At 43.7% G+C, this 67,454-nt stretch overlaps 2 protein-coding genes across 2 annotated transcripts; both read right to left on the bottom strand.

Annotated features, from left to right (window-relative positions):
• Window positions 1-7,563: 7,563 nt before the first annotated feature.
• SMC3 (structural maintenance of chromosomes 3) lies at window positions 7,564-30,508 on the bottom strand. The gene is made up of 29 exons (XM_039709006.1): window positions 30,314-30,508; window positions 26,373-26,448; window positions 25,970-26,008; window positions 25,078-25,145; window positions 24,641-24,712; window positions 24,377-24,456; window positions 23,743-23,821; window positions 22,266-22,383; window positions 21,541-21,716; window positions 20,846-20,926; window positions 20,420-20,584; window positions 20,151-20,272; window positions 19,623-19,836; window positions 17,923-18,026; window positions 17,607-17,706; window positions 16,993-17,153; window positions 15,575-15,716; window positions 15,121-15,271; window positions 13,992-14,144; window positions 12,941-13,092; window positions 12,580-12,738; window positions 11,779-11,886; window positions 11,296-11,404; window positions 10,552-10,799; window positions 10,218-10,430; window positions 9,321-9,512; window positions 8,981-9,158; window positions 8,345-8,451; window positions 7,564-8,036 (listed from the first exon to the last, which is right to left on the bottom strand). The coding sequence occupies exons 1-29, from the start codon at window positions 30,326-30,328 to the stop codon at window positions 7,965-7,967; spliced, it is 3,654 nt and encodes a 1,217-aa protein (XP_039564940.1). The 5' UTR covers window positions 30,329-30,508; the 3' UTR covers window positions 7,564-7,964.
• Window positions 30,509-42,959: 12,451 nt separating this feature from the next.
• DUSP5 (dual specificity phosphatase 5) lies at window positions 42,960-53,197 on the bottom strand. Its single transcript, XM_039709343.1, has 4 exons — window positions 52,310-53,197; window positions 47,938-48,080; window positions 46,350-46,569; window positions 42,960-44,598 (listed from the first exon to the last, which is right to left on the bottom strand). Exons 1-4 carry the CDS (start codon window positions 52,701-52,703, stop codon window positions 44,198-44,200), a joined length of 1,158 nt encoding a protein of 385 aa, XP_039565277.1. The 5' UTR covers window positions 52,704-53,197; the 3' UTR covers window positions 42,960-44,197.
• Window positions 53,198-67,454: the final 14,257 nt, after the last annotated feature.

The following is a 67,454-nucleotide window of genomic DNA, read 5'->3' as shown; positions in this document are numbered from 1 at the left end:
TTTGATTTTAATAGTTTCCAAATTGGAGCTATTTGATGGCATGTCCTGCTAAATAAAGTTCTCTTCTCTCCAAGCAGACTACCTTATAGGAGCTGGCTAGGCTGGTGATGCTACTTTGGGAGGATGGAATGCAAACCAAACAGCGTTTTTCCCAGATCATGTATTTTGGTTTCTCTGCAGAAAGAACAATACAGCATCCTGGATGCTGTCTTTCAATTTTTGGCATCTAGAAATCCACAGAGAGAAGGAAATAGAGTGGCATCAGTAATGGTATTTGTTGCACAGGCTGACTGCTCAAAGTGGTTTTGTGAGCACAGCTTCCCTACAAAGACAACAGCAGCCATTGAGTTACTGAATGTCACAAAGCAAGTGCCAGAGAGCTTGACCATGGCCTTCATCCAGCCCTTTAGCTCTCTTTCTACAGTCCAACATCTGTGCTCTACACAACAGAGTTATTAATACAACCTCCACACTCAGCCAGTGTAAAAACCCACACAGAGATCCAAGGGCTCCATTCAGGGGTTCCTTGGGAGCACATGGTATGGATAACTCTGCAAATTCTTGTCACTAATCTGAGACTGCAACCCACGGAGCAGCCTTTCCTTTTGCTGCCAGGTAACCTTGGAGGGATCAGACAGGAGAAGGAATTCTTTTCTGTGCAAGTAGGTTCAACAAGAAAAACACATTTAACAATTCAAGTATTCCTATCTGACTGCCAGTCTCCAAGTTTGTGGTTCTGGGTTGGTTTCCTAGAGGCTGGTGCTAAGTCAGAGAACCAGCACGACACACCCCCTGCTACTCAGAGCAACCACAGACACTTCTGAACTGTTACACAGTCAAGATAAAAACCATCCTGAAAACCTGGCTGTCTCCTTTTATCACACCAGTATGCATCTATGTTTTTCCCTTGTCTCACTGCACATTCCAGAAAGAAGCCCAAGCTGCATCACTCAGCAACTCAAACACAGGAATTAGACAACGAAGCCCAGGTGTAGTGTGCTGAATATCATGAGCTGATCCCAGTCTGACAAGGGTACATTTTATTCACTGAAGAACTGCTCTACATGCAGGAGGTACCACAGCCTCCTGAGGAAGAGGGAGGAGGAAGTACACGACAGAAAGCAGGCAAATATTCTCCAGTTTTCCCTCTTACTCTAGCTATCCACCAGATTATTTATTCATGAAAACAAATCCCCCTCCTCCTCAGCTTGTGATCTCTGCTTTACCCTTACATTGGACACTGAGGGAATATTGACGTGATCAACCTTGACATCTAATCTAGTAATGGTTCTCTTATGGCTTGGACCCTTGATGTCTTATGTAGCAGATTGAGATGTTTTCCCAGGACACAGCACCAAATGGGTCATTTTGGATTCAGGTGTCTCACACTAATACAATCCCAGTTGTTTTATTTCCCCTCCCTCTTTTGAAGATGCACAATTGTAGGGGTTCCCCTCTCTTTTTCACCCTCAAATTGGCAAAAGGCCTTTTACTAGATTTGCAAGACACCTTTCATCTAGATACACAGACCATTGTTCTTGAAAGCTTGAGATATATTCTGAAAGTACAGTTGTGCTTAATAAGGGACCTTTTAGAGTGTCCCTTATTAAACAAGGGATTTAAACGTTGTTATACTTCCAAATTGTGCATGCATCTACCCAAGTACCCATCTGAATATTTTTTAGCATCAAAGCCATCTTACAAGCTTCAGCATAAATATCTTTGTGGGGTAAGAGAGGATTCATGAAGGCAACGAGACTGAGTAATTTGAAACTTGGTCTCACAAGCACTGCGTAGTCCTCCAGAGTATTTTTCTGTTGGAATTTTGTTTTCTGAATGAACCAGAGAACACTACCAATCAAGGAAGATCAGCTTGAACCTCATCTTCAGCCTGTGTCTGATATGGCTCATGCAAAATTACTAGGGATCAAAAATCCTGGAGCACTGATAACAAGGTGGTCAAAAAATTGTCATGCATAAAAGAAAGAGGCTTGACAAAAGATTGTTTGAAAGGGGCTGTAACCATAACAATGATTGAGTTTCTTGGTATCCTTTCAAGATAAATAATCCACACTATAATTCATCAAATATCCCCATTGTCATCTAGGGGCAAATATACGTTATACTATTGTAGGCAAGCACAACTGGGAAATAAGTGTTCAAACCCAGAACTGACATGGCACATGTCTTTTTGAGCCTTCTTAAATACCAAGTATTTTTTAAAGTAGGTCACAGATACCACCACTGTGCATTGCAAGAACTGTGTGGATGCCTCCTCTGCATTAGAGTGCTTTTACCATCTAAGCATGCAAATCCTATGCTGTTCTGTCCAAATTCAGACAAAATTTTGAATACAGCTGTAGGCTAAACTTAAGAAGACTATTTCCTTACTATGTCATTATATGCTCTAGATGTATATATATATATATATATATATTATTTATACTTTTTAAAATTACATATTTTATAATTTATATATATCATAAAATTTAGAAATCCCTCTTATCTTATGGAAGCAACATAGAGTAATCCCAGCAGTTTTTGGTATTTGTACTGTCAGACTGAATGCAATTTATTCCCAAGTAACCACTGCTGCAAACTACAGCTGTATTTGAGAGATCCCAGCTACTCAATATTTACATGTGTGAATTCTAAAACTGGCCAGAAATTCATTCACAAGCTGACTTCCCCCAGTTTAAGCAAGGGGATGTTTTCCTCTGCACTGTGAGGGCCTGCATCCAGCTGGCCAGATCTGAACACTGAAGGTCATGGATGCATTTTTATCCTTCAAAATGTAAGTAGAAAAACCTGTGAAGGAACAGAGGCAGATTTTCATTGTGCTCAAAGCTCCAGCAGCATCTGCCTACAACCTTTAATGATATCAACAGCAATTAGATGTACTTCTGACTCAAACACATGCTCTGTCTGGAATGCCTCCTATTTAAAGCCCAGTACACGCAGATTCTATATCATTGACATCCCGTAACCCAACAAACATCTAATAGGCATAGCTGCAGAAGAGAGGTCTAAATGCTCATCCCACCCGATGTAAATCTCATTTCTAGAATGGTGGGAACTGTCAGGCATCAGAACCTGAGAACCTGCATGTCATTTCTCATCATTACATTTCCCCACAGAGGAATTAAGCCATCCCAAATGCAAGCCATGACTACAGTAAGAAATTACAAGCTCTTATCTGAATTAGCAAACAGAAGTTTGAGGTACTTAATAAATAAAAAAATAAAAATGTCAAGGACAACTGAACAATGATTTTTGTCATCACTATTGCTGCATTATGTAAGAAATGTTTGCCTGAAACAAAATACATAGGCAGAAAACTAAAATCAAAAAGCTGAACTCAAGACAGTCAAGGTGACCAAACCCAAGAATTGTCCTCTTGTGGCCACAGCCAAAATATGGGGAACTAAAGAGATCAAGAAGGAAAGAGTAAAAATGACACCAAAGGAGGAAAAAAGCAGAGTAACCAGAAATAAGGATCTCAGCCTAATTCGGCTTCCCTCTATACTTCAGTTGATTGTAAAAGGGAGAAAAGGGATGCAATGCCAGGAGGACTGAGGTGAGAAACACCTCCAACTAAAATAGTCCTCAAATACATTTACAATTGCACTAGAAGGAAGTGGCTACATATTTGCTTTTCTGTAAAACCAAATTTCCTCTTTCATAACCCTCCTGGGGTTAATATGCTATCACTGGTGAAGTGAATATTAGCACAAATATGAAAAAATATTTTCATCTTGTTACTGAGAATACTTTTATTGGCTGTTAGTGAGACTGTAAAAGCATCCATTGTGTCCAAGGAAGAAAGCAAGCAGATGCTGGAAATAAAGATCAGTGTCTGAAGACTCTCAGCTTGCAAAATCAACAGCTATTTTCCCCCCAGTTGAAGAACTGTTATCCATCAGAACCTGGTGCTCCAAACACAGAGCAGCTGTTCTTTGGCTGTGCTCTTGTGTGCCTATGGAAAAATACACTCAAAGAGGAGCAGCTGAGAGGACCCCAGCAGTTACTGACTTCAGCAGTCAGGGTAACTCATTTCATACCTCCAATTTGACAAACTTTAACAGGAGAAGCCCACCCCCTCTGATCACTGGTGCCTTGGGAATCATCACCTCCCACACCCACAAGCTCATCTGCATGAAGAGAACAAGGATCTCATTCACTAGGAAAAATTATTAGTAATTTCTCATAGAGGAACCAGAATCATGTACCTCTGTGATATTTTTTTCAATTTTTACTTTATTTGAACAATGTTTCTTTTTACATAAATTTATATAGACTTTTTTCTAGATTGGCAAAATTCTACCCAATAAGGACATTTTAGCAAATTATTAAAATGTTAAAGGCTTTTATAAATTTTTAAAGCAAAAATTGTGAATTATTTCCTTTTACTTACATGCATGTGTATGTAAAACTATCTGTACCTAGTATTTCTCAATTTGTTCAGAATCCTCACAACAACTGTTAGAGTCTCTGGAACTCCAAAAATCCTCACAGGAAAGCTATGAATTAACCCTCAACTTTAACAATAAAGCAAACTTCCAATTTACATTTAGTCCAGTCTGGCTCCATCTCCTGCTCAAAGTTACAAACTACATATTGTAACATTTAGATAAGCTTAAAAATGTGAACCTCAAAGGTGTTAATCTTACAAAGTACTTGAAGAATGTTTGCTAGAGATGAAAACTATCCTAAGATATTAGAAGTGATCAGTGACTCAGGTGTTAAGTTTCACATATTGATAATTAAGTACAACTGAACACCTATGTTGGTGGAACCAGTGGCACTCCAGATATCTACAATTTCTGACATGCCCTACATTTCACAGCAAGTGCGTATTTTCACTGAATTCTGCCTTTAAAAATTACAGATGGAAAAACCAGGACACTGAAGAAACTCAGGGATGCAGTCAACAAAGCTTATTTTTAAAACTCTAGGAAATTTAAAGCACTGACAGCCTGAAAAGGCAACTTGTAAATTCTGATGTTGTATGGAGCAAATATGAACCATTACAAAGAGAACACAGGATCATCCACCTTGGAAACATTACTCCAATCACTGCATTCCAAAGCAATCTGAAGCAAACAGCAAGGAAAACTCTGCTACTCCTGACCTAACAACAGTCTGGGGGAAAAAACCTCCTTTAGGTTATAAGTACTGGTATTTTTAACAATACTTTCACCTTCGTATAAGAACTTTCCTTAAAAAATTCAGCAACAAATGAGGTTCTACTTTTCCTACTTTCATGCAGTTCTCTTCCATCCAATTAATTTTTCAATAATTTTTCAATAAGTGGACATGGATTTTGCTACATAATCTGTCTGACTTCATCCCTGTTTGAGGCCCTCTTTAATTCTAACTGTAGCTTCTAATTTAGCAACCCAAGCTCACTGCAGGGCATTCACAGCACTTTAGGGGCTGTACTTTGAAATCTTGAGGAGGTTATTTCAGCCTTTTCCATGCCAGTCCCATGTGTACCAACATTACTGCAACACAGTCAGTACACCCAATGAAACAACTGGTGAAATCCTGTTTTTTCACACTGGCTACACGACAGAGGCATCACAGCAACCAAAAGGAGCATGTGGGAAGGAGTATGCTCACAGGGCAACAAAGTATCAACTTAGAAAGTAGTCTCTAAACATGCCTTTTCAAGGGCAGAATGAAATTTAGCAGCATTTAAACAAAAAACCACCACCCCCCTCCAAACTTACCTTGAAGAGGGATCCTGAAACTCTTGATGAATCTCTCAAATGTTGTGCAAGTAGTTCAAACCTTATTCTTTAGCAGATGAGAAACTGCTAAAGGCCTACAGCTAAAGGCCTACTGTTCCTCTGCACTGTTACCAAAATAGGGCTCAGTTGTTTCCACCAGATTGCTGGTTACCCATTTTCCTGCTGTGCTTGCTAACCCAACTTAATGCTACACCCAACCCAGAGATCTCCTAACACAGCTGAAGTTGTTCAAGACACTAAGCTGTATTTAGGCTTCTCTAGGCTGTGCATTGTAGAAAAAAAAATCACCAAAACAAAACCCCTTGCTCTAATCTACTTCCACTTTAATGAGATTATGTGATAAAATTCATGATCAGTCTTAGATGGATTTAGTATGACACTTCTTAATAAGCACAGTAATTAGCTTCATGGCATGTGAACTACTTCTCTCTTCCAAAATTCAAACAACTGTTAGGCTGATATCCTAGCACTAGCAAGCCTAATCAGTGAGCTGTGAGCAGAGGCTGCTGCTACTACAGCAAGTTATGTATCTGCTGGTCATGGATTAGACTCCTCAAGTGTGTTCTTACACACACTGGACCAAACAGCACCAAATCAGTAACCTGAGATGTTAACCCGTGGCCACATTCTTTGGGTCCTTCTCTGAACTCACTGGCTTCACCAGTGAGTAATTCAGGAACACTCTGGTCTGCAGCAGCCACCCTAACATGTGTATTGAGAGCTCTGTATGAAGGGGACAAATTTCAGATTCTTCAGGGTTCTCAAATATAGTCTCTTTCCATGCTAGAAATTTTGGGGGCATTTGGGATACTTTGTTTCACATTTTGTACTTCTCTCTTCACTGAGAGGAGTCTTCTCTGCACCTACTGAGTCCCTGGAACTATAGAAAGCTTTATGTCTCAACATCCTCCTCCTCCTGGCTTAAGACTTACTGCAGATAGTAATTTCCCACGTGTCTATCACTACCTGGGGAAGCTGCTCCATATCAGCTTCAGCACTCTTCTCTCACCCTACCTTGTGATGCAAGGATAAGCATTCCTGAGCACAGCCATCAGTTCATGCTCTCCTGTCCTGCACTTCCTGAAGTTCTCAGTGGGGAGCAAAAGTGTGTACAGATCAAAACCTATCAGAGAGCTTTATTCTTCTGCTTTGTTGAACATGCCCTACACAGAATAAATGCAACATACAAAGTCACTGTTTCTCACTTTACTACTGAAAGCACCTAAGCTATTCTTTAAGGTTACTATGTTTTTGTAAGTGTACTATTTTAACATCAAGAGATTCTCTTTTTACAACTGCTTTGCTACCTAGGAAATTCATGGTTTGTGGTAAATCCTTAAGTGTTCCAGGAGAACACATCAAACTATTCAATATACCTTGGCCAAAACTGTGGACAGCAGGAAAAGATTTCACTTTGACTGGGGACTGTTACTTGGCTCAAGTAACACTGGTCTTGTAACGGGATGTAATGGAAGGGCTGTTACACGGGACAATGTGCAGGAAAAGAAGGGGCTGTGATTTGTTTTGACACAGTTCTAGGGTCTTTTCAGACTTTTCAGGATTCTCTGATACTTACCTTTTTTCAGTTCAATAACCAGAACACTATGGATTTGGACAAGCAGAGATTTGGGGTAGTTTTTTTCTGGCACTGGCAATGTGCAGAAGAGGGGAAAAAAGAAGAGTGGCTTGGGAGAATTGCTTTGTCTCATATTCTGAAATATGCCACTTCAATATGACTGAAGTGTTTACTCCATCTCAATGGACTCCTCTTCAGAAAGACAATATAACCCAAAAATTTAATATATACAACTTACAGCCATAAAACCAACCATTTTAATTGAAGCCATTAAAAAAAAAGTGAGGCAATATAAATGATAAAACTATACTTAAGAAGTAATAGCTAGCACTTTTTGAAAAGCTTTAAAACAGCAACAAACACTTTACAAAAGATTTGAAGGAAGAGAATAAAATTTCCAAACTACAAGTATTGTATAAAGGTAACATTAACAATTATCTTATAAAATACAGCAACAGAGACAAAATGGATACTCAAGCTCATTTGAAACTAAGCCTTCTGGGGTCTTGGTTAAAATGTGTGTTCAAAAACTATTTTAAACAAGGACTAAATACTTCCTCTTTTAAATGTACAGGTCCCTGGCATAAACATAGCACTATACACATCTTCCAAATAAGCAGTAATTACAAGTTTCTTTAACCATGCGTGGTGTCATCTTCTACAAAGTCTTTGGCCATTTCTGCTGTGATCACATCAATATGACTGACCTGGTGGAACAAAGAATCATTCAGTTATTACAGTACCTCCTGCAGAATAAGACAGACATTTCTGAAGGCTCCAGGACTCAGCAACAGGTCTATTATCAATTTATAATCGCTTTAAAGAATGTGACACGGGACATCTGCAAGTATTTAAATTCTCTTTCAAGAACGAGAGAATTTTTATAGAAGACTGTGTCACAAATAGAAATTTATCAGCTGAAGTGAGTCTCATTCACTCTGAACTCTTGCTAAGTCTCAAATGCACAACTTGTCTTAATTATAGTGTTTACTGAGAAGCCTATCATACTACTTACCTTGTTTCTGAATTTTACACCATAGAACTTGTCAGCCGACTCAAGCAGTTCTGGCCTAAAAGTTGTTGTAATAAACTGAGCATGTTCAGCTAGTTCCATAATCATATCTAAAAAAGAACACAAAATTCCTTATTAAAGTAGTATTTTCAACAAAGTGAGACAGACAAAAATAGCAAACTCTTTGTCTTAATCAAAATAAGCTTTTTGTTAATGAAGCAAAAACCCCATAAATCAAGGAAGTATCTATACCAGTTTTATTTCCCAGATAATACATACAAGTATTCTCATTAATTCCAGTATGAACTCTGACAAGTCCAACCACTCAGCAAACCTAGTAAGATATTGAACTTCTATGATGAAAAACAGAGTAAGCGCTTTTCTATTAACTTTTAAAAACAAAATATACTTCAAAACACGACTGATTTTCAAACACAGCGAATTGCAATAAGGAAACCCTTGAGATGTAGTAAGAGAACAGAGCTTCTACATAAAACCAAGTTCATGAAAACTTCCCCAAACACACTGGGCTTCTCAAAAATGTGGTTATGATCAAAAGCTTTATTCTTAAACATCAGGGACAAGAAGACAAACTATTATCTTCAACCATAACAATGACTGTTAAAGGTAGACAAGTACCTGACACAGCTTTTCTATGCTGGGCATCCAAGGCTTGGTCGATTTCATCAAACAAGTAAAACGGAGCTGGATCACATTTCTGGATGGCAAATATTAGGGCCAGGGCCACTAAAGATTTCTGTCCACCTGAAAGTTGCTGCATTTCTCTCATTTCACCCTGCTTTCCTGTGAATGATACCTAAGAAAACAATGCAACAGCAAGATAATTTCAAAACACTAAAACACAGCATCACTTGCTATTAAACAAACAGGATCAACGAAATGCTGCCCTTTAAAAATATAGTTAAAAGACAACCCAAACAAACATTCAAGGGACTAAAAAACAAATGTTTTTCTTTACCCTTATGCCAACTCCAGTGAACTGATCTACAGATGGAACACTGCTCTGAGATCCAGATCCCCTTTCGCTCTCAGTACTGCCTTCACCTTCATCCTGGGACTGGCTGCCCTCCACATCTCCTTTCTTCATCACCAATGTGGCCTTGCCACCAGGTACTAACTTTTGGAATACTTCACTGAAATTTTTTGACACCTGAAAAAGAAAGTAATTTTTACCTACTCATTTTTACAAAGTGAAACCTACTCATCAAAACCTACTCATTTTTTACAGAGTGAAATCAAATGCAGACAAGTGCTGTAGCATGAACACAAAAAGTATCTGCTTCTAAGAAGAGATCATGTTTTTAAGCAGGATTAAGAAATGTATGCTGTACAAAGCTTGGCTTAAAACAACTGTTTTTGTAGTAGGAGAATTTTCAAAATTTTTTCCAAGAAAATGGTACAATTAAAACACAGACCTGTAGCAAAAACAAGATTTATTTAGTAACCTTCAGTTAAGCAAAAAACCTTTAAAGAGAACACTTCACACATTTTGTAGTTAAGATTCTTTGTTAGCATTATATTACTTTCACTAAATCTGGAGAAGGGATTCGCTGCAGTTTTTCGTCACAGTTCCCAGAAAGGGCTGTACATAAGTATACAGCAACTCACTTGAGAGGAAGTACTGAAGAAATTTAAAGCAAAGCTAGAGTTGAATTGGAGATGGGCACATATTGAAAATTGTAGCCTTTTTTATTTTTCAGTATTTAAAAAACCCACAAGCCTCAAGTTACATGACACTGCCTTCTCTTTGTACAGATTTATTTAGTATCCTCTTCTTCTCATATTGCTGCTACACCATGGGACAACTTGATTGATTTCAGCACCAGTGTCTTTACAATTGTTCCCATTTTGTTACCTGCTTGAAAGTCAGCTGAATAGCCTCATATTTCCTGAGCTCAAGGACATTCATCAGCTCCATGATGGATTTGTAGCCCCTGTCCAGTTCCTCTTGTCTTTTTATCAATTTTTCCTTTTGCTCTGAGAAATTCACAAACTGATCTAAAGCTTTTTTATTAACGTGACTGTATTTCTTCAGTTCAGTATTGCACTGCTCCAGCTTGCGGAATAACTGTAAACGGAAAACATTAACACATCAAAGTGACTTGCAATTCTAGCCACACTTGGCACTAAAGATGCAGGTGGCACTAATGTTTCAGGTCATAAAACATGAAACCAAGCACACTAATTACCTGCTTTAAACTTAAAGTCTGATACTTTTCAAAAGCCTCCTGTGGAAGTGAACCCAACTCTCGTATTTTCTTCATGCATTCCTCTTTCTTCTTGAGGAGCATGCCTTGCCTGTTTGTCATTTTTTCAAGTTCTTTTGTATCATGGTTAATAGCATCCATATGCTCCTTTTCCATGTTCTTCCAACGTTCCATGCTCTTCTGAAGTTCTTTAATTCCTGCTTCTGTTTTGTCAATAGAGTTATCCAGATCTGCAATGTGGAGCAAGAGTACAAAACCCAAAGCTGTATGTTTTATACGCCTCTATAAGATCAGCAATTATCCAATAAAGTATTTATGAAAAAAAAGATCGAGTAAAGAAGATCTATTAAGGAACAGAAGGTTAAAGTTCAGGCAAAAGGCTGAAAATCCCTCTTTTCTTCCCCATGAGTATACGGCTTAAAAAAACCCCAAACAAATGTACTCATATTGTTAAGTGTAGAAAGAGAAGCAAAAGAAGTTTCAAACCAGATTTGATAGCCTGTTTAACAGCAGCTGAGTTTTAAATGGGTTAGGCAAAATTCAGGAGCAATTATACAAGATCTTGCTTGTAGGACAGTTGCCTTACAAGTAGCACACCCTCAAGCCAGAAGCCCATTACCACCAACACAAGTCAATTACATTATGGTCTATTTCTAAATCAAACATGGTATGCGTGAACTTTCAGAACCCTGGAGAGTTTTCTTTCCAAAACATGATGTTACCAACCATCTGACCGTGCCAGTGTATCCTTCACTCGTTTGTTGATAGCCTCAAGTTCTGATGTTGTGGCAGTAAGAACTGTGCCACCTTCTGTTTCTCGAAGCTCATTCAGTTCCTATGGGATAAATAAATGCCACCAGGCTTCAGCATGAATGGGAACATAAGCCAGACAAACAATCTTCTGCTACTCTACATATAACTATTACATACTTATACTATTCAATATTTTCATGATGTTCTAAGAGAATAGTTAGATTTTCAAACAAATCTCTCATTATGATAGTCCTGCTGGTACACAGGCTGTGTATTCACAGTAGTTTTTATCAAAAATTCGCTGAAATTCAAAGGAATACTTGGTTTCTACTTAGAGGAGCAAATCCCACCACAGATAATGCAGTTTAACAAATAAGTATTTATGATTTATATGTGTTAGCCCTAGAAATAAACCAAACCCAGACTGCAAAAGTACATCTGAAAGAAAACCCTTACTTGTTCTACTTGGTCCAAGCGTTTTCTCAGATTCTCATTGAGGTATGTTTCAACTCTTGTGATAATGCCTTCTAATTTAATCCTCTCATTCAAAAGCTGTCTGTTTTCCTGAAGAAAGTAGAGAAGGGTATTAGTTGCCTTACCTGACTAGGACTATTTTTACCTTGTTACAGAAAAAAATTTATTATAACAACAACAAAACCCTCCTCACACAATTCTGTGTATTAAAATCTCACAATTCTCTGGACTATTTCTCTAATTTGAACTGACAGTAAAAAAAAAAAAAAAACAAAAACAAATGAAAAAGTGTCTAGTACAGGTGAGTGAGTTTATTAATCTTTATTTGTATCTGAAGCCAATTCTTAAACCCAGAAATGCTTTAGAAACTAAAGAAGCAGTATTTTTCCAACAACATTTGTGTCAATCAAAAGTTTAGTTTTGTCTCACCTACCACACACTTATTGAAATTTTCCTCTCTTATACTGTGCATCCTCCCTTCAGATTATATCTATTTGTATTTACTGTTGTGAAGTCAATAGCAAGAAAATTGTGATGATTCCAACACAAATAGCCTTACCAGCCTTAATTCTCACACAATCAACTGGCAAAATTCACTTAGTGTTTGAGAAAAACTTGCAAATACCCTTTGGAAATGAGAGAACTTTAAACACACCTACCTACTACTGATGAAGCACTAATTTGCTGACACTGTATTCATAAGTGACTTTTCATACAAAAGGATAAAAGTTTATTGCTAAGAAAAGTACCACATTTAATGGCAAGATATTTTCATTTCCCTACTTGCTGTAGTTGTCGGATTTCATCATTAAGAGCATCCACACGTTTCTGATCTTCAAGACTGAGCTGAGACAACAAATCTGTCCCCAGTTCTGCTTTTAACGATTCTCTAGTTGACTCCATGGCATGTAAACTTGCCTCCAGGCTCTGCAGGCTACGTTGCTGTGGGACAGATAGACAGAATCACTCCTCAAAGCAATCTCTAGATTTACATTAATTATACCTGTTCATATCAACATATCTCTAGTTATCTCTTCATATTTCATATTATGATGTTAAACAGAAGAAAATTCAATTTTATCAGTAACATTAATGAAACAATTAAAATAAACCAAGCAACAGTTCTCAATATCCCCATACCAACCTTAGGCATAAATGTCTTTTCAGACTGCTGCCTCTTCTCCTTCAGCATTTTCATCTCTGACAAAATACTGTCTCGAGAGGCTTTGAATTTTCTCTGCTGTGTTTCAATTTGCTGCATTTGGTTCATTAGCTGGTCAATCTCATTATTAATCCATACTGTGGGCTAAGGAAAATTCTGTCCTTGTTTTAAAAATAATTTTATTCCTACTAGTACCTTCAAATTTTTTTCTATTTGACATATTAATCTTTCACCAAAATAGGAAACAAATCAAAACTCCACCAAGCCATAATGATCACTTGTAGAGGAAAAATCAAGAATCATCAACAAAAATACCCTGAGCAGCTTATCAACTAATCAAGTAACTTATCAATACCAGAAACTAAGCTAAATGAAGATTTTCCTTGCTTATTTTACTGTATGATATTTGGAAGAATACAAGGATACATTTGAACATGCAAGGAAAGCTCAGATCTTACAAAATACAGAACAGATGTCTCTAATGCACTGATGCAAGTCAGAAGCAAAGGAGTTCAGTTTGAAGGACAGAATGACCTGGGTGACATATAAGAAAAGTGTATAAACCTCCCTTACCCCTGAATTGTAGATATTGGGTCTCAAAAGGACACAGTGCAAAGAGAAAAACCAAACTGTCAAGCAACTCAGAGCTCGTTACAACACAGTGCTCTCCCACCTCCCCTCCACAGCATAAGTGTATGTAACACATCAATTCAGGACACAAGTACTAAAAATACAGCCTGAGACAGAAGAAGCAGTGAAGATTAATACAGATAACAAGAATATCTGGTTATGGCAGTTACTACAACAGACTCTAAAAGGAATAGAAAGCCTCATAATCTAGGGTTTAACCTCACCTCTAAGCTTTAAATATCAAATACAGTAACACAGAAAACCAGGCTGCACACAAAACAGTCCAAATGAATGCCACAGATAATATGTAACAAGTCAGTCTCCTGTTTTCCACCTATTACTGTAACCACAAAAGAAAAGCTTTGTCATCACACAACCTTCCCCATTAACAACAAAAGGATATTCTCAATGTTTCTACGTAAGTTCTCATTGAGCTTTGCTTCGAGTTCACCAAGTTCCTCTTCTGCTTTTCTAACATCTTTTTGCAATTCAAGCCGAGACTTCCTGGTGTCATAATAACCTCCAGTCAAAGCACCTCGATGGCTGACTTGATCACCTAAGAGCAGAACAGAATGAGATGTAAAATGCACACTACATGCTTGCCATAAAGTCCAGCACAGTTTCCACAGTGCAACCAGAACAATTCAACTAAGCTACAAAAGCACTGAATGTCTCAGCAATCACATATGTTTACAGTAATTAGGGAAATGTTTATTTCTCTATTCAATTTAAATGCTATTTCCTTTCTCAAGATCATCACAGACTGCGAGGATTTCCTTCAAGCATTAGCTCATTTTTGCTTGTTTTTAATTAGCTTCTGAAACCATGTAGCTTGAAGGAAAAAAAAATACTTATATTAATGGAAAAATGCAAATGCCTAGCACTACCAGTTAAAAAAAATCTCAAGTCTTCTATGAGGAAATAAAGGAAGTAATTAGCAGTATCTGTGGCTTATAGAGTATCCTGATACTGAAAAATTAGTAATTTCTACCTCAGACACCCTTAGGAATTTTTTCAGATTGACTTTAAGACACAGAGACAACCAGTAGCCTGCAGGGAATCTATCCTTTTTAATACATGCAATTAACAAAAGATATAGATTACTTCAGAGAACATAAGATGTAAATACATCTGTTGCACAGAAGAATTCACACTGCCTTTATATTCACACCCTAAACACTGGTTTGAGCTTGAAGAAAACACCATAAACACTCCAGGAAAACAAACACCTGTTAAATTGGATAAAAAAACGGATGAATACAAACCTAATTTGCTTCGTAATTCTCAGGAAAAACATACATTGCTACTAAAATTCAGAGCATAAGAAAATTTCATACCTCGTTATGAAATCCTGTATTTTTAAACACTGTACTTAACCAAGTGCAACCTTTTGTAAACATCTCAGTCATGTATACCATTATTTTTAATCATCTTATTTCAACAACACTAAACAGATCATGTTTAATGAGCCCCATTTTCCCAGGAATCCTATTTTTGCAATAAATAACTTATAAAGAAATTGCAGTATTTACCTTCCAGAGTGATACAATCCATTGTGAAAGCTCTGGCCAGCTGGGTAGACACTTCCATGCTACGACAAATTAAAGTCTTCCCAAAAACATGTTTGAAAGCTTTATCAAATCTTGGATTGTATCTCAGTTTACTGATCATAGGAATAGCATCCTGAAGTGAGAGAATCACAATTCAGCAATTAAAGTAATTCTTAAGTATCAGGTTACAATAAAATGCTACTCATTAGCATTGCCTTTTCACATCTAATGTGCAGTTAATAAACAGCAGACATCTTGCAGAAAAATGTTTTTCTATAACATAGTTTTTTTATGTTCAAAAGTATACATTAGAAGTAGTATTTAACTGCAGACAAAGAGAAAAGCAAGTGGTGGGCAATAAGCAATGTACACAGTTCAAAACATGAGGTTTTGTAGTTATGAAGCAAAGGTAGGTTCAAAAGTAATTCTAACTCACATTAGTCTCAGGATAAGCAGTATCTCTAACATCCAGCTTGTTCAAAGGGAGGAAAGTAACTTCTCCAGGAAGGTTCATTTTGTTAAATTCCATTAGGATCTTTGTACTGACCTCATCAGAATCCACAATGTGATAAAACAACCTGTTTAACAAGTAAAACAAGTAGGCAAAACTTTCCTATGCTAAAAGGACAAACATATTTGTATATAGACAGCATTCATGCAGATACCATTACATAACACATCATTATAAAGCTGCATTGCATTTCCAATTCCATGCCTTAGAAAAAGCAAGTGGATGCTCTTTTCACTTTGGTTAAAATATGATTAGCCAACAATTTTACATTCCACTGTCCAGCCAGGAGCAGCTCAGGATGTGTACAGTACCACTGTGTCCACACCCGTCCTGCAGTTCCATCACACAACACACAGCACCACCTCTCTGCACGGATCTCCAAAGTTTGCCTCTGCTGCCTCTATATAGCACACACAGAGACAGAGACCCCATCTCCCTGTGCACTGTGGGGGACTGAAATAAGGGATTTTTCCTTTGTAAGTTGAACTACGGCTTGCTTGTTACAGCATTTTCCAAACTATGGGGCACAACAAGATTAAGGGAGAACTGTAAAATGCTTGGAAGAGACACCCTTGCTCACACTGACACAAGCTCAGGAGAGACTGCATTTCCAATCACAGTAGCATCAACGTTTATATGTGACACTTTGCAAGATCATGTCACCTCTGTCTTCTTTCCTGCTCTTATGCCATTATCTACACTTCATTAGAACAAGAACTTTTATGACTACTCATGAGTTGGAACCGGGACTGATCACACAAAAAGATGATCCTTAATTAATCTGAAGAGCTAGATGGTGCAGCAAGTGGTGGATCACCCAACAGACATTTGCTTCTTCTAGAAAACATTTTACACAGACTCACTAACACTCAACATCTTTTCAGATAACTTTTAGACAGCAGTTTTTGACAGTTTAGAGACTATTCTCAACCATGAGATTTTCTAGTACAAGTGAAATAATTCTTACTATTACTGAAATATCAGCCTTGTTTACTGCAGAATTCTCCACACTGGAAGATGTTGTCCATTTTATTCAATATAATTCAGTCTCACCACCAATCCCCCTGGCAAGTATCAGGAGTGTGGGTCTGCAACCTTTTTGGGTTTTTTTTCTCTCTGGTTTTAAGGTTTTTTTAGATAAAGTCAGGAGGAGCTAGGATTATCATTTAAATAGTCAGAATTCTTCTTAGATCCTTCACAATTAAACAGCAGTTTGATCATGCTCTATAGAAGGCACTTTGACAAAAAAAAGGCAAGACATAAAGTTCAAAAGAATAAAATTTCAGTAGAATCTTGCAACAACTAAATTGTGACACTGCAGTAAACAACACATAATTAATTACCTGTTCCCTGCAGTGACTTCAACGCAGGTGTAGAATGCTGGCTCACATTCGAAGTTGTTCATGACAATCCCATGGTAGCCGTTCAAAACGTGCTGGTTTATGCCTTTTCGACGGAAGTGCTCCAAAACTTTGTTTATGCTGTCTATACCATTCAAAATGGCCTGGTAAAATACAGCTAATCACTGTATAGCAGTTCAAATGAGTGGGCATAATATTCATTCTAGCTTTAACTTTGTGACAGGTGCAACCTCCTTTTTTGCCAAATTCCTGTTAACGAACCTACAGCTCTAACAGAAGATACCTAAATAAGAGACCATCACTTTTCAGTTTTGTTTGGGGTTTTTTTAATCAAACAGATATCAGAGGAAGTTTAAAAAATATTCCATTTCTGCCTAGTCTCCTCATATCAACTTTTTTGAGCTCACAAAACTAATTTTCAAATAGTGCTAGAGCTTTAAATGTTTGAAAAATTTCAGCCCAGAATATAATTTGTTCTCTTAATTATGACAGAAAGACCATAATTTTAAAAATAACTACCATATCTTTCAGATGAAACTGACTTGTCCTTTAAGAATGAGATTCCACAGGAATTACCAAGACTGAGGTTATCTTACCTTTCCTGTTGCTGCTCTGAGAAGCTGCTGTTTCTTTTCTAGATCCTCCCTCTTTGCAGCAAGAGCTTGTTGTTCTGCATTCTCTTCTCTCCATAGGTAACTACAGACCAAAACCAATAACATTTTTTAAGTGTGAATGCAAACTGAATGCTTTATTACTATTTTCTTAAAGACTGCTAATCTAATGGGAAGGCAAAGTGCAGCAGTTCATACATGGCCATATTTAAAAAACATACCTACATGCCATGTTAACAACTACACAGTTGGGGTCCTTCATATTAAGTGAGATTGAGACATATTTCAATTAATTACTAACTTTCTTTCACTCTGTAGTTCATCCTTTTTATTTTTCACTTCATAGTATTTTCTGTCCAATTCTTCAACACGAGCCTTCACTTCATTAAGATCCTGGTCCAGTTTCTAACACAAAGAAAAGAACAGTATGAAACTACAGCTCTCTGTATTTTTTTAAAAAAATATTTTATTCAATACTGAACTAAAAATTCAGAAAATTCCTACAAACATTTTAACCACCTTACAACAAACTGCAAAAGCACTAAGAATAAATTCTTGACAGCTTTGTAAAGAAGCAGTAACAATGTGTAGGTGCCACACAGATGGCTAGGCAGGCACTGAGTTCAACTGTGCCTCTGGGCAATAAAGTGAAATGGATCCCTCTAAGTCACAGCAAGAACAGGAATCTAAACAGTAACTAACATACATATAACTTCTGTGTAATCATGCTCTGAAATGACATTTGTGATAAGTACAACTAATCTTGTGTACCATGTCAACCTGCTATTAGTCAAAAGCCTTAGCCTGCTCTCCAGCAGTACTAGACTTTCAAGACAGCTGCTGTCAACAGTGTGCTGTTTAAGCCAATGCACAGACATCCCCCCTTTGCTCACTTAACACCTGCCATTTTCAAAGCAGTTCAGGGCTAGCACTCGATGGTGTTTATGTATTTATGTGTGTACAAGGAGCACTAACTATGTTCTAAAAACACAGCCAGCTCGTTCCAAACTAACCTTGCAAGCTCTCAATCACATTCACCCAAGACGCCTCCTCTTTGAATAACAAAAAGCTGTACAACTTTTCACCTAAGCATAAATCAACCTTCCTTGAGGAGCAAAAAGAAACCAAGACATGTTTATAGAAAGGAATCAAAATCCACAACAAATTTAACCCCTTCAATTCTACAGAATTACCATTGAGCAGTACAGTACAATTGCAGTCAGCCAGTGGTAAATGCTATTTTCTTCGTTCACCAACTCAGAAAATCACAACTTTGCTAATGTGCGTCCCAATGCAAGCAGTATTTTAGCAGAACACCATCATCTTTGTACAACTACACTCCTGACCCTCAATTTCAGCAGGTATATTACACAAAGACCAAGAAGACCATCAGCACTGGCACTGTATGTTCTCTCAATATAAAAGCAGGGTTTTCACAGCTGGAGCTCCTAGCAGGAATGCTATCTCTGGATTATTTTGCTTTAAGAGCGGTTTCTGAATGGAAATTAAAATCCAAGTTATGCAGGTAAATTAAATTAAACAGATTAATCTTCTAATATGCCTAGGAATGTATCTTCCAACTAGCTGCAACCATGGTACAAGGGTGCAGTGCCTGCTTCATTGTCAAAAAGACCCTGTTGCTTGGGGAAAATGAGAAAAGTGAAAACAACCAATACAGACTTCTATAAGAATGTAACAAATTGTTTTCTATGACATGGCTATGTTCAACGTAGACAAGAGCAAGGCAGATAGAAACCTATTCCTGATAACTCAGGCCAAACACATTGGGGAAAGTATCAGAAGTCAAAGCCAACATACAGAGTGAAGATAAACTTTAAAACCCTTTAGCATTGCATTATCTGTAGATGTTTCCAGTAAGTATTTTTCAAAGACCACATCCACCTAGAAAGTCACATCTTCCTTATAAACAGGCATTGAAGTCTGACTGTCCAAGAGCGAGTATTTAACTCTTCTCTCAACACGACTAAGCTGCAAACTTACACTGTACTGCTCCAAGTTCTTCTCCTTGTTTGCCTCTGTATCCTCCAAGTCCTTGTGTATAGCTGCAATCTGCCGCTTCTTGTCATTGATGGCTTGATCTAAAGACTTCAGTTCTTTCTTTATCCACTTATCCCTTTCCTCTTTGGAAGTAAACTGGCTCCCTCGACCTTGCTTTGCATAAAGATCTGTTCTTTCTTGTGTAGCCTGTGCGAGTCTGTTTTGAGAAGGGAAAGACATGCTGAATTATAAAGAAATCTTGAATTTATTAAGAGCAGGCATTAAGAATTACTATTGGAATTTTCAAAAAGCGTCATACCAGGCCCTAAAATTCGAGCACCAAATCAGTAACAAAAAGAAAAGAATCATGTATAAATAATAAAAACATCCACAAGAAGTGGTTAAGCTTAGAAAATCATTTTGCGGAATACCGTTCACACCCCAACATAAAGCAGGCTTTTTAGAGACCATCTCCAAGTCGTTAACTGCAGATGGATAGCACTGATAACATTTTCATAGAAGGACACAGACCTAGCAATTCCCCGCTCTTCTTTCTCTTTTACGCTGTTAAATTTTGGCTCTGTTTCGGCCAATTCTTTCTGCTTCTCCTCGATTTTCTCAAGAAGTTTTTGCCTCTCTTTTAGCAGTCTTTTCTGAAAGTCAAACAAAGCAGTATTTAAAGTTAGTATTTAACAAACTTCACAAAACAGTGACAGGCTCCAGTCTAAAACCAAAACTTCAGTGTACATGAACACTTCCTTGTGCCAATGACACTTTAAGACCTCACTGGTGTTACTTACCCTTTGCTCACTGTTTCCTGCTAATTCATCCTGTAGATCTTTAGCCTTCAGCTCTAATTTAGTCCTCTGTTTAATCTGCTCCTGTCTTTCAGCACTAAGTTGCTCTTTCTCTTCTTTCATTGCAGAAATCTTTGTCTTCAGTTCTCGAACTTGCCGTTCTATTTCCTGTGCAAATTTAAGTATGCACTATCTTAAACACTGAATGAATTTCGTTATTTATCAAAACTCACAAGATCATTATTCTGTAGATCACAATACACTAGATGTGGGAAAAACCCCAAGTTTCCAAACAGGATGAAAGCACGCAGCTGAATTTAATATAGACACCACCAGCCCTCACACTTGCCCCTCCTCACCTCCTCTAAAAAATCCCCAAAACCAAAAGCAAAACACACCTCTGGAGAGCCCTTTTAAAAGTATTTTTACCTCCATTTTATCTCTAGCATCTTGCTGTGCATCTCTCAGCTGCCTTGATTTTTCTCCACTTGTCTCTCGTTTAGCAGAAAGCTGTATGGAAATATCACCAATAGCTTAAGTAGCAGAATCCCCTTTAGTAGTGGTTCCAGAAAGAAAATAATTTAGTGAAGAACAGTGATGCTGAGAACATACAGCGAGTGAGTACATACAATGCAGGTAGTTCAGTGTGCAGCTGCAGACTGCTGCAGATTAAGTTCTTGGTGGTGGAAGCCACAGACAAGAGAATCCAATGTCCCTTTGCATAACAAAGGGCACTGGAACCTGTGGCACTCAGAGACAGCAGAAGCCCCAGGCTTCTATTCCGTTGGGATAAAAAGCCAGTTTCCTTTGCTGGGTCCCACCTTCCTTTGGTTATTTAGTTATTGCACCAAGACTAAATTATTTTCAGGATCAAGATATCTGAGACTCTGCTATGGGAAACCCGGTCTGACTGTGAGTGTGGTGCAGGGCGCCAAGCGAGGCACCCTCACTGGGAAGGGGTTTCAGTCCTAGCTCAGGTAGTGCAGTTCTGACTGCCAGAGTGGCTCCTGGATGGACAGGAAAGCTTCCTTAACTCTGTCAGGATTCTACCAAGGATCACAAGGAGATGGTAGCAAAAACAAACCAACAGCTCATTACATTTTGTACTAGCCAAGATATTTTACCTCATCAAGCTTAGCTCGAGTTTCATTAAGTTCCTGATTGTAAATGGTGTATTCTAATGCTCTCCTCATTTTATCCCATTTCTGGTACTGTGCCAGCTCCTCTTTCTCCTCTTCTAGAGTATGCAGTCGCTCTTCAATGTATTTCAACAACTCGTTGATTTTCTCTCGCTTGCCCTCTTTAGAAAACATGACACGATTGAAATTCAGTTAAACACTGTAATATAATCCCCCATCTTTACAGCCACTGAATCTACTCCAGTGATTCACAATTTGTCAACATACATGAAATGTAAGAATACCCCGTGTTCAAAAGTTCTCCAAAAAAACATCCCAACAGCAGAACTGTTGATACTTGTTACGTAAGGCAACACAAGCATGTACTCTCTTGGCTCACACACTTAATACAGACTGTACAACATGAACTTTAGTGTTTGCACAGCAGTAGGTATCCTGATTTCTGGATCACTGCCAGCTGACATCACTCATATGTTTTGAACACTAAATTTATCTGTATTAGCTTAGCTAAAAGGTTTTATTACTAAAAGCACACAGAAAGTAACTTATTAAACCTTTTGAGATATTGGAAATTCAAGAAAGAAATATGACAAGCTCTGCATTGTTTAACATACCACAAATAACATCTATCTAGCTTTACTGAAAAAGCCTGAAGTTTCAGAGTTAATTGAATTACTGTGGCAAAAAGCAGCAATTTCTTAAATTTTTACCTGTTTCTTTCATTAGTGAAATACTCTCCTCTTTACGTTCATCGTACACTCTGGTACCAGCTACTTCTCTTAGTAACTTCAGTCTTTGAGAGTCAGGAGCTGTGGCCATCTGGTTGATCTGAAAATTCAAGATCTATGATTTCAATAACCTGCTCTGGACGTATGGCTAACCACAACAGAGCAAAGATTGCACTCTTGCTCTGCCTGCTTGCCTGAGGTTTTGGCAGGAAGATTCAGATACATAGCATACACCACACTGCTTTCCTTTTGAGACAATTACTTCAGGACAGCAAGTATTCTGTTTGTAATGAAATTTGTTGCCTTTCAAATGCTACCATTTGTTGCTAAAACTCAGGATACAAGTACTATGTACACTGAAAGAATAATAAATCACTCAAAATTATATTTAGAGAGACTCAAGCTTGGGCTTTTAAGTCCTGGTGCTAAATGAAATAGTTTAAATGCCTCCATAAAATCACACTAAAATGCAGGGGTTATAAATCTTAGAATAATTCACATCATGAAACACTCATTAATATGACATCAAATCTGTCATACAATTACACCCAACATAAAACCCACTTCCTTCCAATAGCATTTCAGTGGCTGCATGCTTTTCTAAGAAGGTAACTGTTTCTAATTTGTCTTATATTAAAACCAGTTTGTGTATTTTGGCTGGTAAGAAGTGTGCACCAATCCCCACTACGAGTGACTTTCCAGATCAAGCTGTTTGTTTCAAATGCACACATCCAGCTGCATAGGAAAATTTATCTTGATAAGCATCTGGCAGACTCTACTACGGATTAGCATTCCTGACATCAAGTACTCCTCAAGTCTTCTCCTCTTGCATTCCTCTCCAAGTACACCTTCCTGTAACCTTTGGAGGTGACAGCTCCCAGTCTCCTTGATGATCCATCCTGTGAGCCATTACAAGTAGTCTGTGCTTTGTCTCCAGATGTGGGTGTCCTTTGAAAGCTCTAGAAAGGTGCTTGGATCATCAACACCAGATAAAACAGCCCATGCCATGAGCTCTTTTCCTAATGTGCGCTCACTTTTGGTACTTCTGCATTTTCCATTCATTCTCTATTGACAGTATTTTCAACCTCTTAAAATTCTCTACCATTACTTTGCTGCCTCATCTATAGGCCCAGAAATCTTTGCATTTATACTGAACTATTTCACAGGAATCAAGTTTGCTTTGTATTTAAATATATGGAAAAAAACCTGATTGTAAAGATCACCATGATAAAAAACCCTCTGCTAAATATCAACATTTACAGATTTATTTTTTTTTTTAACAAACATAAAGTACTAAAACAGTAATATCTGCCAAAGAAGCATTGACATACAAGAACTATTTCAAACTGAGGTAGATTTAGGTTTTGGTTTACTTCTGAGCTAACTGAACTAAGTCTGGCATCCAGGAAACATGATATCCTTGACAATGATTCTTCTACTTCATGAAAAAGAATCTTACCTTTCCTTGTTTGACAATATAGTAGGGATTACTGCGAGAAAATCCAGCACTTTCAAGAAGATTCATGACATCGTTTTTCCTGAAATGTTATTATGAATCCATTAAAAACTACCATAGAAGTGAGAGCTATAAAAATGCAGTAAAGTATCATATCTATACATCACATATCACCATGTGCAATGCATGCTCTGTTTGAACAATCTTCTTTATTTGAAAATGGCTAATTCTAAAATGAAATGAGAGAATAAAAATGGAAAATAACGAAAATACTATAGAATTTGAAAGAGATTAAGAAGTAAGCACCTCGAAGCACAGAGGAGAGAAATACAGGCAAACATGTCACAAGGAAGGATATAAAACCACTGAGAGTGTGGTAACTTTTCTATTTCAAAAACCCCTGAAAGAAATACTATGCAAGCAGTTAAACACCACATCAATGGATGGATTAAACTGCAAATTCAAAGTCTGCTGTCTATTGTACAAGGACTGATGTTCCAGCTATCAAACTACAGCCACTCAGTATTACACAACAGAAATAAATTATTTCATGCTAGGGATTCACGTGTTGGGTTTGCCTACAGAATTTTACAGAAATACTACTGCTCTCATTCAGATAAGGAAAAGAAGTACCTACGTCACCATTTTCTTGTCTAAGAAATATTGGTCCTTCTTGGCTCCAATGACTCTCCGAAGTGACACTTCCTCTTTATCAATCTTAAGAAAACAAAGCCCAGTAAATACACATACCTACTGCAAGCAGCAGTAACTAACACCAGAACGTTTATGACACTTGTTACCAATGACTCAAAAGCAGGTATCATGCTGAAGGCTTCTATAAGACTGAGATCACTTGAGTCTGAAATGATAATCCATGTCCAAAGCAGTTCACTGAACTTACCGGTAACCTGTTGTCGGAATTGTCAAATATAATCTCCACAAATGCTGAGATAACACGAGGACCTGTACCTTCCTAAGAGAAGAGATGTTCTGGTTAGACAGCTGCCACCTTAGAAAAGATTTTGAACTCATTCTTCTCCTCTTTTCCCTGACGACCCCACTTCCCCTTTCCTTTCAAGGACTTGAGATGCAAGGGCATCTACATAAGATCCAGCACACATTTTTATTTCTGATTATTCTTGGCTACACATTCACTGGTGTGCATTATCAACATAATGTACTACTGCGTAATAAATTCCCTTTTGCCAACTGAAACAAAGAAAATTACTTTCAAAATAATTGGCTTAAAACATCCACAGCCCAGCAATTTAACATTTTTGTTGTACCATTCAAATGCATTAGCTTATTCTTTAGTTTTGCTGCTACACATTCACTTACATGCAACAAAGCCAGTCTCTGCTCTGGGCGAAGATGACTAAACTCATCACTGAGGACAAACTGAATTGCTGTAATAAAATAGTAAAGAAACAGAAAATTTATTCTTTCCTTCAGGGAGACATGTAACAGTTTCATTAACTCAAAACACACTGGTTTACTGTTGTATAACACAATCAAGCTGTTGCTAAAATCTTACAATATTTCTTCATTAAAAACCTTAATCTGCTGGATCTTTATCACTCAACCTGCTGTACAGCAGGATTTATCTGAAGAAGTCATTGTTGCCACATTACTGGTTCACTGCATAATCATTAACAATGCTGAACAATTAGGGATTCATGAGCTTCCTTTCTCATATACACAGCACATAGGCTAGGCTAAAAATATTGCTAAAATACTTACCATTAGACAATTTATAAACACAACTGTCACAAAGCCTACTAACACCTTTAATTAGCATTTTTGCTCCTCCATTAATGCTCCCACCTCTTGAAATCCCCCTCATAACCTTCTATTAAAAGAATGTCTAAGCTGTGCCAAACTGCTATGGAGTAAAAATTAGCCACTAAGGATGTCTAAAACAACAGCAAATATCACAGTTTCACAGTTGCCTTTCATGGAGGGCAACTTTTAGAATCAGTTTCCTCCTGTAAACACTTTTGCCAGCTGAAAGTCTTAGAAGGCCCTTAGTAAGAGCAGCTGAATTCTAGGGAAAAACCTGGACTAAGTATTAAACAAGTGCCTTGAGATCTGCCTTTCATCACTGTCAAATAATTTCCAATCTGCTGCTCCTTATTGAGAAGGATGATTTGTTAAACCAAGTTCTAGCAAAAACAAGCAAAGAAACCTGGTATCTTCAGCATCCCTTGGCTAACAAGAAATCCATGCTTACCATAAAAAAAGTTGCTTTTTCCAGATCCATTTCTTCCCACTGAAAATTAGAACACAAAGTATAAGTTACAGCTGACATAGGTTAACAGTGCAATGTATCTTAAATGTGACACAAAAATATTCAAAAGCAGAAACCAAATATAACCCAGAATGAGATTAACTAGGTAGATGAAACACTTGAGTACAAGACAGTGGCCCTTTCCCCAAAATTGAACATTAACAGTTGTTTGCTCTAAGTGGAACACACCCTGTGGTATATTACATACAGAAGTATAATCATCAAATATAACAGAATATAATCATCAAATGTAACCAGAACATTAAAAACTATAAAGAAGACAAACATGAATATCATCTGAAATAAAAGTGCAGTTTTAACTAGTGATAAAAATATCAGAACTTACCAATGACATTGTGTTTAGAGCTGAATGGGTCCACAATGGTTTGGTCCCTGTAGCTTCGAAAGCCCTGGATGATTACCTGGTGAGAAGAGGGAGTTATTTTAACAAAGTTCTCTCTGTTCTTGAACACTTTTTCTACTACAAGGTTTGACAGAATATTTATATCAATTGTAATCTGCCTACTCTTCCTGCACACACTCAACTTTCCAGCTCAAGATCAGAAACTTGCATCAAACTTGTCCCCACCTAAGCATCGGTTTAGGGACAGATTTCTCCCCTAGCAAGAGATGCTGGTACCTGTGCACGCCAAAGCACAGCAAGCACAAGAGTTCCAAGAGGATTTTTTGTAACAAACTAGACAAAAAATGTATTTGCCTAAAGGATCATATATAGGAAAGAAAACTGAGTATAACAAGCACTTATTTTTAATTTTTATAATGCAATCTACTTACAGCATAAGAATTTTATTGGCAAATTCTCCAAGCAGTGCCACTGCAGGCTGCAAAAACTGTACCAGACTGCCTATTTCACATGCAATAGTATCATTTTACTATTCAATCTAAAGGGACACATAAAAGCAAGCTTGTCTTGGCTCCAATTCACAGCCTAAAGACACAAAAATACACATATAACTTCATACACAAATAACTTCAAGAGCTATGCAGCAAAGTCATCTGAAAGCACAACATCAACTTCAACTCTTTAATTTCAGCAGCATTTTTGAGGTTTGTCAGGCCTAGCAATACACCAGGTACAGAATTACAATATCCTAAAACTTCAGCTCTGCATAGCAACGAAACTGATCCAACCTCCAGCATCCAGCACCCTGTTCCCCACAGCAAAGCAGCAGTGACAGCACAGTGTGACAGAAAGGCAGCAGCCACCTGAAGGTCTGACACCTGCAGATCTTTCAGCAAGAACACTTGGAACAGGACTACAGCTCCCATTTAATAGCTGTGTTCTTTGCCCAGCTCTTCCCCAACAGAAACAGGATGCAGTTAAAACAGTGTCAGTGTTTCAGTAGGACAGCTATAATACACTAAAAATTACTTCTTAAGAAGACACAAAAACAGCTTGCAAGATGCTTCTCAACATTATTAGTGCTGAAGCTTAAGATATGAAATTACTTAGATTTTTTGTTTGTAAGGTCTATGGCCCCATCACCATTTTCAATTTCTCTGAACATGTTGTTCCTTCTCTCACACATTCAAGTATTAAAGGAGCCCATATTCCAGAAAATGAGCATAATACTTTTTATTCAAGAAGCACATACAGAACTTTAGCAAAAAGCCTAGAAGTGGTACTGCAAACTTTCAAGCTGCAAGCCTTTCCTCAATACCATGAAGGCCTCTATTAAGTGTACACCCCAGCACCTCAAGAAACATCTACCTTCAGAGCTGCATTCATATTCTGTCACATTCTGGTAGTGTTAAACAGTGAGGGAAAAAATCCTGTCCACAAAAAGTACTGGACAAAAGACTGGGAGAAGAAAATGCCCATATTTATTCAGGTCAAGTTTGATCTTCAGTCTTTCTTCCATTATGTGACAGGCCACTATCAAGTATTGCTGTGGAAAACTCCTCTTCCCACCTGTTTGTACTAATGGACTAAACCCATCTCACTAATATTGAATGAAAATGCCGTATCAGAATTTATAAAAATCAAAATTAAATACAACTTTAAGGCATTACCTATCTTTTAGTCAGAACTCAAGTGCCCTTCTCTTCCTAGGCACCATGAGGCCACTATCAAGTATTGCTGTGGAAAACTCCTCTTCCCACCTGTTTGTACTAATGGATTAAAACCATCTCACTAATACTGAATGAAAATGCCATGTCAGATAGCAAATCAAACACTGGAATTTATAAAAATCAAAACTAAATAAAACTTTAAGGCGTTAACCAGCTTTTAGTTAGAACTCAAGAGCCCTTCTCTTCCTAGGCACCATAGCACCCTGGTCAAATTTTCTTTGCAGAATTATTTCATTACTGGAACCTGAAGCTAAGAATACAGGTGGGCAGCAAATTACTAATCCTTGACCATCAAGCATCAGACTGAAGCAGAAGCTGTTTTGGAAGAGTGTTCCAACACAGCTTCCTTCAATACTCTGCCTAACGTTTATAAACCTCTTCTGCACTGCAAGTGTCTGTGCTCCCTCTCCTCAGGCCAGACACAATTTTCTTTAACCACCTGCACTGTATTTGCATCCACTGCTCTGGAAGCAATCAAGGATTTCAGAACTCAATGGCAGGAACAGAATATCTTAACCAGGTCTTGCCACTGACCCTAGGCCACAGCAACTGTGTTCATTCATTTTGATTGAATTTATTTTACAAAAAAAGTGTTTTACAAAACGCAAACGTTTTGAGACAGTGCTGCTTCCAAACTCACGAGATTTCAAGGGGAAGAGAGAAATTTAAAAATGGGCAAAAAAGTTGGTCTCTACTACTTTTCTTTTTTTCACATAATATATAAAGAACATCTGAATTGGAATAATAATTTACTTGATTCTTGTAAAAACCGGAAATTATCTACAAAATTATCTACAAAATTATAAATCCAAACAATTATTATTTCTTGAGTATTGCTACAGAAGCACAAATTTCACCAGCCACACTCAGGCACCACGGGAGTGGGATACAGGCAGACTGAACACCATCATCTTCTCCCCAGAGCATTTCTCTAGATGGTTTATCACTTCATCCACCCTACATATTCTGAGAGCTCATGATTTCTTCATTGCCTGGTATCAACCAGACTAAGACTTAAACATTTTTAATGTTCAAACTCTGGGAACAACTTCTGGAAAACAACAATAGAGGATACTGATGGAATCAAATTAATTCTCATCCTTTTCTTTCTCACATCCACACATTGTTACACGTTCCTCTATAACTCCTGTAACAATATTGGTTATTGGTACTGGCCAGCCAAATTTCCTTCGTTTTGTTTTCCTCAAAATGAAACACTTCCCCTGTTCTGAGTTATTTTGGACTTGCTCTGTATACCTCCATTACTGCTTGCTTTTGAGTAATTCAAATCTGGAGAACAAAAACTCTTATACAAAGTCTTTAAAGCAACGTGCCCATCTATGATGATTAATCAAGAGTGATTTACAAAATTACAATCAAAAGGCATTTGAAACACTGCCCAGTCAGCCAAACAGCAGATTAAAACCTGGTACCTATGTAGAACACGCACCTTCAAACTAATGAAGTATTCTCAAGAAAAACACCCACAGGGTGTGAGAAACAGGTCAATTTTGAGTCCACCAGGAAATGAGAATCCTGGTATGCTTTGTATGAACGCACATATGCAGCAACACGAAAGCAGGAATAAAAATCTGTGTTAAAGCAGCTGCAGGGAAATTGCAGAAGTAATATAGTGATGACCTCAAAAACTGTTTGAAAAAGGTGTATACCAGGATCTTTTTAACTGAGCACCGGCCACAGATGGTTTGGCAAGGGTGAAGCATAACAGGTGAAATGGTTCATGCCCGGGGGCCTGAGCACCCCAAGGCAGAGACCCCACAATGTGAACAGCTTCTGAAAGAGGCTCCTGACAGCTGAGCAGAGCCCTTTGTTTGGGTACGAGCCTCCCGCGGCCGGGACACCGGGGCTGGCGTACAAAGGGGCCCCAGCGCCACTTCACACCTGCAATGAATGAAAGGGGAGCAGAGAAGGACAGAAAGCGCCGCCAGCCCAGCCGGCGGTAGGACCTGACCCGTGGCCGGGCGCGCCTCCCTCAGCCTGGACCTCGATCCGCCCCCCGGGACAGAAAAGACTGAAGTAAAGGCCTCCGAGCCCGCCGCAAGCCCGCAGGTCCCCCGCTGCGGGCCGGGCACATGTGAAGGCGCAGAGCCCCCAGCCCCGGCCGGGCCAACCCCCTAGGCCGGGCACAGGCCGCACCGCACGCTGCGGGCGGCGCGAATCCCGCCGGCTCACCTGCTTGATGTACATGGTTGCCGAGGATGGGGCAGGGCCGCCAGGCTGGCGTTCAGCCCGCCCTCGCTGTCTTTTTCCGGTCCGAGCGCTCGGCTTGACCGCGGGTCTCCGCCGCCGCTTCCCGCCCCCTCAGCCGCCCCCCGCTTCCCGCACAGGGCCCGCGCACCCCTCACGCAAACAAAATGGCGGCGGACCCTCCCCGTCCCGTCCTGGCGCGAACCATTCAGCACTACTTGGAGGGAGAACTGCCGAGCAGAGAACGCGCTCATGTACCGCTGAAGAAGTGACACCACCTGGAGCAGCGGGAATTTCCTTTATCCGATCTTCTAAAGTGCCTCGGTGGCCTTTTGGACGGCGCTGCCAAGCGGGGAAGGCAGGGCACTCTGCCTCCTGGGCACCGGGGTCCCCCCGGAGACTTAGGAGAAGTGGTTTCTCCCGTCGAGGGGCGGATTGGGCGCCAAAGGCAAGTTGAGGAGAGCGGAGCGGGTGGCGGCGCGCGCCTCTAGGGGGCGCTGCGGGGGCCGCCCTGAGGGGCCGCTCGCGCGGGAGGTCAAACAAACACTCGGTCTGAAGACCCGATTTTAAATAATTTTTAGATCTTCCGTTCGAGGATCTAAAAATGATTTTTAAAAAAAAATATAATAAAGAATAGGCATCAGCAGCCTTAGGGCTACGCTGACGCGCCCTTTGCCTCAGGGCACCCGTTCCCTCAGCCACCTCTTCCTGGCTGTGTAGGGCTGGGAGCCGAGCTCCGCATCCACAGGGAAAAAGTCTGGGCAAAGCCAAAGAGGTGCCCGGGGTGAGCTGGGCACACAGCAATGGTGAGAAACATTCCCAGGAAAACAGCTTGGCTGGAGTCCGTGCCCGTCCCTTCACCTCGCCGAGCCACTGTCCTGCTCCCCGGAGGAGCTGGCAAACACACAAATAAAAGGAAAATGGTGGGAGAGAAGCATTAATTTTCACCTCATCTCTTCCACTTATGGTGCTTTCAGGTGTTGTGACAGCAGTCGGGGTGCGACATCTCAGAGAAAATGTAATTTTCGATTTGAAGGTGCTCCTTCAAAACTGCGGCTCTAGCCAGCACTTCTTGACACGCAATAGAATTCCTCCTCTGAGCCTTTTAACACTAATAAAAACTAGATTTAAACAGAAAGGTCTAGTTTCTACCTCTCCTAGAATAATAGATGAATGAATTACCTCTCTTCTCTAATGGGAAAATCTCACCAGTCTCAGACATTCTTAAGTGCCATGTAATTAAATGGTTTTACTAGCAGCCCTTCAAGAGGTTATTGTAACAGATTTTACCAGCACCTATAAAGAAATGGTCCATTGTTTCTTCAGAAAATACAGGGCTTAAAAAACTAAAGCGTTTAATGGTTGCTCCACAAACAAATTCAAAATGAAAATTTCCTGCCTGTCTTATTTGGCTTTTAAATAGCTTAGTTCAATGTGACTGAGGGAAAAAATATTTTGTCTATTTGCATTTTCAAAATCCCTTTCATCTTATGATTTCAGGGAATTTTAAATCCTCAAATAAATCTCACAGCATCTTTCTGGGATTAGTTTGTGGTACTAAATTTACTCTTCTTTGCTTTTTCTGGGGTGAAGTGAGTTAGAGATGCCAGTAGTTTGGGTCCCAGATGGCTGGCCCATCCAAGGAGACTCCTGGAGGGGGAAGAAGAGAGTTGAGAAAATCAGATTCCCCACTTTTCCTTACTACACAATGAAACAATCTTGTACCTGATTAAAAGGATTATTTATATCTATTTTTGTGTTAACACTTTTATGTTAACCAAGTCTTCTTGAAAACCCTGTGCCAGGATATCTCCTCACTAACAGTCTTCTCCTGCCAAAGACACAGGTGGATGTGGACAGACCATCCCTGTTTCTCAAGGCAGTAATAGGCATGGAAATGTTCTTAAATTGGCCAGTTCTAAAGTTCGTTCCTCTTTGTCTTCTGCTTTTAGAGGTACAGGACGCCTTGAGTCATGTTTTAGAGATTTCCTCTGTAGTTCAGAAACTTATTTTCACTTAATCATAGACTCCCAGAGCAAGGAATTAATCTTCCTGCCCTAAAGAAGGAGTTCAGAGAAACCAGCTGAGGAAAATTTGCCTTTTCTCTTGACTGCTGCAATGACATTGTTGTGCCTGAATGCTCCAAGTCCTGTTGAAAACCCCGTGTCAAGCCAAACAACCCACATCTGGTGCTCCAGAGAGTTTCCTGTTGTTGAGGTGCACCAAGAAGTGCATCGCTCTGTTATGAACAAGCACAAACAAGGAGCTGGGATCTCTTTTACCCCCAGGTGTTTATTCTCTCTTGAGGACTTTGGATATACAGCACACTCCGGCAGTTTGGAGAGGGCTCGTGTGCATACAAATGTGCACAGACACCACATTATATTTATTCATAAGAATAAAATCACATCCCACTGATATTCCATCAGCAAACATTCTCACCAGTGTGACGTGCTTGCAAAAATAGCAACTGTATTCATTAAGGATTAAGTGGCAAATGATTGTCTGGCTCAAAGAGTGTTTCAAATACTCAAATAAGGCCCCTGCACACAGGTTTTGCCACATAGCTCTTAGAGATTGTACTTGAGGGAGTGGAGTGGTGGGGTAGGCATTATATTTTCTCTTACTCTTTTGGTTTTGTAGTACTTGCTGAAAATATGCTTCCAACCCAAGTGTGATGCATGTCAGTTTTATTCTGTCAAGCTGCTGTGGCTGTAGGAGTGCAGAAAGCTGGCAGCTCATAAAACAGAGCTCTATATTGAGAACCTGCAAACATATAATCAGTGCGTGCTGAGGCGTTCACCTTGCTTCTGTAGGTGCTGCAGAGATTTTTTTCCATGGCCCTGCTTTATAAGCAGAGTTTTTGTATAAATATGCTTGAATTAGACAATTAGCAGCAGAAAGGAGGAAGTGGGAACACTGCTTTAATTCATCTAGTCTTCATCAGCATAAAAATATGTCAAGCGGTTCTTTCATTAAACTTAATGGGAGCATATAGATGGGATTTCGGTTCTGTAGAATTTTTTTTTCTCTCTTCTCAAATAGCAGGATTTCTCTCAGAAAAAAATGTTAAACCTATTGTGGGGAGACACAAAGTACTTTAAGTGTTATTAACCTCTTCTATTACCACTTTCAGTTGTGAATCAACACGTGTATAGACTGCTTTCATTCATGAATGGCTGCAATCACTGAGGTATTTACTGCTTTTTTCAAATGCCTGTAGAAATCAGTAGGTTCACTGCAACATCAATCTCTTGTGCTTCATCACGTGAAAAGATTAGGGAAGGCAGAACTCCTGGAGACAGTTCTTCTTAGTGCTGGTGTTGCGGCAGAATCTCAGGAGCAAACTGGGGAACTTGGATTTCGGTTGACTCTTTGGTTAGACCCTGCAGAAACCAGTGTCCAGTGGCACTTTGAACTCACAAACAGAAATTCCCATCTTCTACTTCCAGGCTGGGGGACACAGGCAGTGAGAAAGGATCTTGCCCAAGGTCAAGCAGGGTAACAATGGGACAGCCAAGAATCTCTCTTCTCCTAGAACATCCAGTCCTGAATCCCAAGGCAGCAAGGCCATAACGCATCTTTCTCTCACCTTTGAACTCACTAGAGATTCCAGCAGGCCAAGTGAGAGAAACCAGTTCTTTCTTGACAGACCCTGGCACACGCATTAATCTCAATGCAGACAACCCACTATGGTGAAAAAAATGCAAGCAAACCACACATGTGCTTCCTTTCCAACAATTTCTTTTTGTCTTGAACAAATTGCCGAGCTCTGTTGCTCTCCAAACCCGTAGTGACCCTTGCCTTGCAGTGCAGTCTGACCCCTCAGCAGTACCTGCAGAAATGACTGTAATTTGGACAGTGAGCAACTGCCTGCCACAAAACTTAGAAGTGGGAGCCCTAAGCCTGCAAGGGCCTTAAAAGAATCTCAGTTTGGTAAGGGGTGGATGTAATTACAGGTTCAGACGCTGGCTGAACAGCATTAGCCAATGACATCTCTGTTCCATGGTGGGTACTGTTTCCATCACCCACGGACCCTTTTCTTGCTCTTTTTTGTCTCCTGCTCCCTGCCCCTACCACAGTGTACCCCAAGGGCTGCCAGGGTGATGCAGGGAATTGGCTGGGAGGCATCTACATGAAAAATACACATGGAAAGCACCAGAGGGGGTTTTTCTGCTTCTGCTTTTCTGACTCAGTTTCTATCACTTTAAACAACTCAAAACAATCAGACAGCCTCTTTTAAAAAATTGATATTAAAAAAGAAAAGTTTCTCTTGATCACTATGATCCTTTGAATGTGTAAAGTTAAATAATTTTTGTTGACTGTTAAGAATTCATCCATAAACCCTTTTTAGGAAAGCTAACATGTTTGTCAAGAAGAGAGTGGCGGGGTAAAACATCGGCATAGAATGAACAGAGAAAGGCTTCTTTTTGAAAAGAGCGTAGGTTATTACAAATGAATCTGCCGCAGGTTTACTGAGGAAAACAGTTGTTTTGCCCATCATCTTTCAGCCGAGCCTCTCCGTGAATAAATCGTGGGTGTGGGTGAATGAATTTCCCTCGCTTCCCCGATTTGATGAGCGCAGGCGTTGCGCACACGCGGAGCCAGCGCTGCCGGCAGGTGGCGATGGCCGGGCCGGTCCCGCTCACATCCTGCCCCAGGGGGAAACCAGCGACGCCTTCCTTTGCTGCCATGAAAAAAAAAAAAAAAAACCCCAAAAAAAAACAACAACAAAAAAAAAAACCCAAACAAACAAAAAAACCCCCACAAAAAAACAACAACAAAAAAAAACAAAACAAACTTTCTTGCATTTGGAAATTTTGTGAAAGAAAGCCTCGCTCTCTGTTTTTCTATTTTAAACTCCGGAGAAGGGAAGGGACCTGCACTGAGCTGTTTACGGGGTCAGCTGTGCTGGAGGGCACCCATAGATGCAACTCCAGACCTGGTTTTGGATGCATAAACACAAAGGAGAAGGGAATCAGGGATGCTGGATCCCACAGATCTGTTGCACCCAGTAGCTGCCCTAGCAGTGAGGGTGGCAGCCCACAGCACCCCTTGGCTTCAGTAGGGGCGTCCCTGAAGAGAGCCTGGGTCAGCACCAGCTCACAGGCATCAGGCAAGGGGTGGCTTCTTTCAGGGGGCTGTATGACATTCCTGGGACCAGCACCTGCCCATCCATCAGCAGTGCTGAGGGACAGCCCACAGAGGACAGGATCAACTGGTTCTCATCAAAATAAATCATAAACAAAGGTAGAAATCTCAATACCTGTTTAGTCCCAAGCTCCAGGTGAAAGATCGCCAGCTCAGACAACAGTGCAAGACTAGAAAATAGGGAGGTGAATTAAAAGCAGGCAATTTTACTTCCAAAAAATGTCCCAATGTTCAAGCAAGCAGTAAATGCAATCCCAACAGTAGGAGAGCCACAGAGACATAAATACATGTCCCCCATCTGCAGGACTGGCTGCTTGCTCTGAAGGTGTGCCTGCAGGAGGACTGATTCTGCCCTCACACAAGAGGGGCTGAGGAACCAAGGGGAAGCAGCAGTGCCTGTCTTGGCCCTGGAGGTGTTGCTGGTTTGATGACATAATTGACTAAAAGGATATTTTGCAACCTGTTCCCAGCAGTGGTAGGACAGAGACTGACTGAGGGTCATGGAAACTCCTTGGAGAAATTGAGGGATGGATGCAGAGAAATCTCTGAATGTCTGCACTCAGCACATGTCATGAGCCAGACAGTGGGGCAGAGGCAGAAAGAGCCTGTGTAGGTCTGTGACCCGACTGCCTCATTTTGGGTCAGCTTTTTCAGTCTTTGTGGTCAGTACAAACAAAATTATGACTGACAGAGATGCCACACTGGATATCTCACTTCCACAGAGCATCCTGAAATTCTGAAAAAAAACAAAACACCTTTCTCCTTGCTTCTGCTCTTAATTAGCACCCTGGAAGGAGGTGGCTGCAGTAAATTTGTAATTAGGTTAGAACAAAAATAGTTATTTAGGCTGACCACATCCATTCAACAAAGTAATACATATCTAAAGTATCAGAATCACACTGCCTGAGCTTTACTCCCTCTTTAAGCCATCCGTCTACATCCTCGGGACCCACAAACAAATGTGATTTAAGGTTAACAAGAGAACCAAATAAATAAGATTTAAGGTTAACAAGAGAACCAAAACCAGCCCCACGAAAAGGCAGCCTCCTTTCTGCAAGGCATTTTCACACTGAGGCAGGTGAGTTGCTGACCTTATGGCATCTGACTTTAACAAGCTGCAGCAGCTTCACCTGACACCGGCTGGCCTCCCCTAAGTGTGAAATTTCCCCATGTGCTTTGAAGATCAAAGGCAAACAAAGATAACTTCCAGTTTTGCCAAGGAAACTGAAAGCACTGCCCCAGGGACTGTCCTGGGCCTCACTCCCCATTAGCGCTCAGCGATTCTCAGGCTCTTCCCAGGCGGAGCCCAGGGACACAGCAGGACACTGTCCCATCACACCCAAGCTGCCAGGCTTCCCCGGTGCAATTTTCACCCTTCGGTCCGGATAACAGGCATCTTTATTATCTTTTCCAGCCCTCCAAGGAAGTGTCTTGCTGTTTATTCCACACGATCTCTCCTAGCCCTGGCCTGCTGTGCCAGCTGCCTCTTCTTGCACCCCCAGCTCCCTCACAGAGGGAGGATGAAGAAGGAAATGAGAAGAGAAACCGAGATGGGAACAGTGTCTGAAGCCTCTTGGCAGCCCCCCGTGCTGTCTGCAGACATTTCCCACGTGTCCCGACAACCTTTCCCCAGGATCCCACAAGCCACAGCACTGAGTCTGGCAGTAGCTGGCTGTGCAGAAGTCTTCTGCTTCCCCCTCTTCATGGCTGAAGTGTATCCCCACCAGATCTCACGGAAAAACTCCTCTCAGCTGGGTTTAGTAATCAGAACTGCCAGGAGCCACTTTAACACTCAGCAGCACAGGGAACAACTTACCCTCCCCTTCTCCACTGGTGGTCCCTGATCAATTCTCTCGAGCATATCTGCCTGCCTCTGTCATGCTGGCTGCTAGAAAACCAGCTGCTCTTCACAGCTGGATTTAGTAAACTGAACCATGTCAGTGCTGTAGCACTCAGTAGCACACGGATTTCTTGCCACCCACCCAGGGCTCCCATCGCCTGGCAGAGTGGCTGCAGTGGCTGTCTGAAAGTGCTCCATAATTGGTTTTGTTTTTAACTAAGTAATACATTATATCCTGGGGGAAAAGAACAAAGAACTCACAAAAAAAAAAAAAAAAAAAAAAGCAAAACCCCACAACAAACTCTTTCTCTCTTTTCTAATGAGGAACATATGGACTTAAAAGCACAGTACAATAAATACATCATGGTAACAAGATTTTGTGCTGAGGATAGTCTTTGTCATGGGTCTAATATGCATTGCAAACATATGAAAAAATCTTTATGCCTTTCTCAGAATGAGATTGATATCATTATCCCTGATGCAAGACAGGATCCAGAGACATACAGATAAGCCTGTGAGAAACATTTAGAGAGAATTTCAGGTTTTGCTCTAGCACGAAAATGCTTCTTGCATGAGCAAAGCCACATCAGCAAAGATCTGTTTTACCCACAGAGCAGAAATATCCTCTGCAGAAGTGAGCTGTCCTGTGGAAAACACAGTTTTGCTGCTATTGTCCTTTTCTATATACTCAAGGGACCCATCTGGTCAGCTTGGTCAGTCCAGGTCTCACTCACTTCCTTTATGCTACTGACAAATGTGGCTGTGCCAGCAGGACCAGCTGCATCACTTGCCCTGGAAATCCACAGGGAGAGCCCACAACTGATCCCAGACTGCCTGACCCCTGGGCTCTCTGTTAGCCGCAGGAATTACTCAGGGCAATGTGGCATTGCTGGGGAGACCTCAGGCTGCAAGCATAGCTAGGAGATGAGCACAGTTCTGCTCCATCCCTGTCAGGAATCTCTTCACCCTGGCCAGCCACTCGGGGCCCAGCCGGATGGAAGTTAATGGTCATGCTGGAATTGGTGTCAATTGATTTTCCAGTTAACTTGACTTAATGTGATTGGAGGCATTAGAGCAGAGAGGATAAACCCGTTGTTCCAGTTGAGTCCAGTAGACCTTAAATGCCATTTCAATGCAGAAGCAAGTCTTAGCTCCAATTAGAACAAACGGCTCCTTAAAATAAGGATTTAATGGAAAGATTCATCCAGGGCCTAATCTGAATCCCAGTGTTTTGGGGCTCTTCCTCCCACCAAGGCAATTGCCTTTGGTTCAGGGCCTGGAGGCAGCTCACAATGCATGGGCAATTTAATAACAAGATGACTCACCCACTGTCTGCCTTACAAAGGAATCTCAGAAATGGAGTATCACTGTGACAGAAATAAACCACTATTCACGCACAGACACCCCCCCAACCCCTCCCCCAAAAAAAGAGAGCCCATAAAAACTACATTGTCATGTCACTTGGGAGACATAAACCTGGTCCAACTAACACTTACTCAAATGTTTAACTTTACTAACATGATTAGCTTAGAAAACCAAATCTGGAAAAATGCTTATGCCAAGGGGGTTTGAAGCTCAGATTAAGGCCTTTATCAGTTTGCCTTTCATTTCAGAGCCTCTAACAGTCCCAGCAGATCACAAACCTTTATGTGGTGCCTGTTCTGAAGTCCGAGTCATTACTGCAGCATGGACTGAGGCTGGGGCAGGATGTCTGTTAAAGGTCTTTCCCACTTCTCCTCATGCAGAGTGTCTTGTGTGCCCCATGGCTCCCATGAAAGCTTGTGTCCTAGAGATGCTTTCCACCCAGCACAGGTCATATTCTGGGATATGAGAACAATCCCTGACAGAAATATGGGAGTCCTCAGGCAATCCCTGAGGCCCTTTATGGTTCTTTCCCCCTTTCCATCTACCACTGTCACTCCTGATCTTGAGTTGCTGCCTTTATGGGTTTGTTTGGTGTCCTGCTAAGATTCCCAAAGCTACTAATAACAGCCAGTGACTTTGATAGGCTCGTACATGGAAGGGATATCTAGGGACCAGACTTCTCAAGAGCTAGACAAGGCTGGAAGGAGTGCTGAGCATTTCAGCTATTGCTGCAGAAGCCATTTGTCTTGATAACTTTTACATTCCCTGCTAGTGTTCACATGCAGGACGCATAGGGATTTATCACCACTGCTGATGGAAAACATGAATGGATTTAGAAAGCTTTACTTAGGTGTCCAAGTACCTTGAATTTTGAAGCTGAAATAAAAAGATAGAAATGACCCCAAAGTTTCTAATGCAATGGTAAAATAAAGTAGGACTTTACAACTGAGGCCCTGGTGTCAGAACTCCATTTGATTTTCTCTGATGACTCAACCTATTTCACAAGCTATTTTCATATTTCCTATTTAGCAAACTTACTCATGTCTCAGTAAAAGCCTATGATGTGATAAAGCCAAGAAACCGTAATGTGTGGTACTGGTAACACCTCCCACGTAAAAAAAAAAAAAAATCCCACTTCCATATTTATGTGGCTCTGCAAATTGGTTCCTGCCTGTTTCTCCCCAGAGAGTGAGCTGGCAGTGTGTCTACTCTCCAATTAACAAGAAGCTGTGAAAAGTGGAGATGCAGGGTCAAATTCACCATACCTGGGGCCTCACACATTTTTTTCCCCATGTTACAGGCACATTTGGACCTTTGACTTCCCTGCAAGGCAAGTGTTGTTTTTAGCATACAAATGACAACGCCTGCAGAATACCTTCTTCATTCATGCTTTGTCTCCTAAAAAAATAAGCTCCCACCATAAGGCAAGAAGCTAAGAAGAACTGCCTACCTTGTGGTGCTCAGGGACTGGGGATGGGCATCTCGGGACCAGCTCCCCATGGAGCAGGTCAATTTTACCTGGGTTTTACTGGTAAGGATGCAATTTCTGCCTATTGGAAAGCTCTTTAGGCAGGAAGAAGCTGGAGAAAGCCTGTGCTTTGTAACCAGAATAGACTGCAAATCACACCAGCAAATGTATGAACTAAAAAGACATTTGGGGACACTTAAGGACAACACCCACTCATCCAACTCCATCCTAGATTTCTTCACAATCTGATTTGCAATGATGTAAAGATATGTATTTTTTGTGGCAGTTTCTTGAATGGTTGTTTCTCTTGGAGACAGAAAGGAAAGGCAGCATGTGCAGAGCAGAGCCAGAGGCTGAGCAACTGCTCTCATGCTTACAACATAACTGCTCCTTGCAAGCCTAAAAGCAAGGGACCAAAAGCTACATGGCACAAGCCCTGTCCAGTGCTCCAGGATCTGAAACAGGTCCTGAGAGACACCAAGCTGTCCAGGACACAAGGGTGTACCACCAGGAGTGTGAATGGAGAGATGTCACATCCCAGCACAGCGCTGAAGTAGCACTTCCATAGGCAACAGAAGTTGCAAAATCCTCTTTTCTCTGACATTTTCTCTCATCTTCTGTGGATTCTGGCATCATAATGGATAAGCTCTAACTACAGCTTTGTCTTGGAATATAGCCCTGCCATTTTTCCCTCGTTTGCCTCTTCTGAAGTCTGAAAGCATCCTGGTAGCAGCTTTCCCTTTGCTGTTATAGCAAGGGTTTCTGCTCTCCATCAGAATTTTGGTTTTGAGGCCCCTATTCCTCTGCAAAGCTTAGCTGGCAGATGGACACAGGCACATTGAGCCAGCCAGTTCAGCCTTCCACCTTCAGCTCTGACATTCCCCACACACCTGCCTGATCTGAGCTTCCAGCCTCAGCAATGAGCCACTCAAACCCAAGCTCATTTGGGCTATAAAAGCCTCCTAAATCTTCCATCCTACCAAACCTGGTGAATTTCCTCAGTGCACAAACCACAAAACATGGGTGGAACTGCTCCTTTCCCCAAGGATGAAGGTACCTATTGGGTGCTGTTGTCTGGAAGCAGAGAACCTGCCCTGCATATGTGAGTTCATAGACATTGCCTTTTCACAGGTAGGTGCTACCCCGATTTGACACACTCACCTTCATATATTAGTGCTCAGATCAGAGATCTCACACTAGCACTGAAGTAGCAGAGCAGGCACCAGCATGAGCATGGGAACACAACCCTCTGGGAGGCAGCATTTTCATCCCACTCTGACTTGGGACTTTCTTTTGCAAGAAGGAGAGGTGAATTGAGCCTCTCCATCCAAGAAGAGGGGACCCCTGCCCTGAGCAAGAGCATAAACTTAGGTCTCCTGTGTCCAGACATGACAACAAATCCTCTTCAGGCTCCTACAGGGTTGTGGCCCTCTATCCTTGCTGAATTCCAGCCCAGCATCTCCCCCTGCTAAAGCCCAGGATAAGAGCTCCCCTCCAAACACAAAGACCTGCCCTCTCTGCTAATACCTGGCTCCTCCCCCTGGCCTGTGATCTTTTCCAGCTGCCTTGGTCGAAGGTCAAGGTCAGCAGTCCCTCTGTTAACCCCTTCAGCCTCGTGCCCTGCAAATATTCCATCACTGACTCTACTGAGGGTTTCAGCTTTCCAATCCTGACACAAAGCTTGTTGTCTGCCCAAAAGGGTTCAGTGCAGTTTTAATGAGAGCTGTTGGCTGCTCTGTTTCTGGACAGCACTCTGGTGTAGCACACTGGACAGCACTCTGAGGGTTCAGTGCAGTTTTAATGAGAGCTGTTGGCTGCTCTGTTTCTGTCCAGGTTGTAGGTCTCAGCACTCTGGACATGGCCACCCTCACTAAGCTCAGCATTCTTCCGCTTGGGCGCTTGTGTGGGCTGAGAGGCAGAAAGCCCTTTCCAGGGTTTCCCAAGGGGACCAATCAGGTCTTTCAGAAAATTAATTGATCTGCTCTTACTAGATCATCTGCCTTATTCCGTGGCTGCTGGTTCCCATGTTCAGGTTTCCCAGAGCTCAGGCAGGGCTGCTGACACATCCTTCTGACACTGGGTAAGAAATCCAAGGCACATCTCCAGTAAGACCTTCTCATCTGTCAGATTTACCTCCCTGGAGGTAAGAAGTTACAAATGGATGCGTATGTGCACATATGCTCTGTAACCCAGATATTTGCCATAGATTTTTTCAACATGACAATTTGGAATTGCAGATCATAAATATGCTGCAGTGATGATCCAGGAAAAGCCTAGAAAATTCAAGATGAAAAGGGGTATGAAATGCATCAGATGTGCTGGTTATTCTAACTTTTTTTTATTTAAAAAAGTGAAAAGACGAGTATTACCCACATGCCCTGGCTCCTGGCACCCAGAGGTGCTGCATGCCACACACAAGCTTTGCTCTAAGGACCAGGGCAAGTAGCATCCCTTGTCATGGGTTGGAAGGAAGTGGGGGCCGTGCCTAGTTCAGATTTTCATCTTCAGCAAGATGGTAAATCTTATATAAACCATGCATGAATCAAAACAGAAGTGCCTGCCCGGCTGCTGGGAAGTGACGCCACCGTGACTCATGTCATTCTGTTTAAAACAATCCTCCCCCTCACCTTCTCCCCTCTGTAGTGATGCACCTTGGTGGCTTTTCAGCACGCAGCACGGTGATGCTTTCCCATCTCTTCTACCCTCTTACACCACTTTTACACCATGGTGTTTTTCTCAGGTGACCTCTCCTGCCACCAAGCTCTCCCAAAGCACTCTCACAGATCAATTCAAGTACAACAAACAGCTTTATTTTCCTGGCATTATTTTCCTTTATTATTTTTTACACACCATAAAAACCATTGCAGGTTTTTTTTCACATTCACGAGATCTCCTGGAAATTATTGCCATTTCCCATACATATTATATATTAAAAAATACTAAAAAGGTCAACAGACAGAGACACTCATTCTGAACTCCCTGTGGACACAGAAGCCAATGTGAGCAAGACAAAAATATTTTTTTCTGGACAAAGGCTGACTAGAGGTGATCACACACTCTAAGCAAGTCACATAACACTGAAAAGACCACTTGTTTGACCATACACGATACACAGTGAGAACACTTGGGAAGGGATGGAGAAAAAGTTGTTTTGGAGCTGAAAGCTTGTCAGGTTTTTTTGGTGTGAAGTCCAGCAGTTACAGTGTTTTACAGCTGGGATGTGGATGTGATGAGGATTGTTGAGACATTCAAGTATTCTAGGGCTGTTCTTAAAAAACAGATGGGAGGATAATAGCTCAGCAGGGTAGCTGATGGACCTCAAGTCCCTGCTTTACTTAAATGCACATCCAGTACAAAGGCAAATACAGAAGTACAGGAAATGCCACACCTGAACGGACCCACTGGCCGGGGTTGGTATCCAGTTACACTGTGGACAATACCTGACACTTCGGAGGCTGGAGCACAAGAGGGGATGTTCACCTGGTTGTGCAGCAGTGTCCTGGAAAAGGTGCTCCCTCTCCCTACTCCAGCCCTTTGCTACCTGAAACATGACACAGGAGAGGGGAGGAGGAAAGCCAGAGAAGGATTTGAACAAATATTCACTCCTGCCACCTCTGTGGTTGCAAAGGTAGTGCTTCTCATTTTGCTTGCTTCCCTGCTGCTGCTGCTGTTTATTGCTTGAAACTTTAAGTGAGGGTCTTTTCAAAAATAAGATTGGAAGGAGATGGGAACTGAGAACATACTAAATGGATTTCTCATTGTTCCCCAGAAATCTGGAAATACAGTAGTGGGTGCACGTTGTGTGGTTAAAACCCTAAAAAAGCACTTTGTATTTTTTAAAAAAAGGACAATAAAAGTTCAGAAAACCTGCCATGCTTAGACCTCTTGCATCTTACAGTCACAGCATATGGGAAGTATGACCCATGACAACCACTCCATCTCAGAGTAAGTGGATGAAGTTTCTCTATTGCACATTCATGAAATGTTCCTGTTGGGGATCACAGTTTGGATCGGGACCACACCAGCTCCGGGCTGCCCACGGTGCTCAGCAGGACGAGGATGCTGTCATGGGGCTGAGCTTCAGCTGGTGCACAGGAGAGTGGATGGGCACAGAACTCAACACTGAGGTAGGAAAGGCAAAGCACGAGCCCTCAAAGTTTTTGCCTAAAGTCAGTTCCTCTGCAAAGAAAGACGCAGCTTCTCTCTTGCACGAGGTGACAGGGGGGCTGGGGGTGGAAGACAAGATCTCTGACTCATATTGCAGCAACTGGCCCATGAAACCGAAGTTGGGTGAGATCAGGCTGCGGCGCTGCTTGATGTAGTCAAAGGCTTCGTCCAGGCGCAGCTTCTTTGTCTTCATGAGATAGGCCATGCAGATGGTGGGGGAGCGCGAGATCCCCGCCTCGCAGTGCACCAGGATCTTGCCGCCCGCTCGCCTGACGTAATCTGGGGGAAAAGCCATTGCAGACATCAGCTGCTGTGGGGCATGGAGGGGACACTGGCACACCCAGCCTGGGGACACAGCCAGCCTACAGCAGAGAGAGGCCTGCTCTTCTCTTGGGTACTAGGGTGACATGGAGATTAAAAGACAAGGAGGACAAAACCCTGCTTGTGACAGACCTGAGCATGGTTTCAGAATCTGTGGATCTTGATTTAGTTCTTTTTGCATTTTTTAGGAAAGTCCATCCCTGTCTTCTTCATTGCGCCTACTTCTCTTTTGGAACAACTGGCATTCAAGAACATTGTGATGCAGGCAATGCTGTAGCTGCATTTCTCTGCCTGCAGCTCAAAATGTTGTGTAAAGCTAAGCCTGGCCAGCTCTCCCACTACCTGGTCACTCAAAAACTGCAGGGGCTGTCACCATCTTTGCTAGAAAAACAGGATTTTTCTTCAAAATCCTAATTCCCTGCTTGGCTGCAAACAGCAGTACCAGGAGGTACCCTTGGGTGGAGAGGCTGAGCTTAGTCCCTGGGGCCTCACCACAAAGCAGACAAGCACTGGTAGGCAGCTGCTAATTATAGCCTGGTTAAAGGATGCTTGGACTTAAGTCAGGATATAAAAGGCTTATGCAAAGCACCCATTTTACACAACAGGAGCCACTGTGGTTACTCACACAACACAATGATTGTTATTAAAGAGAATGTGCTTAAAATAAGCCCTTTCCACACAATAACACTGTTCAAAAAATAGACTTCTCTCTGCTCTATTGCCTTGAGCAACATGTTCAATCTCCAATTTATGGATAACTTTGAATGTAGTGCTCAGGGAAACACAGAGCTGAGGAAGTTATCATTTGCCTGCCTTCAATTGTCTACGAAGGGACTGCCACCACGACCAGTTATATTTAGCTACTGCACAAAATAAGGAAGACATGGATTTGAGTCATCCCCAGCATCTACACCACATGCCCAATTTTAAAAGAAAGTGAAAATTAAAGTTGTCCTCAAAATCTGGGAAATTTCTAACTGACTCGATATCTATCAGAAAGCGTTGAGGACAGGACAGAAAGGTGCCATAAATTATCATTTTCCTGAAAGGTGTGAGATGTCTGGGAAAGGGGAGGACTTAGAGAGCACCATCAGGTCAGGTTTTCATAATTCTGCCTGCACTGCTGAAGGACTCAAACTCAGCTGAGCAATGAGTCCAGTGAGTCTGTAACTGTGTTTTATTCTCTTTCTCTCTTGAATATTCCTGGAGAGCAACAGTACCAATTTCAACATGATCTCCACCCAGGCTAAGGCTCTTCCACCCCACAGAACCATGCTGTGCTTCTCAGGGAGAATCCTCTCCTGCGCTCCCTGGCACAGCTCGCCTTCGCTCACCCACTGAGCCCAACACAGGAAGGTTTGAAATGGAACAGCACAAACTTTTCTAAAGGCCTCCTCATTTTTTTGCATTGGGGTATTTGATTTAAGGGTGGGATACAGCATGATCAAAAGGAGGAATGTAAAGAGCTCTGTGATAAGGGTGGACAATGGATTTCTAGGACCCCACCTTTGGGATATCTCAGCACAGTAAGGCAATAAGTTGACTTTACTGACTGGTATGCAAGTCCAAGGAACTGGGGTTTCTTCCTTCACAAAATTCAGTAGACTTGAATTTTATTATAAAATTAACTAAATGGATTTTAATTGATTTTACATTTTAAATGAGTTTAAAATGCATGAATATCTGAAAATTTTTTCATTGGTACCTACCAATGAAGTCTATGGCTTCCTGGAAGTGAGAGCTGATGTCTGCTGTGTGGCTGTCCTCCACTGGGATCCACTTGTAGCAGTACTGGTCTTTGAAGGACTCTGAGCTTTTCCTGGAGACATTTAGCAGGGCTGTGATGTGCAGGTTAGCGAGAAACTCGCACTTGGAAGCGTGGTAGGCACTACCAAGGTAGAGAAAAGGCAGGATTTCAACTGGACCACCCTGGAAGAGAAGGAGCAGAAACATGTAATTCTTTTTTCAAAAGTCCTGAGACCCAAGAATGACCAAGAGAGCCCATGTGGGTGCCTGCTCCTTCCCTCTCTCACGTTTTTGGACCCCAGTACTGCTGTCCAATGAATCAGTGGCAAAGCCCAGGCAGGAAAAATGTTTTCATTGTCTTGTCCACATCTGCAGGGTACAAAGTCAGACCAACCTAATCATGTGCAGGATATTTGTGGCTTTCTTTAAAGTGCTGCCCCTTGCAGTGCACCCAGAGTGCTTTCATAGGTGGTGCCCATTCCCACTGAAATGGGGCAAGGCAGGGAGCCACATCCAGCAGGGAGGAAGATTAGGACAGAGGAAGAGGCTGCTTTGGCTCAGCCAGGGTTTTGCCCCTCTGGTCACATCTCCAAAAGTGAAACAAAGCAAAAAAACTGGACATAGGCTCATAGGCTCCCCATCCCCCTTCACCCCACACCTCTGTGGAGCACAGCACCTACTGCATCACCCACCCTGAGATGTCACCTCAGTTCCTCCTTCCTCAGCACAAGCAAAGGCTGCATGACGAGATGGCAAAGAAAAGCCACCATGTGACACAGCTTTCTGAGCTGGCAGGTAACTTTCCATGATGCACAGGAGCTGCTGCCACCCCCCAGCTGCACAAAACTGCCTTTCCACTCCCCCTGAGCTGCCCACATGGTGGGTTCCCATGCATCAGGGACAGCTGGCAGCCAGCCACGGCAGCAGGAGGGCACCTGGGGTAGGAGGTGCTCCCTGGAGAGCCCAGAGGCATCACAAGGGGACTCCCCTGAGCAGCAGGAAATGCACGCCCTGGCGGAAGCGCCCTGACCGCAGGGTGACATCTCGGAGCACACATCATCCCCGGGCTGGGTGGGCACACCGTGACTTCCTCTGTGGAAACCCCACTTTCCCAGCCCAGTGGTGGGCCTCGCTTCTCAGAGGCTCTGGCCTCTTGCCAGCCTCAAATTCCTCCTGAGATCTCAGAGGAGTCATGGGCAAAACGTGCTCCTTTGTCTGCTGGAAAAGTGACACTCCTGGCAGCCTCTCCCCTGCCCGTTCTGTCTCCTCTGGAGGCTGACAGCTCGCGCTGTCTGGGTGTGTGATAAGAGAGTTCGTAAATAGTTTTGGGGGCTAGATGCAGTGGTTTGCCTCCTTCTGTCTGATTTTGAAGCCAGGTGGAGGTGATGCTGACCACAAGGGCAGCTTATTCAGCTGACAGGCTATCAGCCCAGACTGTGACAACCATGGCAGCACCAGGCCCACTGACACCCTGCCAGCCTCCAGGAGAGCCTGGTGGCAGCAGGGAGAAGTCCCAAGGGGAGGGTCACCCACCACAGCCATGGCACACACCTGGTCATAAGCAGGTTTGTGGTTGGCACTCTGCTTCTCACAGTGGCTGGAAAGGTTTCTCTCTGCTTCCGTCCTCTCTGGGGAAATGAGTTTTCCATTCACGCAGCACTCAGGATATTGAGAATTAAAGGTTTCATATCCCCCTAGGGAAACAACAAAAAGAAGAAAATATGAATATTTGCCCTCCCAATGACTGGTTGAATTCAAGTGAAGGACAAAGGAAGCTCCAGCAGTGCAGTGGGATAGCAGTGCCCAGCAATGAGCTCCAGGGGAGTGTCAATGAAGGATAGTGCTCCTCTGGGAAAATGGGTTTGCTTAAAAGAATTTGGGCACCCAAGGAAAAACCTCTGATACCACTGACAATTATTAACTTGCCAAAACTCAGTGAATCCAGACTAAAGCTGTTAGCAAATGTAATTCTGTTGAGTCTAGCAACCATTAACTCCTGTACAGTGGGGACTAAACTCCCTCCCCCCAGGTTTTACGCACGAGCACTAATTCCAGCATTTGAGGCAGAGATTTCTGTACTCAGAATCATCTTTTCTAAACTTGTCATTAATATATTCACTAAAACAACACACAAAATATTTTATTTGCATTTTTAAATGGACATAAACACAAGAGGGGGATGCTTGCATGTGTCTCATTAATCACCACAATGCATGAAGACAGTGAAGTAATGAAGATGGTCCCACTGAAACCAATCTATTAAATAACAGCTATAAAACTTAATGAAATCCTGTGACAGCATTTGACAACTGAATAGCCCCACATGAGCTATTCTGCACCGTTAAGCACTGCGTTCATTTCGTTCAGTGTGCTGCTAATGAAAAGGAATTAATCCTATTATTACATTGTTACTCAAAGTTTGTCGTCAGCTAAATTGTTGCCTGTTTCCAGGCTGGGAATATTCTGCATGGAAGAACATTATCTCCAAAAAGTACCTGAATAAGTCAGGTAGCAGAAGCAGCCTGGAAACGTCAATGGTGAGCCACATGTCTGCCACCTGTGCTTTCTCAGAGCAGAAATGAATGGCTCCTGACCAGCGACATTCAATAATCCTTCAGCGTGGCCCTCGAGTAAACAAGGCTTGGACGGCAAAGCCTCCCGTTGTGATTCATTCACCTGCAACTGTTTCGCCCTGATAAGCTGTGTCCCTGCGGGTGCCCGGGTGCAAGGGAGGGTTTTGGAGCAAGGGAAGAGCTGAGGATCAGAGCAGCCCAGGATTCCCACCAGCCTCGCTGCCGGGCTGCCCGGTGCAGCCACCTCTGACAGCTCAGCCCACAGTGCCCGTGTCTCATCTGTTCGCAATGTTTGAGCAGTTGTGTGCTCAAATTCATGACGTGCTGCTGTCACCTACTCATTCCTGCGTGGAGTCCTCGTGTTGCAAGTGGCCAGCACGATCGAAGGCCTCTGAATGTGACGAAAGTCTGTTTTCCATGGCAGAGGGCAGGAGAGTGACCTTACAGCAAACGGGCACTCGGCACCTTTCCTCCTGCCCCCAGCCACATTCTGCCAGCTCATCCCAGAGCTCACAGCATGAGGCAGTGTCCAAGCAGTCAAGTGACCGTGGAGACCGTGGTGGTGGTGGTGGGAGGTGTTTGATAAAATGATATCTGCAACAACTGGGTTGAAAAAATGACATCCCTAGCAACTCACAGTGTGAAAAAACAACAAACACAAGAAGCTCTGTAGAATTCCCTGATCTCCAACTGCCCTTCATGGGGTGAATTTTTAATTCCCCTTGTTTTGCAAACAAACACAAGAAGCTCTGTAGAATTCCCTGATCTCCAACTGCCCTTCATGGGGTGAACTTTTAATTCCTCGTTTTGCGTAGCTGACCTTATCTTCCCCCAACTCCCCAGTCACTGGCATCACGTAGGAAAAATGTGTCCAGTTTATATAAATAGCCATGATCCTCATTTACACCCTATGTTGCTGTCTTTACACTTGAATGAACACAGAAATCTGCCCAAGCCAAACTTGCATGTGTGCTGACAGACATGCATGTCTCGTGTCTCTTGGGGCAGCTAACACATGCAGCTGGTGAATGGTTAATTACAAGCCTTGGGGATCAGGATATTTGCAGGCCATTCTTACAGTGAGTCATCTGCTCATCCCATCCTCCAGCAATCTCCTCTCTTCCCCCTCCCCACTCAGCCTACCTTCCCTGAGGTCATTTCTGCAAATACTCAATTGCTCATCGTGGAGAGCTGAGCTGCACTTCCCTTTTAATCGATAAGTAATAGAATCCTTATCAGCACCAAGGGAGGATCCGTTATTTTATCTTTTTTTTTCCCCTGACACACAACCACTCTCACTGTGCTGGGGATGAGCTCACCCAGAGTGAAACTGCACCTACTCAGATGAAAGATGTGACCCTGCAAGCCAGAAAGCAACGGAAGGAACAGGGCCTGGCATGCAATGCCTCAGTTCCAGATGCTCTCTCTGGGACCAGATCCTCAGCATCTTGATCACCTGGTGGTCTTGATGACCTCCTCATATCTTATTGCCACGAGACCCCCTTAGCACTTAAGTAGCCAACACCTCCTCCCAGCCCTCCATGCCTAGGGAGAGCAGGAATATAAGGGAAAACCTCAAGGAGGTTTTTTCCTGGTGGATTTACAGCCTATTATTTGCAAAGTTGGTAGCAGAGCCCTCCAAAGGACCCTTTCTCCTGATCAGTACAGTGTTCAAGGGTGATTTATATCCCCACTGTGCCAAGGATCTTCCCCCAGGGCAGCAGCTTCCTGGGGGTCCGTGGCCCCAGTGAATCACCAGTGCTGCCCACTGAGTCATGGGCCTGAACCTGCAGCCCCGAGCACTTCCAGAAAAGCAAAAGGAAACTGCAGCAGGAAACTTTCTCATACGCTGAGAGGAAATGTCTTTAGCCTCGAATCAACAGGCTTTCAAGATAAGACACTTCACAACTCACAAGATGTACAAAGCAGGGCCTACACCAACCCCTCACTCCGGATAAACTGCCCACAGCCACAGTCACCACTTCAAAGTGCAGGGCTGGTACATGAAGAGGAAAGGATGATCGTGTGGCCAAACAAGCAGTTTGAGAGTCAGCAGAGCTTAATTTGGCCCCTAGTTTACCACAGACTTCCACCCGTGACCCTGAAGATATTTCTTCATCTCTAGTTTAGTGCAGTCCCTAAGGATTTGAATGACACAGTGCCAGTATCTCTACCCTCCAGCAGCAGAATTTGTGCTTTTGGGGTGACTGTCAGATCCAGCAAAGGCTGATAGTGGCAGGACAGAACCCGGGTGGTGGAAACAGCCGGGGAGCATCCCCCTATCTCGGTACCAGGCAATACCCGGGCTGAAGGTGCCTCGGCCCCAGCGGGAGGTTGTTGCAGAAGGCTAAAGTTGGGTACCTCGGGTCAAAAACTAGTGCTAAAAGGCTTATTAAAAGTGAATTAACTGGCCCATTAGAACACAGGGGCAGGCTTTATTCAAGAAACATCGCCTGATTTTCCGCTCCCTTTTATGGCCTCATGGTGTGGCAAGGGGGTCTTTGGAAACTCCTTCCTCGGCCTGGTGCCGCTGCGTGTGCGGGGCTTTGGGGGGAGCGGCCCCGCCGGGCACGGCCCCGCTCCCGGAGCAGGAGGGGGCTGCGCTGGGAAAACCGAGGGGGCAGAAGGACAAAGGCTGCCAGAAGTGGGGGGAGGCAGGGGCGGAAGGACAGGGAAAGGGCGGGCTGCTATGCTCGCTATGCTATTTATCGTTTTATTAGCCCGGGTTACACCGAAGGAAAACAAAGAAGCGCAATCGAAGGGCTGTAATACACGTGAGGGGAGGAGGTATTTCTGTCCCCCGACGAGCCCCGGAGTTTCGCCTCTAGGTTTCCCTGCCAGAGTCCCGATGTGCCCGACGGAGAGAAACCTCTCCGCCCTCGGTGAGGGGCGGGCATCGGTCCCAGAGTTTCGGGCGCCCGGCACGGGCGTCCGTGTGTCACCGGGCGGAGAGCGAGTAGCGGTGGCCTCGTCCCTCCTCATATCCGCAGGGCTGCTTTTGTTTCCCACGCAGCGCCGATGCCTCTCCCCCTTTGATAAACTGCAACTTTTGCTGTTCTTTACTGATATTCTCTGCTTTCCCCTCGGCCTCTTAAACTCGTGGCGGGGGTGAGCGGAAAGGCATTTCGGCTCAGCCAGTAGAGTCTATCCGGGATTTATTTCCAGTAGGTGGAAAAGAAACAAAATCCCGGTGTTACCTCCCTGCCCTCCACCAATAATCAGGTTCACTGCAGGGCGGAGGAGAGGGAACGGGAGCCACTCGGGGCCGCCGCCAGCCAGGGGAGTTCTGCGGGCCGAGCGCGCCGCTGTCCCGCAGCCCCTGTCCCTCGGGTCCCCGCGACCCCTCTCACCTTTCAGGAAGCAGACCCTGGCCCCGGCCTCGGGCAGGCTGGAGAGCAGCGCGTTGAGGACGATCTGGGCCGTGCTGTCCTTCTTCAGCTTCTGCCAGTGGCCCGTGTCCTGGTCCAGCACCACCACGGCGGCCAGGCGCGCCGGCCCCGCCGCCCCCTCGGCGCCGGGCAGCAGCCGGGCTCGGGCCGCCGCGTCGGGCACCACGAAGTGGAGCGGCACGGCCCCGCCGCGGGCCCGCCGCATCACCACCGAGTTGAGGTTGACGTTGAGCGAGCCGCGGAGGCAGGAGGCCGAGTAGGACAGGTAGGGCCGGCAGTCCAGCACCAGGCAGCGGGAGGGCTCCTTCCGCAGCAGCTTCCGCAGCTGCCGGCAGTCGAGAGACGTGACTTTCATGCCGGCCGAGGGTCGCGCCCCGCCGCAGCCGAGGAAGGAGCGGAGAGAGCGGCAGGAGGGTGCCCGGTGCTAGCGCGGAGCCGGCGGCGATGGGACGGGACGGGAGGGACGGAGGCACCGCACCGAGCCCGGGCAGGGAATCCCGGCCGGCGCCGCGGGGCATTTATATGAATGGGAGGCCGGGCCGTGACGACACTGCCCATATAAGGGGAGTGACGCGCCCGCCTCCCAAACATGGGCATCCCCCGCCCCGCGCGCCGCCCCCTGGCGGGGATCCCCTCCCTCCCTAGCGGCGGTAGGTCAGCATCGGAGGCAGAGGAAGCTGAAAAACGCTGCAAAAATTCTCCACTCATCGGCTGGGGCTCATCCCGACATCACCCCCGCCCCCTCCCCAGCGCGTCAGGAGAGCAGTGAAGCGTGCCGGGGGGACGGAGGAGAAGGAAGGAAACAAGGGAGGAAGGGAGGAAGGAAGGAAGGGCAGCGCTGGGGCAAGCTTCTCACACCAGGTTGCGAATGGAGTTTCAGTTCCCTTTATTCCCCCCTCACTGTGTATCCTCGCCCCCAGAAAAGCCTGAGCCCAGGCAGACCTGCCTGCCAGAGCTCTGCTGCTCGCGGGATGGGAGCTGCCCGCTCCTAGATCCTCTCGGAAAGAGTTGGGTGCCCTGCTTAGGCCATGGTTTGCATTAAGGCAGCTTTGGAAGTGAGTGATCAGCGAGAACACTGATCCCCAGGTTGTTGCCTGGGGAACAACCCCGAGGATGCTGTTAGTTAGCCCAAGGTTTACAGCCTAAGGAACAAACAAAGAGTAGTGGACTGGGACAAAGCAAGATGTGTCATTTCTGCAAAATTAGTGAAAGCTCTGAAGCAATGGGGACAAGGATGAGATGGCAATAAATACAAAAATTGCTGCTATGGTTGTTTGAGGGGAGGGTCCCTTTCCCTGTGGCTGCAAGATTGTGTCTCAAGGACTTGCAAGACTTACACCACAGACCACTGACTGTGCCTGTGTCCAGAAGTCATGACACTAAGACACACAGGAATTAGGAAATTCAGCACTTGCCCTTTCATTCCTTTCATTGTAGACAGTTTTGTAAAGGCACCAAAACGATGAGTGGGAATTCCTAGAAGAAGTTAAGCAAAAGGGTGAACTCCAGTCAAGCTCATTAAAGCGCAGGCAGATGACAGTGCAGCTATCTAAGAGCAGCGTGTCATTTATTCTGATGGTGCCCTGAAAGAATGCTCACCTTAACAGCAGGCAGGAAGTGCCATCCCTGCCTCAAATTGCCTGCAGCTGAAACAGAGAAGCACAAAAGAGATTGTGCGAAGAAAACGTTCAAACTGGTTGAAAGAATGGCAACTACTGGTTTTGAAGCAACTCCTCCTCCTCTTCCTCTTTCAATTCCCCTACAATGCTCCCATCTGGCTCCTTCTAACCTGACCCCCCCCACTCCCCTCCTCTGAGTCAGCCAGGGTATGAGATGGAACAAAAATAGAAGTAGCTTGTGGGTAGGGGCAGATGTTCACAGCACATCTCAGCGTGGGTGTTGTCTTCACCTGGCCACTGCCATCACGGCAGCCTGGCTCCTTCCCTTGCCCTGCACCCACCCCGGGAGGCAGCTGGGCATTGTCAGAGCCACGTGGCTGGGTGAGACCCATGTCCCAGCACGGTTCCTGTCAGAACTGGATCACCACAGCTGTGCCAAAAGCCTTCTCATGGACTAGATGGGAAAGCTGGCATGGGCAGGGGTGCTGTCACCTAGTCCCGCTCACACAGGAAACATCCACACCACCTGAACACAGCCTGCCTTTCCTGCCTCTCAGCCCCCAGCTTCAGGGATCACTGTTTCCTCTCTGCTTGGGACTCAGAGCCCAGGAACAGCTCAGCTGGCAAACTGATCCCAGTGGGGCATAGGGAGGGGAAGAGGTGCTGTGAGCAGATGCTGGCGTGCTCCTCCCTCCTGAGAGGAAGGAGGGGGCCAGCACAGTCACAGTATCATTTCCTCTCAGGAAACCCAACTGAAATGTGGAGGGGTGAGAAAAAGAGCTTTTTCTCCTTCCACACTCCTGCCTGAAGTGATACCTCTGAAGCTGGGGCAAATTACCCTAACCCAGAAAATCAGTTCTCTGGGGAGTACCTGAAGTTTGGCCCGTGCGGGTGGCAGGGTGTATATCACTAGACCTGACCTGTAGCTGACCTTCCTCCTTTTCCACGCCTAATGCTGAGCATCCAAACAACTGCCCTTCAGTAGATTACAACTCTGCTTTTGTTTCTTAATGGAGTGAGTCACGACCACCTTTTTATTAGGAGAAAATAACAAGGCTAACAACAGCAGTACTAATGCTTCCTCTGCTGCAGGGTGCTGCATGCAGTGTCCCTGACTTCTCTGCCCACCAGCAAAATGTCTCAGCTGTCCTTGGAAACGGATGAGCAATCGGGGCTGATGCTGTCAGGGCTATGGGATGGACATGGATACTCTTTCCTGCTGGAGCAGCTCGGTCAGGTTCTCCCAGCCAGAAGAAAGAAAGGGGCTGGATTCCAGTAAATGGAAGTGGTTGAGTAAATTAAACCACTCTCTGCTTTAGGTAGGAAATTCCCCTCCTCCCTGCAGCATTTTACATCATTCCCACTAGGTTCTGCTGAATCTCTCTGCTCCTCCTCCCCCTTCCCCTGATAATCTCCCAGGCTCTTTTGGCCTTTGTCTTGGGTTTTTATCGGGACTTTCAGATCAGCTGGTCCTTTCCTTTTCTTCCAGGCTGTGTTTCCCCTAACCTAGCTCATTATTCCCTTCTCCTCCCCACCTCCTCTCGGCTCTTTGTTTCTGCCTGTTCTCGGCGATGCGAAGGGAAACTTTCTCACTGCAGCTGGGGAGTGGCCACTCCATCTCCCGAGGGTGCGGCTGGACCTCCACCAAGGGAACAGCATCCAGAAGGTATTGCCCAAGAGTAAAAAACTGCCTTTTGCAGAGAATAAAACTCAAAATGAGTTTTAAAAGGAGGCTTACATGAATAAATGAACACCATTTCCTGGGAAGCGAAAGAGACAGGCTCAGCCAAGTTTCTAGGGCTTGACTTGCCTCACCTGAGACATGGGATGCCCTGTTCTGGATGTTACAAATGCGCTTGTAACTCCAAAGAGTTAAGACCAAACCTCAGCAAGACCAAAGGTGAGAGAAAGCCAGTGAACTCCTGGAAAGGAGAATGAGAAGATGATACAGGAGATGGGTCAGGGAGGTGTTATAGAGTTATACCTGAATGCCATTGTGTCCTAGTCTGGGGCTTGAGCTGCACCATATCCCTGCTGGGAAACAATCCTGAACCCACATCCTCCTGTTGGTTGTGAAATGCAAGAAATTCCTCAGATGGACAAAGCATGGCACAAGGCAGCAGAGAAGATGGGTTGGCATTTCTTTAATGTTATTAAGCTTTCCATATCATCAGTTTCTAATTTTGGAGTGGCTGATGTCAAAACACTTACAGGACAAGCAATGAGATAGGTTTGTGCCAGTAAATGGAGAGCCTCAAGACACCGAAATTCATACCCAGGGCTAAGGTCAGCTGAGCAGTGGCAACAGGAGATTGTCAGACTGAGACCTCATTGGTGTCATGACTTGGTCACTCATGAAATAAAGTCTAGGATCTAAGATCAGATCATGAGCATTCATCTTGTTATTAATTTCTCTCAGCCAAAACAGAACACCTGTTGCCAAAAGCTGATTCTACAGGGTGAAAAGCACTGTCAGACACAGACAGGAGCTGCCTGCACTCAGCATTTCTGAAAATCAGACTGAAAGGGAATCTCAGTCTGACTCTGATTTTTACCTGACTCATGCCTATGTGACTGGGACTGCACTGACTGCTGTAAGCTGCTGTCAACAGCTACAGTCAGCAGTGAAAGAGGAATGAACCAAACCTCCTGTCACCTTTTAGAAACCTCTGTTCTTTCTGTTCCACTGGCTGGTGGCTTAACCCTGCATACAGATGGAAGATAATTTTTAAAACAGGGAATCCATCTATCTGCACAATCAAGTTTCAATTCCTCTGCTTGCCTGATATGGCCCACAGCACCATGAGCCATATTGGTGGAGCACTTGCCAGACCCAGTTATGAATGTAAAGAACCCGTCTTCCCATTTCCAACCACATACTATCCCTGGGGTAACTGCAGTAATTGCTTGCATGGGAAAATGATTTCTGTAGTTAGCTGCCTTTAATGAGAGACAAAGCCCTTTTGTTCTTTTATCAACTTGCCAGTTCTCATTTGTTCTTTTCTCTTCCTGCCACTGCTTCCCCACATGCATTTCTTGCCTTCTCATCCTGTCTCTTCCCTTTTCCTGGATGTATTTCCCAGGAACCTGCATAGGCAGATCTCCCTGCACTAACACAGCTATCACAGCTATCACCAGCCTGGCTGGGCTTTCACTCACGTCTCCCAGCTATTCCTGCCTTTCTGTACCCAACTAACCTGTCATATTGCAAGACCTTGTGTGTGGTTATTGCTTCTTTAGACTGTTGTGAGACACTGAGTAATGTAAAATATTCCTGCATGTGCAGTTTACTTGGCTATTAGGACAAGCATATATTGAAGGAATGCTGTATACTTCAGTCCAGATCTTTTGGAAGCAAATCTTATCGTGGCTGAATCTGATTCCCTCTGCCTTGGTCTTTCTGACTGACTCATTTCTTAAGCACCAGGTTGTTGCCTAGAGGCTATAATCACATAAGTATAATCCACTGCACAGTGTGTATTACTATGCCCACTCCACCAAGAATGAGTACAGCTCCTGGGTACAGAAATGACTTTTTAAGCTCAAAATGGAGCAGCTCACGCTTTTAGCTGAGAATGTTTTGGAGCCATTTCAGTAGGCTGCACAGATACAAGCAAACAAACACATTCAGTAAAATCCCATACACCTCTGTTATCTATAGCACTGCCAGTAACAAGAAAAAATCCCCACCCCGCAGCTCCTGCCTGTTTTCAGGGGTCTCCAGGCATGACACAGTCAGGACAGGGCAACCAGTGGGTCATGGTGCAGACTACAAACCACCTCACTTACTCCAGCACAAACATGGCATTGCACATCCCATGCCCAAGAAGTTCTTTATCCCACCTTTGCAAACAGAAAACACACAAAAAGTAGAGCTTGGCTTTGGTCTGCCTCAGGACATCACCCCAGATGGTGTTTCTGAGTGCTGTCTGGGTCTGCTCAGGGTATCTAGAAGGCAGCTGTGGGGAAAAGGGAAGCAGCTGGAGCCAGTGGGCTGGGGGAGGCTGGGCCCACCTGGAGCAGTGGAGGGGAAGCAGATAAAGCCTTTCCCAGCAGTGACACGGGTATGGCTTACAGGGAAGGCAAGGCAGCCACTGCAGGAGCAGGGAAGCTGAGTGCCAGCCCTGGGGTCACTCCCTGCAGCTCTCCATGACTGAGGGCTCCAGGAACAGGCTCATCAAAACTCTGCCCAGAAAGACTTAACAGAATCGATCCTGCCTTGGGTACAGGTGGGCTGGATGACCTTGCAAGGAGTCTTCCTACAAATCCCTGTTTTACAGGATTATGTGGGTCACGTTCAGGCACACATGCCTGTGACTTGGTAACTGTCCTAAAATTAAATGGCAAAGTAACTGAATTAATAACTCAATAAATTTATTTATTTCTACTGAGTGTCCTCTCTGTTCAAGTCGCTCTGTAGTTACTTCAAATATTACTCCCTCCCCTGACACTGAATCATCCAGAGAACAAAAAAATAATTTGAACAAAATATTTTTTTTCCCAAAATAAACCCAGTGAAATAAACTTGTAAAAGAGAGGAAATATTTTGTCTTTTATGTTCCTTTCTCCTAGGTATCTACTTACTTAACCCCATTTAAACTTTGTATCAGCTTATTACATCCGGTGAAAGTACACTACAGCTTATTAAAATTTAAAGCTGTTACTCCAAGGGAAAACACTGAAAGCTCTTTTATGGATTAGCCAAGCCGGCAGGATGTGGCTTCGACTTTGTATCCTTTTGATGGCACAGCTCACTTGAGCATCTTTATAAAATAAAACTTCCCCATCATTTTGGGCCCATAACAGTTTTCTTTGCACCAAAGTGTTTTGTGTGAGTAGGACTACATTCCACCCCTGTATTTCACAGGCAGAGTAAGAGGATGTCATATTTAAGGTAAGGTAAAATGGAAGTAAATGCCAGCAACAATGCCATTCATTTAAAAACAGAAGAGTGAAAAATAATGGATGATACCTACCATGCTTTTGCTCACCTCTGTCCTGTAGGGAGAACAAGATCTGAGACCATCAGGACAGGAGCAATGATCTCTATTGGTATTATCAGACACATAGTTGTACCCCTGCAGCACCTTGGTTTCTTCTAAGTCAACTTTGTATTGGAAACCCTTGCCAATACAATGCTGCTGCTTATAATATGAGCCTTCACCACAGTTTCCTACTGACAGAAAAGTCTGTGGGGTGACACAGCTGATTTCCTCTGCAGCTATGGCAAACAGCCTCTTGCACCAGAAACTGCCTTGCCCATGGGTGTGCAAACTGCACCCCAGCAAGCAGGGCTTGGGTCCTCAGTCCTGTGATCCTTCAGCTTCCAGCCCATTTAATCTCACTTCCTATTACCTCCTCCCTGAAGCTTGGGAGTCTGGAAGAAACCAGTGTATCAAATTTAAAAGGGGAATTTCCAGGTTTATTAAGGGTCTCTTGTGTATTAAAGAGAAAAAACCCTTCAAAGTCAATCCCTTCCCATTGCCCTGCCAAAGTTTGTCCTGGGAAATGACCGTTCTGACAGAGACAGATCACAGTGAAGGATCTCTAGGGCTACCTTACAGTCTGCAGGTAGCAGAGGGCCCCATCCTACAATCCTGATGAAGAAAGTAACAGTCAGTCCTTCAGAGCACGAGGAAAGTGTTCCCCCTATAAACTGCTGCTTGCTCCACCCCTTTTGCACCCAGCAGATTCAGCTTTGCTTTCCTTTTCCAAGATATCAGCAGAAAGGTTCCAGCACAGCTAGTGGCTGCCATGCTGGAGGGGCTGGACCATCCATCACCATCCCTCACTCCAGCTCTGGGGTGAGGAGTGTGATGTCTGGCTGAAGATCAGCACAAAGACATCACACTTCATATCACTGCAGCTGTTTGCTGCCTGACTGCGTGCTGGAGGTCCCATGGAATGTGGCTTTGGGGCTGCAAGCTTTATTAAATGGCAGTCTTTGTTATTCATGAACTGTGAACAGGGACTTCAGTCACTCAGCATCATGCTGGTCTCTGCCCACGTGCAGGAAAATCTAGAAATCCAGGGGTAGAAACTGTGCCTCAGTGCAAACTCACCATCCCATCAGTGCAAAACGAAGAGGGCATTCGGGCTGCTCTGGAAGCATCTGTGTAGGCAGAAGTTGACTCACAGGGAAAAAAAGGTGGGAAGAGAATGGGGCTGAGCTGGGAAACAATTTGTCACTTGCCAGAACATTTGTCCAGCATTGCTTAGAGTGATACTGGAAGTCCAGTTTAGGAGTGGGTGGCAAAGTGAACCTCCATGGCAGTTGCTCATCTCTCTTCCCACCAAACTCCTCCTCCAGGAAAGTGCAAAACGAAGAGGGCATTCGGGCTGCTCTGGAAGCATCTGTGTAGGCAGAAGTTGACTCACAGGGAAAAAAAGGTGGGAAGAGAATGGGGCTGAGCTGGGAAACAATTTGTCACTTGCCAGAACATTTGTCCAGCATTGCTTAGAGTGATACTGGAAGTCCAGTTTAGGAGTGGGTGGCAAAGTGAGCCTCCATGGCAGTTGCTCATCTCTTCCCACCAAACTCCTCCTCCTCCATGGCACAGAGATGAATGTTTCCTTTCCTGCACCCCTGGGGTCCCTCAGGAGCCCATTAACAGACAGTGCTCTGGGCAGCAGTGCTGTATCAGGAGTGTGCATTAAGGGCCAGTGTCCCAGTTGGGAAGGCTGCTTACTGGGACATGTCACTACCAAGACAGCAGTACTGCTTTGGGAATAGGGACATCTGACACATCTTCCACTGGCTGAATCACTGACAGTTTCAGTTGTTTACAACATATCCTTCATCTACCAGGAAAGGGAAAAATATATATTTGGACTAATTTGGAAAGACCTTGACCACCTGAACCCAAGGGCTTAAAGATAGACAAAGCCAGGTTTTCCTTTACAAATCATTCCACCAAGGGAGTTCAGTCCTAGAGAAACTCTTCACTGTGCAGATATGGCATTCCTGTCCTACTACTCAAGCCTACAGAAAACAGGCTGCTCAAGCTGCCACTCCTTTTTTTATCCTAACAACCCCAGAAGTGCCTACCCGTAAGGGACAACTAAAGCTTTTCCAGGAATAAAACACATTTGTGATATTGCAAGTCTGCTCCTGGGGCTGTGCCTGGCACCATGTTGAGCTATGAATGTATGGTGACAGGCACTCTTTTCCACATGAATCAGAACAGCACTCTCTGCATTCTAGCTAGCCAGAGATACCACCAGCCCATAGAGGTGTCCCACCAAGAGGCACACACATAGTGTGACACCTCTGAGCACAAACCTCCAGAAGCAGAGAGGGAAAGCAGAGACAGATGTGAAAACAATGGAGCTTCTTAGGGCTTACCTCTGCCTGGTCCCTTCTGGTGGTGTGGCAGCAAAGGATCCACAGAAGGACAGTAACAGGCTGAGACAGGCCTGGAGAATCTCAGCTCAGTGTGGCTTTCCTGTATGGTGACTCTACTTTGTCACAAGGTTAGCGTGACAAGACTGTCTTCATCTTCTCCTGATGTCTTTAAAGAGGGGAGAAATCATCCTCACTGCAGCAGGGAGAGCACAGAAGACAATTTGCATATTTTGGCAATACCCCAGTGTCATTCCTAAAGGCAGGTTTAAGTATCTGCTCCCCTCTCTCACTGTGGGCCCAAGTCCCCTCCTCAGGGTGTCCTGGGGCAGTACAGAGCTCCCTGCAGGGACCATGAGCAGAGGTGTGACGAGTGCTCCCTGCCAAGTGCAGACCTACAGTAGATTTGGGACAAGCCAGTGGAGTTTCTTTCTGATTGACACAGATTCTGCTGACATTTCCAGAGGCCTTGCCTTGACCAGCTCACACTTTGGCCCTCCTTTGCTCTTTCTGTGCTGCAGCTTTAAGCCCAGAGTGGTGAATTTGCCTGTGCTGGCCATTCACCTCAGTGTGGTGTAGGTGGCTCTATTTTAAGATAATTCCCAGGTTTAAAGAAAAAAACACACCAAGAGAGAGATAGATGTGTCTGCTTCTGCTGCTCTTGCTGTGGGGACAGAAACCTGCAAGAGGGAGATGGTGTGGATGGGTACTGGGGGCAATCCCTCCCTCCCTCCATTAACACTCACCTTGGCACTGTTCACAGAGGCTGGTGCTGGAAGGTGCTGCACGGCTCAGCCCCCTCCCTACAGGCTTATTCTTTCACAAGAGGGCATTGTCCCTGCTGGCAGGAGCCTGGCCTCATGATGCTGAGCAGGACAAAGGCTCAATTTACCCTGTGAAAGAGCTGGAAACCAGGAAGGGGCCAGAGGCAGCCAAAGCCCATTCTCCCTATCTGAGACACTTTGGATTTTGGTGCAGTGGGTTGGTCAGCTGCAGGCACAAGTGCTCAGGGCTTAGGGCTGCCTGCCTTCAGCAGGAAGTGCTCTGAGACAGTGTGGAAGTGGGAGGTGTTGGGGCTTTATTCAACAAGAGGAGCACTTCAGATGCTTCAGACACGAATATACTCATTTTATGTTTCACTTGGCATTTAAGTAAAAGTCTCCTGCATTGCACACCCACCCCAGTGCACGAGAGGAAAAGTGGGGCCTGATGTTTGGAAAAGTCACCTATGATTCTCCAGCTTTTTGCTGCTGGCAGTGCTCTGCCTGCTTCAGAGGACAACATACAGTGTGTTGTTCCTTACAAATGGTTTCTGCACTCCAAAATACAGAAGCTCCTGCCTCCTGTCATGCACCAAGACAACCAAGACAAGAATTATGGGGAAGATTCAAACATCCCTCTAAATTCACACCTGCAGAGAGAAGGAGGAAACCCACATCCAAAGCCAAACACAGAACTATTTCTTCTAGGACAAGTCACACATGTCAGTCAGTGACAGAAGAAAGACTCTGCTCTTTGACTGCCTTCCTGGAGGGTGGAAAGGACTCTTTTTTTCCACCATCTCTGGTTAAAAAAGACAAAAAGGGCTGAAATTAAGAAGATAAGGGGAGAATTGTGGCATTGTCTAAAGTTAGGCAAGAACAAGAAACCACAGATGACTTAATTAATCCTGGAGAGGGAGGAGCTCAGGGAGCTACACAGGCATCTGGCATAGACAGAGTCTTGAAACTGTTGTGAGAAAACATTTCCTCCAGCCAGAAATGAAGCAGCTTTGTACCACACCAGATGATGGCTTGGACAGGTTGATCCTGACATCCTCCAGGGGGGTGTACCTGGACACAGGTGCACAGACATGCATAAAAGCCTTCCACCACCAAAAAGAAAAAAAAAATCCTACCCTAAACCAACCCCAAAGCACTTAATTGGGTCCAGTCTTTAGGAACATTTAGTATCTACCATTTTTTTCACAGCAGGCAATTCTATCCATTTGTTCAGCTTCAATTCTTTGTCTGCAAATTCAGCACTTAGGCAGAAAACATTTCTCGAGTCCAGTCTCAACTGACAGGATCATCACAATACATATTTATTCTTGTGTGTTGTAGCTGTCAGCCTAAATTGGATCATTCTGGACACCCCAGAAGAAGGCACAGTGAAGCCTGCCACGTTGGCTGCCATGCAGATGTTGTCTGGGGAGGCAGGAGGTGTTGTGACACGCTGAGCTCAGTGCAGGAGGTGGCCACACAGCCACAAATAAACCCTGTCTGGTGGTGGACACTCATTAAATACTTGGCTGCAAACGATTCCCAGTCCTCCCAGGCACCCATGTCAGCTGGATATGTTAGAGAAAAACCAGAGGAGCTATTGACAGGAGTTTTGACTCTGACATTTGGGATTAGGAGACACTATGAGAGCGGTGCTGTCACATCAAGTATCATCTCATCAATTCTCCAGTGAGCACAGGTCAGTGGGAGATACAGCCCATCAAGAGGCAACAATTGTGGTGATATTTCCTTGCTGTTGAATGCTAATAGCTCAGGCTTGTAGGACTGCACTGTAAAAACATCCACATACAGAAATTCTCTCTTTCAGCTCCTTAAAGTTTTTTTCTTCTCTTTTTAGATTAGAGTTCAAGAAGGGACATGGAAGTAGAGATAGATTTTGTATCAGATGTTGGTTACATCAGCCTTTTGTCTGCAAGATTAATTGCAAGGTTGTTTTAGCTGAAATGTGAATTGCAAAAGATTTATAAAAACAACTGTAATTAAACTTATATTGAAGCATTTTTCTTTTGCTTCCAAACACAAGAACTGGATTGCATCTCTATATAAAGCTACCAGCGAGCTTATTCTGCATATCTTAAAAAGATTCTCTTGCTGTGGGCCTGATTTTTGAAAAGTCCCTCCTAACAATGCAACCCCAGCTTGATTAGCCACAGAGTGCCCATTCCTGGAAAAGGATTTTTCTATTTCAGTTTCTTCTTCCAGCAGGGGATTCCCTCTTAATCAGCTGCAGAAAAAGATTGGAGAACAGAGCTGGAGGCAGAGAGAGAGGATAGTGTGGGGGTCAACTCTTCAAAGTCAGAAGGGTTATTTCTCAATAGCTGCTGCAGAATATTTTGTCCATCACTTCCCTGAAGAAACTAAATTGCAGTCCTCCAGAAAATTTATCTGGATTACTAGAATTTGAACTTGAGATGCTCTCAGTCATCTGGCCTACTTCCACTGCTCACACTGGATGAGACCAGCATAAAAGACAACAATGGGAAGCAAAAGTCAACCAAGTTCATGTGAGAAACGAACCTCACATTTTTAGCAGCAAGAATTATTAACCACTGGAAAAAAACTACCAAAGTAGAGGAGTTTCCCTACCCTGACGTCTTCAAAACAAAAAAATGCTGTTGTCAAGTAGGAGTTACAGGGTTTGGACCAGGAATTGCTGGATCAGTTCATCACACCTCAAAAACCATGAACTGCTTGTGCTGTGCAGCCCCAGGGATCACATGGCTGTCCCGTGATCAGACACCCTGGTTGGATCCTATTAGCAGCTGGCTGTAGTGCATCACAAATGAGGTGTTTGTAGCAGTTCAGCCTGGCCCCTGTATCACTGTGCAGCGAGGAGGCAGGAGAGCACATCTTGGGGTAGGTGTGCTCTCCCAGGAAAGCTGCTGGTTTACAGCTCTAAGTGATTAAAAGCTGACAGGATGCCTTCCTGCCTGCTTGCAACACCAGCCCTCAACAATCAATATTTTTAAGGTAAATTTGCAACATGTCATCAAAGTAACTGATAACTTGCAAGTGAAAAAAAAAGTATCTGGGAACACCTGGCTTTGGCACTGAATCCACCCAGAGATCAAAGCACCTACAGAAAGGAAACAGATAATGAAAGGACATCATCCTGCAGAGAGAGGAGGAATCAGAGCTCCAGGTGTGATCATGGGTGGGGTTGGAGTCAGGCATCCTACAGCTCCTGATGCTGGTCTCTGCACCAAGCACTGCTGTGGGACAGTGCCACTAGCAATCATCTGAGAAGGAGCCGACCTCCCCAGCCCTCACAGTGGGAATGGGGGCCCCTAAAGACACCACAAAGTCAGGATTCCACCTCACTATGGCCACTGCCACCTAAAAGGATGAGGTGCTCATACAGCTGACACAATACACTTGAAAAATTCTTCCAGCCTCAGCATACCTGAATGACAGAGGATTGGTCCTTGGCAGGTCCCCATCAGCACAATTCCTCATAGTCCCCTACCTGCTCTTCTGTAGCCCTGGGGCCAAGACCTGAGGAGTGCAGTTCAGACAACACAGAAAAATGGGGAGAAAGTTGCATATTTATATTTCTTGTGATTACAGCCCATCAGGTGCCAAAACAGTCTCTGAAGTCGAGTTCTGCTTCCATCCAAACCAAGGACTACCTTGTCCTTACAGGGAGGTCATGCTCTCAACTTCTCTTCATCTCTCTTGCATCTTATGTGAAGAACACTCAAATGTGAGAGCACACAAATCTCTTGCCTGTCCATGGGCAGAAAGATCACCAGTGCACAAACTATTAACTGAATCTGTATTAATTTCCCATGTCTAAGAATTTGAGTGGGTGCAATGTAAAATCCTTCAGCAGGTTCTTCTTTATCAAGTAGGAAAAATCTCCTACTGCTATACTAGAAACAAACACAAGTGGGTCATGGTTACACTTCCAACCAAGCCTCGGCCAGCAGACAGGATAAAGGGGAAATTTGCTCTGACTAAAATCAACCCAAACATCCAGCTGCCACATTTGTGCTCCTGCACTTGCACCAAGACACCTCTGCAGCTCTGCTCTCCTCCATCCCTTGTCCATGGCGAACCTCCACAGAGGAGAAGAGATCCCCAAGCAGAGCAGCCTGTGGGTCCTCCAGTGGCAGCAGCTCTAAGGGCACCTCTTCCAGTTCAGGTAGGCCATGACTGATACCTCAGTTACCTTTGATGCCACTCAAGCAAATTTAGGAGTTCTTCATTGTTCATCTAGAGCTCAGTGTTACTTACAGAGCCGTGTCACCTCCCAGACCATGTGTTTTGGTAAGTTTTTTGCAAACACCAACTCTTCTTACTTTAATTCAGGGTACTTGTCAGCAGGGCTGACATGCTCACCTGGGCAGGGGGAAAGGTTTCATTTTCCCCAAGGCTTCAACTTGCAGGAATGCTGGAGTTTGAACAGTGTGTATAACTCATAGTTCCCATGGTTCTTTCAGATTCTCAAATGACACAAATTCACTTTGCCTTCCTACTCTGGAAAAGAGCCAGAGAAGCTCAGCCTGCAGAGATGCAGGGCACCATGTAAAGTCCTACCAGGGCAAGGGAGCAGACACAGCAGCAATCATACAAACATTTGAATCTGTTTATCATGACTGATAAGACCTCTTCAGCCATGTAAACTGTCAAGAGTGGGATCTCAAAGGTGTAGATGAAGGGGCTCTGCAAACAAAGGTAATCTCCAGGACATCCTACTGCACCCCCTCCCCACGTGCTGCTGCCCAGCTGCTCCTCACTACAGAGCACCCAGCAATTGCTTGCCCAGGGCAGCAGCAACAAAACATTACGTCTTTTTGACTCTTCTGATGCAATTTAGTTGCTGGAAACAAAGCAGAAGACTGTTTTCCCTAAAAGTTCTTGGAGTTTCCAGGGATCATATGCATACTGGAGCTCTCCAGTGGGGTCTCCTTATATTTTGAGAGCACAGAATGAAAACACTTCTAGTGGAAAGAGACAGAGAGAGAGAGGCAGTGCCAGAGATAAAGTGATAAGAAAAACAGGGTGTCATCATTCACCTGATCCTGCAATCATTATCTTGGATAGCAATTCCCACTGCTTTCATCAGGTACTCAGGCAAAAGGAGGAATGTGGGATCTGGCCCAGCATGTGTGATGATATCAGTGGCTCACTGTCACGGAGCTGGGAATTACTGCCAGCACGCTAGCAGCCCCTGCCACCCACACTTTTATTCTGTAACATCACACTCTCTAGAGATTCTCTTGCTGCTGCTACACCCTGCTCAAAACACCATAGGCAAAAAGGTTTAGTGGAGAGTCCCCAACTTGGGGGCTCCTCCTGCCAGTCAAACCCTTTGAGCTCCCAGCAAACCAAGCCACAGGGCTCCTGTGTGCCAAAAGCCC

The sequence above is a fragment of the Passer montanus genome, unplaced genomic scaffold (assembly GCF_014805655.1).
Source record: "Passer montanus isolate IOZ18808 unplaced genomic scaffold, ASM1480565v1 scaffold21, whole genome shotgun sequence".
NCBI classification, from domain to species: domain Eukaryota; kingdom Metazoa; phylum Chordata; class Aves; order Passeriformes; family Passeridae; genus Passer; species Passer montanus.
The sequence above is the reverse complement of the archived record's forward strand: the minus strand, read 5'-3'. Positions and strand labels throughout refer to the sequence as shown.

Coding starts and splice junctions, on each gene's coding strand:
- DUSP5 (XM_039709343.1), bottom strand. CDS start 52,703: ATGAAAGTCACGTCTCTCGACTGCCGGCAGCTGCGGAAGCTGCTGCGG. Junction 48,081..52,309: donor CAGGGTCTGCTTCCTGAAAG/GTGAGAGGGGTC, acceptor TTGTTTCCCTAG/GGGGATATGAAACCTTTAAT. Junction 44,599..46,349: donor GGAAGCCATAGACTTCATTG/GTAGGTACCAAT, acceptor CTTTTCCCCCAG/ATTACGTCAGGCGAGCGGGC.
- SMC3 (XM_039709006.1), bottom strand. Junction 18,027..19,622: donor AGAACTTGGAGCAGTACAGT/GTAAGTTTGCAG, acceptor TCTTTGTGTTAG/AAACTGGACCAGGATCTTAA. Junction 10,800..11,295: donor TACACTGGCACGGTCAGATG/GTTGGTAACATC, acceptor TCCACATTGCAG/ATCTGGATAACTCTATTGAC.